This window comes from Arachis ipaensis, chromosome B9 (genome assembly GCF_059453495.1).
Source record: "Arachis ipaensis isolate K30076 ecotype BB chromosome B9, ASM5945349v1, whole genome shotgun sequence".
In the NCBI taxonomy this organism is placed as follows: domain Eukaryota; kingdom Viridiplantae; phylum Streptophyta; class Magnoliopsida; order Fabales; family Fabaceae; genus Arachis; species Arachis ipaensis.
The window spans coordinates 157,254,630-157,325,166 of NC_142444.1; the positions used below are offsets into that span (position 1 = coordinate 157,254,630).

The following is a 70,537-nucleotide window of genomic DNA, read 5'->3' on the forward strand; positions in this document are numbered from 1 at the left end:
GGGTGTTTGAAATTCCTTCAATCTAGCTCATTTACATATAACGAAAACGTGTATTTCATAAGAACAAAAAAGATGTTTCTAATTATTAATTTCTTATTAAAATACATGTTTTTTGATTAAAAAAAATCTGTCTAATCAATTATATAATTATTTTTTTATAATAACATACTTATATATTACAAAATTTACCAATATTAAACATAATTATTAAAAAAATTATATAATTAAAACTAAAATCTTAAAACTTTTTATGAAAGTACTTGTATTTAAACTATATACGAAAAAATAGAAATGAAATTAGTGCATCCAAGATATTGAAAATTTTAAATTTAAAAAAAATAAAAAAAATTGGTGAAATGACTAGTTTGGTGCACGACATTCAATTTCAGGGACTAAAATGAGTCACTTAATGCAAAGTGAGGGACTAATTTGGTGCATCTACAATGATGACATAATGTACGACACGTGGACGAATACTGTTGTGACACGTGGCTCAACAATCCACATCAGCATGACACGTGTCACTGATCAACACATCATCATATCATTACACGTGGCCAAATCATGAAGTGACACATGTCAATTACATTCCACGCCATCAAGCCATGTCATCATGTCATTAATAGAAAATGAGTCAGAGATTAATATGGTGCACTTTTCTCAATCTCAGAGATGTAATTGGTGCAATTGGAATCTTAAAGACGATTTTAGTGCACGACGCCAATCTCAAAGACCATTTTGGGGTTTAACTCTTAGAAATATAACAATAAATACATTAATATTTTCGTTTATTAAATCTACAAACACAAACCATTCTATAGTTTATAGCATTATTCACTATGGTTGAAAGAAAAAAAAAATTAAAGGTTAAATAACACATTTATCTTTTCGTGTTAATTTTGAAAACAAAAATCTCGATATGCATATCTACGGTGCAATTTCTTAGAAGGTGATATGATTATGCATTAGTAGTCGAAGTCCATCATTGTTTTTTATCCGTAATAATACAACAAAAAGTTGTTTATGGTTAAAAATAGATTTTAGAAAATAAATTCAAATTCTAAATCTTAAACCCTAATTAAAAAATCCTAAACACCAATAATTAAACAAAAAACCTAAACCTTAAATTCTTCGTATCAACCCAACAATACCATGAAGAACCCAATACTCTAAAGAATAATATACATTAGTTAGTGATTTTATTAAAATTTAAAATTAAAATCTAAACTTTGAATCTTAATTCTTAAACCTTAATTCCTATAATTAATTAACGTATTTAAATAAATCAAATAAAATAAATTAAAAAACACGTTCAAAAACATATTATATCAATTATATTATTAATTAAAAAAATTTATTTTTAATAATATATAATAGATCATCCTATACATGTATGCATAATGATGCATGTATACATGAAAAACAAAAAAAAAAAAGGTTGTAAAAGCACGGTAGCCCTTCACTGGACTCTAGCATTATAAAGGATACAGGTGAGGGTAACCGGGAGACTCCAACAGAATACCTAGGAAATAAAATTAAACTTGGAGGCTATGCCAAAGCCATACCTTTCCTCCCATCCATGCATGCAAATTCATTGATTACTCTTCATTAATTTCTTCGTTACAAAGCTTAGAACCTTGTTAATTAATAATTAATTGGTCCATGCATTACATATAGTATATATGATCCTCACGGTGCATAAATCATAACAGTGCTTGAAAATCATTTCAAGTGAATACAATATAAACTACGTATACAAATAATTCAGTTCCATTCAATAGTTCAATTATATTCGTAATTATGCGAACCCATAAAACTCCACAAGCCTCAGGTTTCACTGGCCACCATGAAAGACCACTTCACGGCCACGCACTCCTCGGCAGAGGAAAGAGTAAGATATTTTTTATAGTCGACTTCACGTGAAGTTGATAGTTAAGAGCCGTTAGATGAAAATTTAGTCAAATCAGTCAAATAATCTAACAGCTTTCAATTATCAATTTCACGTGAAGTCGACTGCACCTGAATTTCTACCATTTTTTATATTTCATGTAATCAAATATTTTATCCGCTAAATTTCAAAGGAAAAAGGTTGAAAAGCATTTTCCATCCGAGTATTTAATTACGAGCAATGCTGCATGGCCAATCAGTAAATATTATTATTTTTTATTAGTATTTATTCAATAATAATTTGCAATCAATATTTACAAAAAAAAATTATACATAAAAAATTATATAATTTACATTTATATTTAACAAAATTGTATACATATAAACCAATATAATTTGCACACAAATTTTTCATTTATTTTTCAACATATATTTTAAGCGAATGATTTTTTTTATGTTCATGTAGCATGGTCTTTTAATTCTTGCGTGCAATTTTGCAGTTGCGGAAATATTGTTATGGAGAGACAAGAAACTGTCGGCAGCGATTGTGGGTGGTTTCTCGTTCATTTGGTTTCTGTTTGAAGTGGTGGAATACAATCTTGTTCCTCTTCTCTGTCACATTCTCATAGCCATTATGCTCATCCTCTTTGTTTGGTATAATGCTGCTGGACTAATCACTTGGTACGTACGTCATAATTCATCTAATTAAATACTTATTTATTAATTATTTTCATTTAACGCCTTTGTTTTCCGTGGCTAAATGTTTGCATCAGGAACATTCCCGAAATCTATTATTTTGAAATTCCAGAATCCACCTTTGCATACTTGTATAACAAACTCAACTGGTTCTTGATGAAGTTTTATGATATTTCAACCGGGAAAGACTTGACACTCTTCTTTCTGGTATATATATATATACATGCATTTAATGAATTATTGATTATCTAATTTGTTAGTTAATTAATTGACATAAAGTGGTTATTGATGAATTTCAGACAATTTCCGGCCTCTGGATCATTTCAGCAATTGGAAATCTTTTCAACACTTTGAATTTGATATACTTATGTGAGATCTCAAACCCAACAATTTTAAATGTAGGTTTTATTTAAGGCTTAATATTAATTGTTGATTTTATAAAATACTATGCAGTGTTTGTGTGCATGATGAGTCTTCCCGCTATGTATGAGAGATATGAAGAGGAAGTGAATTATCTTGCATTCAGAGGAAACCAAGATGTGAGAAGATTGTTCAGGACTTTGGATTCTAAATTCCTTAACAAAATTCCAAGAGGACCTGTCAAACCAAAGTACAAGTAATTTGGACCAGCCAAATGCGTTTTAAAAAAAATAAACTGTATACTTAATTATTTACTACTTTTACTATATGTGTTCTCTTAATGTTTTCATCAATGTGCTTCAACCATAATTTAATTCTCAATGTAAATGTAAGATCAAATTGAGTTTGATTTGAGCAAGAGTTGAGTTTGCAACAGCAAATCTCTATGAAGATGATACATGGAGTAATTGAAGTTTCACATGATATACCATAAAAGAAAGATTCTTAAACTAGATTAGGCATGTTAAGTTACCTGGTTGGCGGTTGCCGGTATCTATTGTTCAAGTGAGTGAATGCCAAGAAGCAAAGCAAAAATAGATTCTGTATACCTTGCATGTAAACATTGTTGTTGTTGTTTTTTGTGGTAGTTGAATGTGACGTTTGTGGAGCATCTACTTAGTAACCCATGTGAAGCTATTAATGCTCCTTGCAAATTGCAATTCAGCATTTGACTGCAACTATAACAAATTAATAATAGCTCAACCAAATATCTGATTGCTACTTATTGTTTGGTTTCTCACGATATTTTTCGGTTCGACACGCTAAGGATTAATACTTCGCGAAATCTGAGCTTTATTTAAGATACTGACCAATGAATTATTACGTGCATAAATCGAAATTCGAACCTTTCAATACTTACTTAATTTTTTTTTTTTTTTACCAAAAATATAAGACTCGAATCCACAACCTTTTAATTGAATATGGAGAGATTATGCCAGTTGAGCTATTACTCATTGGCCAATACTTACTTAATTTGCTTAGATAAACTAATGAGTTATGTATTAGATCAACCTAATTTAATTTGCTGGACAACAATTTAGTGACAAAAGGAGAATAATACGGCCACTTATGACTTGTCACACCTACCTTTTTTTTGGTCGATTCAGACCTACCTTTAATCCGGTTTGCTTTCTGGTAGGAGCAACTTTTTTTTCCCTCTTGTACGAAAAGGAAAACTTTTGAGGCCCCTTTTTTCGGGAAACAGCTTAAGAGAGAGAAAAGAGGCCCATGATAAGGCCCAATATCGAACATTGCTTTCGTGCAAAGACACCCGCATATCACACATTAAAATACTATGCTATATGCAAATAAATAATTAGTCATTAAACTAGTTATTTGTATGCAGCTGATATCTAACTCAAGTGGTAAAATTATATGTCTCTTAAAATAATGTACCCAAATTTAAATCTTGATGAGTGTGTGGTATTATAATATCTATAATTGGGAGTTGCTTAATTCATCTTATCCAAAAAAAAATATTGTTATTTATATAAAATATATATTAAAATTCATAATTGTTCATACCATGACCCAAGAATATAAGTCAGGTCCAATAAAGTCAAAAGGCCCAATTAAGAGAGTGACTTTTACCGCACATCCGACCTCCTTGAGGAGGTCAGGTTCAACGTTAACAAGCAGTTTAAACTTATCTCCATAAGTAATTGCCTCCCTGAATCTCTCACCTTCTAGAAGAAAGATCTCAACAGTTCTAAGATAAAAGGACGGTTATCTCCCATCAAAAGTGGAGCTACTTCAACGATGGTTATTAGCTCATCACATATAAATACCCTAACACATTCAGGTATCTTTAAGTCCCAATACACTTAAATCTGCTTAACCCCTTGCTGACTTAGGCATTGGAGTGTCTTGCAAGTACCACCCCCATCCTTTTCCAGCACAAACTCGGACAGTGGCTCTCTAATGTAGAACAAGTCGGAGATCAACCTCTTCAAATTTTTGGGCCTCGTAAACAAGCCCAACCATCATCCGGTTTCAGGTGACCCTCAGAATATTGGCCTCGTTACTGGGGACCTAGAAATCAACGCTTCATGGTGGAAGACCAATTTGAAGACGGACACACAACATCTGAATCAGACCAAGAATACCAAGACGTGGCCAACAATGACCAAGCTCTAATAGTACCTCCCCCAAGGACGGAGGGGCCGCATGGCAAAGGCCCTTCAGGCGCTCAAAATCATAGGAGAATACCCTCTGAAGTCCACCAACCGGAAAGGGAGGAACAACCCCACTCCACTGACTTCATTGGGTTACTACATGGTCACCAAGGTCGACTTGAACAACTAGAGCAAGAGCTAGAGCGACAGCGCGAAGCGGAGAGGAGTTTAAGGAGAGAAGTCAAGCGACGAAGAGATTTGGAGGACAAGCTCTTGAAGTTGGAATCCAATCTTCGGAATAAGGATTCCCACACAGCTCGGGAAGATACCCCCTTGGGGGGAGAAGATCTGGTGTGGAATTTATAACGCACAAACTAACCGGCAAGTGCACCGAGTCGTACCAAGTAATACCTCAAGTGAGTGAGGGTCGATCCCACGAGGATTGATGGACTAAGCAACAACGGTTAAGTGATTTACTTAGTTAGACAAATATAAAAGAGTGTTTGAGAGTTCAAAAGCATTAAACAGTAAATTCAGAATATTAGAAGGCAAGCAGTAAACAAGTTATAAATAATATATGGAGAAACAGTTAAGGCTTCAGAGTTATCTATTTTCCGGATTGACTTTTCTTACTAACTATTTTAATCATGCAAGATTTAATTCATGGCAAACTATATGTGACTAAACCCTAATTCCTTAGAAATTTTTAGTCTCCTCTAAAATTCATCAACCGCCAATTCCTTGGTCACTTAATTTCAATTAGAGGGTGAAGTTCAATTCTAGTTTGTATGCCACAAAAATCCTAATTACCCAAATATAAGAGGAATATATGTCACGTATCCCGTTAAGTCCAAATAATTAGAAATTTAGGAGAATATATTTTCAAGCTGTTGTTCAAGTAAAGAGCTTTTCCAAGTTATACAAGAACTCAATTAGAACAAGGGTCATACTCCCGTTCCACCCAAATTCATAAAATAAAGAACGAAAATAATTCTTGAAATATAAATCAGTACATGAATTAAAATAGAAAAATAATAGTATCAATCCATACAATAGACAGAGCTCCTAACCTTAACAATGGAGATTTAGTTACTCATGGTGTAGAGAGAAAATAAGGATTCAGGTAAACTGTAAATTGCGAAATGAGGTAGAAGAGAAGAGAAGAGAGGTGCCCGAAGGATTGATTCTTTTTCCTTTTATATCTAATCCTAATTAATATAAAATATATTTCCTAAACTAAAATAATATCTTTTCCTATTTTAAAATAAAATACAAATTCAATCAAAATTAATTTAGCTTCATGCGCAGCTTTCTGTGTGCTTGGGGACCACTTGGGGTATTCGGATCCACGCTAAACTTGAAAATTCCCAAGTTCAGCGTGGAGGAGGCAGTAGCGTTTTTCTTGTTTCCCTTTGAGTCCAAAGTTTAGCGTGGAGTGATGCGTGATTCCTCCTTTGTGCTTTTGATCCCACGCTGAACTTGGAGTTCCTCAAGTTCAACATGGGATTGTACGTATGAAATGGAAGAGAAGGGTATACTATTATATATCGTTGAAAATCCCTAGAAGTTAGCTTTCTAATGTCGCTAGAATCACGTTAATTGGACCTATGTAGCTCAAGTTATTCCTGTTTGAGTGCAAGGAGGTCGGGGTTGACAACATCATTCGCTTTCTTCCTTTTCTGCTACAAAACCCCGTCAAATCCATCCAAATGCTACCTGAAATAAACAGAAATTGCAAACAACTCAAAGTAGAATTCATAGTGGCTAAAGGTAATTAAATCTTAATTAAACTCAACAATTTGAATGCAAATTTACTAGGAAAAGATAGAGAAGATGCTCACGCATCAAGATCCCTTCACAGAGGACATCATGCGAGCACGAGTTCCTAGAAACATTAAAAGCATAGACATGAACCTCTACGATAAGACCACTGACCCGAAGCATCACCTCAACAATTTCAAAAGTCGGATGTACTTGGCCGACGCCTCAGATGCCACCCACTGTAAGGCCTTCCCGACAACCCTGACAAAGGCGGCCATGAAGTGGTTTGATAGCTTGTCCCCTAGGTCGGTTACTAGTTTTGACGATCTTTCGCACAAGTTTCTCACGCGATGTGATAGAAAAGCTGGTCAGGGAAGGTCGGCTGGACAAATATCTCATGGAAAGGTCGGACAATCACGGAAAAAGGAAGATAGACAATGAAAACCTAGAGCAAAGCGGTCCGCCTCCGCAGACTCCAGAACGACATGTTCACATGATATCACGGGGATTCGCTGGCCAAGTCATCTCGGAAGAGGTATTTAAAAGAAGTCTATCAAGTTGGAAATAATGGACAGGGCATCGTACCCGGGCATGACAACCCGGTAGTAATTACCATGATCCTCGCCAATGCTCACCTACAAAAGAACCTTGGTAGACCAATGAAGCTCAACCGACATACTGTTCAAGTCGGCATTTGATAAGTTGGGATTGGAAGATAAAGAACTAAAAGCCTATCCGGATACTCTCTTCGGATTGGACAATGCTCCTATTAAGCCATTAGGCTTCATCCCTCTATATAAAACCTTTGGAAAGGAATTGAGGTCCAAATCTTTAAACATCAACTTCATGTCATCGATGTGACATCGGCTTATAACTCCCTGATTGGGAGGACGACCCTAAACCGATTAGGAGCAGTCATTTCTACTCATCTTTTCATGAAGTTTCCAACGGAAGAGGAAATTACCACCATTAGAGGAGATAAAAAATTGGCAAGAAAATGCTATAATGAGAGCCTGAACCTCCGAGAAAAGGGTAAAGAGGTCAATGCAATTGAACTCGGAGGAGTCCGAGGAAGGGAAGAGCTACGACCCCAACCCAAAGGGAAAACAGAGGAGGTTCAGATTGGGCAGGAAGTCGGAAGGAACACTAATATAGGAGTCAGCATAAAGGCAAATCTAAAGCAAGAACTCGTAAAGCTTCTACGAGAAAATTTCGACCTTTTCGCTTGGAAAGTCTCCGACATGCCCAGGATAGACGCCGAGCTCATGACACATAAGATAGCAGTCCATCCAAGATCTCGACCTGTTTAACAAAGAAGACGGAAGCTCGGATCAGAACGAGCTCAAGTGGTCGAAGAGCAAGTGCAAGCCTTGCTAGAAGTCGGGTTCATCAGGGAAGTCAAGTACCCGGTGTGGCTAGCAAATGTGGTGTTGGTTAAAAAGCAAAATGGAAAATGGAGGATGTGCTCGACTATACCGACCTCAATAAATCCTGTCCAAAAGATCCATATCCCCTACCTAACATCGACGCTCTAGTGGATTCTAACTCAGGATACCAATATCTATCATTCATGGATGCCTACTCGGGATACAATCAAATTCCGATGTACAAGTCAGACCAGGAGATGACATCTTTCATCACACTCAGAGCGAACTATTGCTACGTGATCATGCATTTGGATTAAAAAATGCAGGGGTCACATACCAAAGGTTAATGAATAAAGTGTTTGCACCTCACCTTGGAAGCCTAATGGAGGTATACGTAGATGACATGCTAGTAAAGACTAAGGATGAGGCCAGTCTCCTGACCGACCTCTCACAAGTCTTCGATACCATAAGAAGGCATGCGATGAGGCTAAATCCTACCAAGTGCACCTTTGCAGTAGAAGCTGGAAAATTTTTGGAATTTATGCTAACACAAAGGAGAATCGAAGCTAACCCTGATAAGTGCAGAGAAATCCTAGAAATGAAAAGTCCAGCCTGTCTAAAGGAAGTCCAACAGTTGAATGGCCGGCTTGCAGCCTTATCCAGATTCTTGGCAGGATCGGCCTTAAGATCCTTGCCCCTTTTTTCACTGCTTAGGAAAGAATGCCAGTTTGAATGGACTTCTGAATGTGAAGAGGCTTTTTAGGAGTTCAAGAAATTTTTGAGCCAACCTCCCATCCTTACTAGGCCAAAAATTGGAGAGGAACTCGTATTATATTTAGCTGTCGCCGAGAAGGCTGTAGCATCAGCCTTAATACAAGAAGACGAGGTCGGACAACATCCCATCTACTTCACCAGTAAAATGTTGTAAGGCCCCGAGTTAAAATATCAAAAGATCGAAAAGTTTGCATATGCTTTAATTGTAGCATCCAGAAGGCTCCGACCATATTTCCAGGCTCATACAATAAAAGTCCGAACAAACCATCCGATGAAACAGATCCTTCAGAAAGTAGATATTGTAGGCAGAATGGTTCAATGGGCCATAGAGCTATCCGAGTTCGATTTGAAATACAAAACTCGGACAGCAATCAAAGCTCAATGTCTCACCGACTTTGTCGCAGAATATACAGACAACCAGATTGAGACCGCCATGATGTGAGAGTTCTATGTAGACGGATCCTCCAACAAGGTCGGAAGTGGAGCAGGCATAATATTGGTCAATGAAAAGGGTACCCAAATAGAGGTGTCTTTGAAATTTGAGTTTCTTGCTTCCAACAACCAGGCCGAATATGAAGCCCTGATCGCGGGACTAAAACATGCTAAAAAAGTCGGTGCGACCAAGGTAATAGTTTTCAGTGACTCCCAAGTAGTAACTTCTCAAATCAATGGAGAGTACCAGGCAAATGATCCTAATATGAAAAGGTACTTGGAAAAAACACTCAAGCATCTTAGGCAATTCCTTGAAACCGAGGTCAGACATATAACTCGAGAACTCAATAGCAGAGCCGATGCTCTCTCCAAGTTAGCAAGTACCAAGCCCGAAGGAAATAACAGAAGTATGATACAGGAAACTCTCCAGGAGCCCTCAGTGACGAAGACGGACAGCAAATTGGACGTTCTACCAATTTCTGGCTTAAACCTTGGATGTATGACCCCTATAATCGAGTATCTAAAATTCGATATCCCTCCCGAGGATTAGAAGGAAACCAAGAAACTTTGAAAGGAAGTACAGAACTACACTTTGGTACAAAACGTCCTTTACAAAAGAGGGATGTCTACGCCATTGTTAAAGTGCGTTTCGACTTCTAAGATAGAGGAAGTCTTGGAAGAGGTACACAATGGCATCTGTGGGAATCACCTTGGAGCGAGATCTTTAGTCAGGAAGGTAATCCGAGCTGGGTTCTTCTGGCCGACCTTACAAAAGGATGCCAGCAACTTCGTTAAAAAGTGTCAGCCCTGTCAGATGCATGCGAACTTCCACGTCGCTCTCCCCGAAGAGCTTATTAGCATGACCTCTCCCTGGCCTTTTGCAAAATAGGGATTGGACCTACTCGGACCTTTTTCGCAGGCTCCAGGACAGGTCAAATATCTAATTGTGGAAGTGGATTACTTCACCAAGTGGATAGAAGCAGAGCCACTGGCCACTATCACGGCATAGAGAAGCCAGAAATTCCTTTACAAGAACATAATTACTCGATTCGGGGTTTTCCACTCTATCACTACAGATAATGGCACTCAGTTTATAGACTCCACATTTAGAAGTATGGTATCCAGCATGAAGATCAAACATCAATTCACATCAGTAGAGCATTCTTAAGCCAATGGGCAAGTTGAAGCTGCCAATAGAGTTATATTAGCTGCGCTAAAAAAGAGGCTACATGATGCAAAGCGAGCTTGGGCTGAAGAGCTCCATCAGGTGTTATGGACTTATAGAACAACACCTTATTCCATGATTGGAGAAACACCCTTCCGACTTGCATATGGAATAGAAGCCATGATCCCAGTAGATTAATGAGCAAAGCCCAAGGGTGAGATTTTATGATGAATCGGTAACATTCAAGCCCAAAAAGAAGAACTCGAACTGCTTCCAAAAGTTCGAGAACAAGCACAAATAATACAAGCAGCATTAAAGCAAAGAATGGCAATAAGGTACAACTAAAAATTCATTCGAAGGAGCTTCGCCACAAACGACTTAGTCCTAATATAAAACGACATCGGAGTAAACAAGTCGGGCGAAGGGAAGCTTGCTGCAAACTGGAAAGGACCTTTCAAGATAATTGAAGTCTTAGGGAAAGGTTACTACAAGGTGTCCGACTTGAATGGAGTCGAGCTCCCCAGGTCGTGGCATGCTTGCAATTTAAAGAGATATTATAGCTAGAAGCGTGCTCCGTTCCCTGATGTACTCTTTTTCCCGACTTCACAGTTTTTTTTCCGAGAAGGGTTTTCCTGAGGGGATTTTAACGAGGCATCAAAACGGGGGATGTGGGCATGAATTTTATTCCCTTAGTAGCCAAAGAATTCTTGTAAAGTCATGGTTCACTAATGACAATAATTCTTAAAGTTCCATTATTATTTCTACGACACGCATCAACTTAAGTTTGAAAAAGCGCAAAAATTCGTTGACCAACCTACAGGGTCGACAAGATAAAGTGACGAGATACAAGTCAGTGTAAAGAGGTTATAAAAGACGATCATAACAACTCGGGAATAAGATGGCAGACGACTTGTAAGTCGAACAGCCCCCGAGTAGAACAAAATGCATCCCAAGAATAACCTACGTTATTAAAACGATTCAATAAGCAAAATAAGATGAACGTTTGCGTTAAGTAATGGAAAGCAAAGATCGTGAAAAACCCTAGGAGCTATTTAATAAAGGCCTTCATAAAAGTCTCATAAATAGCCCACAACAAAGAAAATCAACATGTAAACAAAGCATGAAGTTGCAACAAAACAGAAACCTTTTTTTTCTAAAAAAAGAAAGGGGCAGTAATGACTACTTTTGTTAAAAGTCCTATTAAGGAACAAATGTTCAAAAAACAGAAAATAGCAATTGTTAAAGATCCTTTAAAAAGGATCAAGAGTCAGAAGCCAACACAACAAAAATATTTAACACATACATAAGAAATGTTCATAAAAAATGTCCCACAAGCTGGGCCTTGACGAAAAAATTAAACAGGGCCAATAAGAGGGTTTTGATCATCCACTGAAGAGGTTGGGTCAGCTGTAGTAGTCAGAAGGGTCTGAAGAGTCTCTTCGGCAAGAGCAACCTCGGGCAGAGCTGAAGAACTTAGAGGAACTTCCAAAGAGGTAGCAACTTCCCGGGGAGGAGACTCCACCAAGCGTTGCGCAGCAGTTTTTAGCTCCGAGTCGGTAGGCGGACGAGGAGGAAAAACAATCTTCCCCTCGATTACGACCTTATCAGGATGAAGAGGAGACAGGTCAAGGTCGGGAGCGATAACCCAAACTTGGTCCTTCAACACCCTGAACACCTGCTCCGTCCCTTCCACAACCAACTCCTCCAAGTCTATGTAACTCTCCCTAAGCTGCTTCATCTCCTTCTTCAGCTCCAAATTCTCCCTACAAACCCTGGCATGATTCTCTCGGGACTTCTTCAGCAACCCCTCAGCCAAAGCACAAGAATTAGCAGACTCCTTCTCCCTCTCTCGAGCTTTGGAAAGCTTAGCCTCCAAACTTACTTTCTCCTCTTCCATCCCCTTCTCGGCCTCCCTAAGAGTGGCCACCTCGATCTGAAGGGCCTCCAAAGAATGCTGTGTAGCATTCAGAGGAGCCTTTCAAACTCCTTAAGGAGGGCAGAGCATACGCCAGTAGTCCGGATCCCCCCTCGGATTAAGACCTTGAGATGATTTTTGATAGAAGCATCATCCATAGTAATAAAGCTATGAGGAAGAACATGCCTTTCGCAAAACTTCACCCCCATCAAACCCAGCATCATCAATGCTAACGATGTTGGATTCTGAAGCCTTCCTCTTTTTAGAGGTCGGCTCCGAGAAAGGAGGAACTAGAGGAGTAAGAACTAAAGAAGGAGGTGGAAGAGGAGGAGACAGAGGAGGGATTACCGACTTGTTCTGAGAAGAGGATGTCCCTGAATCAGACCTAATCGAGGAGGGCGTATCCGACTTGTTACTCTCTTAAAGTTGTGTAGCTCGAGCACGGGCATTTCTCTTCGCTTCCTGGACCTTTTAGTACGCTTTAGACCCACTTTTCATTTTTTCTACAAAAAAAATGAAAAAACATCAATAGACAAGTTGGAAAAACATTTTAGTTGTCTATAAAATTATAAAAGGTGGCTACCTAGCTTGGTACGGACATAGCTCGGAGTTTCGAGAAGAAATTTTTTGGTGTCGAGGTTTGGAGCCCGTTCCCAAGCCTCTCGGAGGAACTCAACTACAGCCTTATCTATCTCGTCCAGATCTACTAAATTGTACTTCTCTACAGGGGCCGCTTCCGCCTAGTACAATTGAAAAAGGGGTTCATGGTTATCACTCAGAAAAAGGGGTGATGGCCCTCAATAGCTCAAACTTTAAAAAAGTAATTTTTGAAATCATGGAACGACTCGTCAAAAATAGAAAATACTTTCTGACCTTGAATAGCTCGAAAGGAGACCCACTGCTGTTTGCTTTGGGCACTTAAAGGCATTGTCAAATGAAAAAGATAGAAAAATACTTTCAAGGAGATCGAAAATCCGAGTTCATAGATGACAAGTTGGTAAATCTTAAGAAAATCCCATGAATTGGGATGGAGTTGGGAAGGATCCACTCTACAGTGGGGCAACACCTCTATCTCAAGGGCAGAAAAAGGAAATATAACTCCTAGGCGAGTGAACAAGTAGTCATACATAAAAATAAAGTGGGGTTCTGACTCGGTGACCCTCCCACAACAAACCTAATCCTCAGGGTCAGGGACTATTATTTCATATTTGGCCTCATCCTCAGCAGAGCTACAGATTTTGTTATGCTTACGAAGTTCATCCACAAAAACGCTATCAACTATCGGGTGAGAAGAAAGTACAGAGAAATTTACCTATTTCAACAAGTCTTCAGAAATCTGGGAAGACATTTTTGAAAAGAAAAAAGGGTGTACAAGAAGAGATACCTACATTCCACAAAGAAAAACAAACGACAACCAATTTTGAAACAAAAGACAGTTTTCTTAAAAAAATAAGAGCAACCCATGGCCACAAAGGTATAACCTTTTTAAGAAAAAACGAAGGTCCCTAATGCATACAGTACCAAAATAACAACAGCATATGAAAGTTACATAGAACCTCTCAACAAACACCTAGTCCAGCAAGCAGATATCACAATAACAGCAGGAACACTGTAAAAAGTGCAGTAGCAAGAAACTAACCTTTCTTTGAAATAGAATGAAGGGAAGATGGTCTTCAACAAAGGAGAAGCGAACGTCTTAATACGCCAAACATTGGGAAACGAGGGGGCTGGATGAAGACGAAGAAGGTGCGAAAAGAAAGAAAGAAAGTTTACAGAGGAAGACGAAAAAGAAGAAAGAGGGAAAGGGTCAAATTATTTATAAGAATACCAGGGGCAAAAGTGTAAAAAGCCCCACTCATTTAAAAGGTGCTCCGTTACCAACGTAATTGCTACCCACGTGTTAATGCGAAAAGCCAAAAGACGCGACGGTTGGCAGCCCGAAATCACATCGGTTTTCAATTCGAAATCACGTCGGTCTTCTGAGCTAACAAAAGACACCGACTTGAACATCTCCGACTTCAGCTATACTTGAACCCGACTTAATGTAAAGAGATCGGTTTCAAGTAGGGGCACTGTTCATACCCTAACCCAAGAACATAAGCCAGGCCCAATAAAGTCAAAAGGCCCAATTAAGAGAGTGGCCTCTACCGCACATCCGACCTTCTTAAGGAGGTCGGGTTCAACGTCAACAGGCAGTTTAAACTTATCACCATAAGTAACTGTCTCCCCGAATCTCTCACCTTCTTCTAGAAGAGAGATCTCAACAGTCCAAAGATGAAGGGACGGTTATCTCCCATCAAAAGTGGAGCTACTTCAACGGTGGTTATTGGCTCATTTTCTATAAATACCCTTACACATTCAGGTATCTTTAAGTCCCAATACACTTAAACCTGCTTAACCCCTTGCTAACTTAGGCATTAGAGTGTCTTGCAGGTACCACCCCCATCCTTTTCAGCACAAACTCAGATAGCAGCTCTCTAACATAGAACAAGTCGGAGATCAACCTCTTCGAATATTTGGGCCTCGTAAACAAGCCCAACCATCATCTGGTTTCAGATGACCCTCAGAACAATAATAAATATTAAAATATATACGAATAATATATATAAACTTTTACAAATGCATGATAATTGATTTTATTTGATAACTAAATAGATTTTACACATAACATTTTTAGTTATCGAAACCATGACTAGCCCATAATAAAATTTAAATACTCGAATAAAATTATTCTTAGAAGAAACAAAAATATTTATGGTTTCATCTAATAACAAGGTACTTGCGCTTGTTTGAGCGGTATTAAATCGATAAAAAAAATTTTTTTAATAAAAGAAGATATTTTTTTTATTTTTTAGTGTATTTGATAAATTTATAATAGTAAAAATAAAAGTGCTAAAAAAATAAAAAATATATTTTTTGAGAAGTTACAATTTACATCTTTTTAAAAGAAAAATTTCTTAAAAAAAAATGTTTTCACATAATAAATAAACAAAAAAGAACTTATATCTTATTTTACCTAAACAAAATTGATAAATAAAAAAATATTTTTACATAAAATATTCGAACATAAAATCACTTTTATTTTTATAATTTTTTTTAAATAAAATATATTTTTAAAAAATAACTCCAAATAAATCCTTAATATTTTATAAAATATTGATCTTAATCTCTCTTTAGAAGCCCTCCTTGGATTAAAAAACATTGGACATATAAAAAAAACTATTCAGTTGATATATCTATTATGCAAATGCACTTGTGCACTAATTGGATACATATTTAATTTCTCACTCACTCAACCAGCATCAGTGACAGTGAACCGTACTGTAGAAATAATGAACAACTATGTTTTTATACTATGCTTGGTTGATCATCTTATTATTATTATTATTATTATTATTATTATTATTATTATTGTTGTGAGTGGTTGCCTAGTTGGAGAATGATGTCAGGACAATAATTGGTGGGGCTGGGAGCCTGGGAGAGTTGATTTCCCACTTTTGCCCCTGCCACACCTATTGTTTCTTTCTTGATTATTATATTTATATACTATATATACACTCTACAGTTACATATCGTTTTCAAGGTGGACATAAGCCATGTAAACGCTAACTTTAAAGACTACTTGGGATCGTACACGTCATAACATTTTCAACTACATACGAATTTGATGCCATGTAAATTCTTCCACCGTTGAATCCTTGTCAATTGGAATGTATTGCATGCATGAGTCATATACATACAGTATAGCTCTTTTAATCTTTTTCAATGACCTTGGATTCAGTGACCCTATATATAGTAAAAGTAGTATCAAACAGTTATATATTGGAACTTGTATATATATGTTATTTTAATTTCTTCTAATTAAATTCTACTCATTTTAACGGAATTAAAGGAAAAGCATAGATAGAGAAAACGAAGTATCACCATGCATTTTTCTTTTTGAAGTGGACTGCATTGGTGTATATGATGCAAATTATGTCATCTCAACATTGTGGGGACTGGGGAGTTAGCTTAGTTAGTTTCATCACTTTCAATAATATAAATTCTTTGGTCACAACATATATCATATTGAATTGGTTTTGACTTGACAAAGAAAAAGGAAAATTAGCAATATAAATAGTTACTTTAATTTGTATATCATCATTAACTTAATATATATATATCTGTAGTAATAACTCTATATATAAATTCTTCTTTTTTATTTATTTTTTCTAAAAGAAAAAAAGTCAAGGAAGTATGCTATATGATATGAGATATTTAACACTCGAACTGGACTGGGCCTCACTAGTTTTGTCTTCACTCTATACATTTATTTTCTTGTTAATTAATTTGACTGTAACATAACCTGAAGTCTTACATGTATATTTATTAAGGCCAATTCTATGGTGCTTATTAGTTGGTGCTTAAATTTTGCCTAATTTTTCTTTGTAGTAAGTTTTGAATTTTTAAAAATTATTTATTTTTATATCTTTTAAATTAAATATTAATTTTTAACTCTTTTTAGTAAATAGGCACTATCTTTTAGGCACGGAAAAATCTAGGAGTCAGCAACTTTTATGTTTTTTGGCCAGCACTTAATTATCAAAATAAAATTGAGTGATCTCCTACCATTAGATGTAATCTCACACTATTAAAAACAGTATTGATGGCCAATTAATAATTACAAAACACTAAAATTGCTGGCTCCCTAGCATTCTTCTTTAGGCACCATAGCATTCACCATTATTAATTTTATAATAATGTTATTATAGCTATAATCTAGGTGGAATTGAACCAGTACAAATCAAAAGCAATGAAGGAAAATTACACAGCAATATTGATGGCCATAAATAACGAGTAGTGGGTGGAAACTGGAAAGTACATATAGAGTGATAGTAGTGGTAGAATATTTTCCCCTTACGTACGCTCCACTTTTTCTTGAAATTTTGCACCACTCTTTCTTGAAAGAACCTTTTTGTTTCTGCGTTCCTGAAAATCATTATGGTATATTCTTCAACGTTCTTCACACACTAATAATCAATTGGACAATAATAAGATCACAAAAATTTTAATTAAGCTCAAGAGTATGAACCTAAGAATAATAAGTTGAAAGTGAGAATGAGAAGGCTAATAAACTAATGAATATTAATATAGTGTCGCATCAATATCATGATGATTATGGTTAGCTAAGCTTCCAAATTGGGTGGACACATTCACTCAACGTCACAAAGCAATGCATATTTTAATTAATTTGAGAATAATAATCAATTAATCATGGCGTTGTTATATAACATTATTGCCCAAAAAAATCATTGAAAACTCTACTTATTTGAAGGTTCTCTCCTTCCAAACAAAAGTTAGTGCTGTGTGGCCCGTATGACTCCATAAACATCTCAATTACGTAATGCTATACCCAATACTTTGAGAGAATGGAACACGAAATGATTAAGGAAAGGAACAATCATCACAAGACTTGAATTTTTTTTTTTTTACTTGAACAATTTACACATTTTGAACGGTAGAGAGCGCAAGAGCCTAAAATTTATTTCACTCTACTTAATTAGGGTAAGCATCAACATAATGACATTAATTTTCCCAAAATAACCAACCATTTCACCTTTTTAAACTCCGGTCCAAGCATGCTAACAAGCTTTTTGTTTTTGTTTTCTAAATTTGTTTGACAAGCAAATTAAGATAAACTAATAAAACTAATTGATTAATTAATGACAATATTTAATAGTACACTATATAATTAAAAGTACATGTTTCAAAATTAGCGGCAACAAGCATGATATTTATGAGATAAGATCTACTAATCGTAACCCTCAAGTAGTTGGCATTGAAATCACAAACTTTCATTATCTTCTTAACTTTTTTTTATATTTATATATATAAAGTGTGTCTCACAATATTATACAAGTCATTGGATCTCACAATCAACTTTGTTTCATTGAAAAATAATAATTTAACATATATTTATTTAATTTGGTCGAAAATATAGTTTGAAGTAGTCTCCCGATCAAACTAGAGGCTGATAGTAAGAAGAGAATTTTCTTATTTAAAAGATTTGTGATACATTAGAAGTAAAGTACAACAAAATAATCTGCCTCAACAAGTTAGTTAATTTGTGTTACACAGTTACAGTTTCAGCATACTTATTTAATTTAATTTTTTGAAGAATTATTTTTTAGAACAATAAAATAAAAAATTAACAAATATGATAACAAAATTGATCCTATATTCACTAAAACTTACATTAATTAGATAGTTTCTTACAAACTAATGAAAGAATGGTATGTGATAGATAGTAAACTAGTAATACGGTGGATGCTATTTTGGGATATATATTTTGTTTTTGACACATGCAATTTTGGGATATTAATAGTTTAATACTAGTATAGTATTCTGGACATTTTTGAACATGTAACGGGGTAGATTGATTTAAAAATAAATAAATAAATAAATAAAACAAGTCAGTCAGAAAGAACACGTGAGTGCATAGGTACATTTTTTTTGGGGACTTTTCATAATCTCATGTCCAGCTAAAAGTGTTTTCCCGGGTTTTGAGCACAATTAACATTTGTATGAAATTTTAAATATAATTATTTATCATTAAAATACTATATAAATTCTACTATACAGATTGAAGTGGTATAAAGAAAGAAAATAAATTCTTTTTAGGAAAAGTCTAGGGATAGCAACTTTGTTAAATTCTTGCCAGCATATAACCAGCAAAAAAAAGTGAGTCATTGGATGAAATATTACACCAATCTCACACCATTAAAACCATCTTGATGGCTATTTGATAGCTACGTACAAATCATAAAAATTGCTGCCCCTAGTATTCCTCTTCTTTTTATAGTTATTTTTTATTATTTTATTACTATTCAAAATATAGGTCCTATCTTTTTTAATCTCTCTTTCATCCTATAAAAAGAAAAATATGTAAACTTACATCTTTACCATATAATTCACCATAAACTGTTTAACAGTAATAAACTAATAACTGTTTCAAATGTGTATTGCCGAATGGGAAGGAATAATTTTATTTTTCAAGATATATTGTAGGATATTTTCACATGGATCATATATGCAAATTCTTTATGTTGTTAATTTGTTATAACAAATTTAGATAATCTATTATCAATTATTTTATCAAAATTAGAATACAGTGCTTTATTCAGAAAATTCTTACAAATTTGACATTAATAAAACCACCACATTAATTAAATAACAAAAATAAAATCTAAGCGTGTGTAACGAGTTCATAAATATATCAACTTTAGTCAAGGTTAATAAATTTGATAAGTTGAGACTTTGTGAGAGTATATTTTGAGTTGACCCAAAAAAAGAAAAAAACTAGATATGAAATCTGTAAAAACAAGGGAATCTATGCAATGCTAGGAATAGAAAACTGAGATGGATGGTGGTGGATTACACGCGCTATTTAACTGTGAAACTTTGAGCCTTGAGGGGTATTAGTAATTATTTAAGGTGGAGTTAACTAGTGATTAAGGAAAACTAACCCTGGTTAAGGGATGTAGATTGTAGAGTGAGTGAGTGAGTGTACATATGAGTGAGTGTGTGCGCGTGAAAGGAAGAAAGAAAGAAGAGAAAGAGAATCAAGTTCTTTGTATAAAGACATCTAGTTTGTGTTGGTTCCAAAAGACGCATATAAATATCATTGAAATGAATATTAAAAAATAATGAAAAATGAATGAAGTTGGTGTTTCTGTGGAGAAAGAAAAGTGAAGGAAAAGGTATTCCCTACTTGACGCCATTGTTCTCTCACTCTCTCAAGGTTGCGGCCTTGTGTTGTGTGGTGTGACTCAGAAGACAAGAGAACAGAGAAAGGAATCTTTGGTGTCTGTCAATCTCATCTACCAACTTACTCCACCTTTCACTTTCTAGGTATGATTTTTGTTTTGTTTTGTTTTGTTTTTTGTTCACCTTGTGTGCTTCATTGCTGTTTTTCAAGAGCTGCTTCTCTGCTCATTCATTTCATTTGCTACTTCAGCTTCTTTTGAGCTTTTACCCCCAATCCTTGAAGATGGTTTAACTTTGCATTTGTATGTCTCTTGCTGTTTGAATCGATCCCCTTTTATGTGTTCAAAGTCATCTACTTGTCAGTGTTGCTACTTGCTACATGATTCTCTTGGTAGGTGGAAAACTCATTGTTGTAGTTGGTGTTTTTATCAGATTTAGCTCCTAGGTGAATTTTATCAGCAGATTCATATGCTCTACCTTGGGTTTTCTCAAATTGTTGTTATAGATAGGTTGTTTTTTCTGTTGAAATATAATTTGTCTACTAGGTACTTACTAATTGACTCACTTTCAAGCCACCTGAAACCTGAGGACTGAGGAGTGAAGAAATAAAGAAAACCCATTTTGTGATATTGATTTTGCTGGACTTTTGGTTAATTAGGGGGATATTATGATAGTTAAGATGTTTGCAGATTTCTGAAATTGCATCCTCCTTGTGGTTGTTTTCAGGATTGTGATAATCAATCTAGACCTGATTGTGCATCTTCCCCACTAAAGCTTGGTCATCAACGAAATGGTTTCAAGGTCATATTCTAATTTGTTAGAGCTTACTTCGTGTGACTCGCCGATTTTCAGCCGCGAAAAGAAAAGGCTTCCTCGAGTGGCAACTGTTGCCGGAGTGCTGTCTGAGCTAGACGACGAGGCAAGCAACAGTGCTGGTTCGGATGCTCCATCCTCAATCTCTCAAGATAGGATGATCATAGTAGGTAACCAGCTTCCATTAAAGGCACAAAGAAAAGACGATGGTACGTGGGACTTCACATGGGACGAGGACTCACTTCTTTTGCAGCTCAAAGATGGTCTTGGTGAAGATGTAGAAACTATTTATATTGGTTGTCTGAAGGAAGAAATCGAGCCGAGCGAGCAAGACGATGTTGCTCAGAACTTGCTTGACACATTCAAATGTGTTCCCACTTTCCTCCCTCCAGAGCTTTTTACCAAATTCTATCACGGATTTTGCAAACAGCATCTGTGGCCTTTGTTTCACTACATGCTTCCGCTCTCGCCTGATCTCGGTGGTCGATTTGATAGGTCCCTTTGGCAAGCTTATGTTTCTGTTAACAAGATATTTGCTGATAAAGTAATGGAAGTCATTAGCCCTGATGATGATTTTGTATGGGTTCATGATTACCATCTCATGGTTCTTCCAACATTTCTGAGAAAGAGGTTCAATAGGGCAAGGCTAGGATTCTTCCTTCACAGTCCATTCCCTTCTTCCGAGATATACCGAACCCTCCCAGTTAGGGATGAGCTTCTTAGAGCTCTTTTGAATTCTGACCTTATTGGATTTCATACTTTTGATTATGCGAGGCATTTCCTTTCTTGCTGCAGTAGAATGCTTGGCCTTTCCTATCAATCCAAGCGGGGCTACATTGGTCTCGAGTACTATGGAAGAACAGTAAGCATTAAGATTCTTCCTGTTGGGATTCACATAGGGCAGCTTCAGTCAGTCATGAATCTTCCTGAGACGGAAAACAAGGTTGAAGAGTTACAAAACAAGTTCAGAGGTCAAACTGTGATGCTTGGGGTTGACGACATGGATATCTTTAAAGGAATCAGCTTAAAACTCTTGGCTATGGAACAGTTGCTTTTACAACATCCTGACAAGAGGGGCAGGGTTGTTTTGGTCCAAATTGCAAACCCTGCAAGAGGCCGTGGGAAAGATGTACAGGAGGTCCAGAGTGAAACTTATGCCACAGTGAAAAGGATCAATAGTACATTCGGAAGGCCTGGATACACACCTGTAATATTGATCGATACGCCACTTCAGTTTTATGAGAGGATAGCTTATTATGTGATAGCTGAATGTTGTCTTGTTACAGCAGTGAGAGATGGTATGAACCTTATACCCTATGAATACATCATTTGTAGACAAGGAAGTGACAAGATAGATAAGATTCTAGGGACAAGCTCATTTACCCAAAAGAAGAGCATGCTGGTGGTGTCTGAGTTCATTGGCTGCTCCCCATCATTAAGTGGGGCAATTAGAGTGAATCCATGGAATATTGATGCTGTTGCTGAAGCAATGGATTCGGCACTTATCGTCCCAGAGTCCGAAAAACAGATGCGCCACGAGAAGCATTATAGGTATGTCAGTACTCATGATGTTGCATATTGGGCGCGGAGCTTCTTGCAGGATCTGGAAAGGGCATGTAGGGATCATCTGAGAAGGAGATGCTGGGGAATTGGCTTTGGTTTAGGATTTCGGGTTATTGCTTTGGATCCAAACTTTAGAAAGCTATCAGTGGAACATATTGTATCAGCTTATAAGAGGACCAAACACCGAGCCATTCTTTTGGATTATGATGGTACCATGATGCAGCCCGGTTCAATTAGTACAACACCTAGCACTGAGGCTGTTGCCATCTTGAACAGCTTGTGCAAGGACACCAAGAATTGTGTTTTCATTGTAAGTGGAAAGGAGAGAAAAACTCTTACTGACTGGTTTTCCTCTTGTGAAAGGCTTGGAGTTGCAGCAGAGCATGGTTATTTCGTGAGGTATGTCCTTTTTCTTTCTGCATGGTTATGGTGATTGCGGATTGAATTAATGACAAATATTGAAGAAGAATAAAATAAGGGCTTTTCCTAGGTGAACCTTGCTCAAATTGAATAGTTTATCTTTTTTTTTCTTTTTTTTCAGGACAAATCATAATGCAGACTGGGAAGAATGTGTTTCTGTGCCGGATTTCGACTGGAAGCAGATTGCCGAGCCAGTAATGCAGTTGTACACAGAAACAACTGATGGTTCTAACATAGAGACCAAAGAAACTGCTCTTGTTTGGAATTATGAGTTTGCAGACCGAGATTTCGGTTCATGCCAGGCTAAGGAGCTTCTGGATCATCTGGAAAGTGTTCTTGCCAATGAGCCTGTTTCTGTTAAAAGTAGTCCTCACATCGTGGAAGTCAAACCTCAGGTCAGTTGTAAAAGCTCCATGTTTCATATCACAATATTAGTAACATTTGGTCATATTATGTATGCATTTTATTGTTCTGGCTTCTTGGATAATGCTCTGTTATTGTTGTTACTCTTCTGGCTTGTGGCTTGTGAGCCGTTCAATGAGAGGAAAGACAAAAAACCTGCTTGTTCTATCATTTGTTATGTCTGTCATGGAGACATGATTCCCCATTCATTGCTAGTGCTATCATTTCTATGGTTTCTTTGCTTTAGAACTTAAAAAATGCAACATGTTCCAACTTCCAGCATTGAATCTTATTTTTATAGGCTGTGGTTCACCCTTTTGGGGTTGACTATATTTTTTATGTGCTGTTTATGGGACAGGGGGTGAGCAAGGGTATTGTTGCAGAACGCCTTCTCTTAACAATGCAACAAATGGGAGTGATCCCAGATTTTGTTCTATGCATTGGAGATGACAGGTCAGATGAGGACATGTTTGGTGTAATAATGAATGCAAGGGCATCCCTCTCTCCGGTCGCAGAGGTGTTTCCTTGCACCGTCGGTCAGAAGCCGAGCAAGGCCAAGTATTACTTGGAAGACACAAGTGAGATTCTGAGAATGTTGCAGGGGCTTGCCAATGCTTCAGAGCAGTCTGTTACAAGTTCTTCACAGCTTCCTCATGTAGCATCCTGATTTGTAGCACATATGTCATAGGCCCTAGTGTATTTGTCTATACCGAGATAGTGTGGTTCATATTTATTGATATCTATATATATATGATTTGCTGGCTGAATTGTCTTCATTTATTGAGATCCTAGTCTCTTCAGGTCGATCCTTGATAAATGTCAAGATTGTGGCAACTTCGATTATCTAGGTTGTTTTGCAAGTACATAACTTTTTTAGGAGTACGATGCAAGTAGATAATTTGTATTGTTTATGATTGTTTCTTATGTCAATTATTGGTTCCAGAGTGACCATTCTGGTGTATAATGTGATTCTTGATCAGGAACCAATGTTACCTTGTGAGAGTTTATCAAGTATACTTTTAGGCAGACATATCAGTGGATTAGTAGTGCTACTTGTATTTGCAAGCTCTTGAATATCTTTTTATTTTCTGATCCATTACCTAACTTGGCCCAATTATATCTATAAATCGAAATTTGAATAAAATAAATAAGACGTGACCTATTTAGAGAATTTCGACTAGAACGGAGTTAAAATAGAATTTCGACTAGAACGGAGTTAAATCAAAATAGATTGAGGGTGATTATCAAGGATTCAGATCTTCTAAATTTTGAATTTTACTTTAGAGGGTAAAATATGATCTCTCGCCATTTATTTCATAGATGGAACTAAGAAAAAATATGGGAGAAAAACTATTTAAGAGTGAGAGATCACACTTTATCTTCTAAAGTGAAAATTTAAAATTTAGAGAATTCAAATTCAGTTACTAAAATATCAAGAAAATATATCAACCACTAACACTTTATAAATACGAAACCCTAACTATGTAAAAGGTACCTCATTCAATCTGAATTGTATTGTACTTATCTCACTCTTTCTGATCCACCGCCACCATTCTTTGGAAACTGACTAGACAAACGCTTGCCACACAAGAACATTTTCCAAAGGCAAGTCCTTTTTTCTCTTATTTTTTTCCTCTTTTATCTTTTTCAGTTATAGTCCTACCTACGCACAAATTTCCGGCTAATTTTTTTTTGTATGGAAAAAATATTGGTGTTTTTGTTGAAAATGGGAGTATTTGGTGTAATTACAGATGGGTGGATTTTTTGGGTGGGAAGCCAACACGTGGAGGGCGTGTTGCAACACGTGGGGGGCGTGGTGGACACGTGGCAGCATTCTGGCCAACACGTGGGGGGCGTGTTGAATGATTTCCATACTATTGTAATACACTTCAAATATCAATATTCAACCAAAACACCATCTCTCTTTCCATATTAAAAATAATTTCTGCAAATTTCCGTACAATTGGTTTTAAGTATAACAGGAATAAACCAGTTAGGTATCTGACCAAACAATTAAACAGTTAGGTTTAAAAACAGTTTTTAGATATCTGCGAAATAGGGTTGAGGTTGGCTGTCACCAAATTTTGAAGTGACAAGTGGCAATAAATGAATGTGAAACCTTTGATATTTTAGCAAAGAGAAGGACTTTATTCTATTGGTCGTTCACTTTTTTGTTAGCTATATAGCCTACAGCGGCTACAGGATAAGATTTGGATTAGTTCCTTAACTCGAGACCCTGCCAGTCTGCCACTGCCAACCAACGTGCACATAATTGGCACACACATGCTGGAAAATTAGATACCCTCAACCAAGAGAAAAAAAGGTGCAGACATTTTTATTCATGTGAGTCAACTAGGTCAACTGGATAAATCCTTATAATCATTCACCTTCTTTTTCCTTTGTGCCATATCCTTAGATCAGAGACTTTTTCTCATCACCTCTTCATAGTTCTCGAAGAACAGCAATTATCCCTTTTATAAGCTGGGTTGCATTTGCACATAGAATCAGGAGATTCATAGAAAGATGGTGAGGCTATGGAAAGAGATGGAATACACAGGATACCAAGGTCAAGGTGATAGTGACAGCTATGGTGAAGAGCTTGGAAGACTGGTTTTTCTGTTGTGGGCTATATTAGCAACCCTGTCTCTTTTTGCAGTTATCATCTTGTTCTGTGCAGATGGAGTACCCAAAAAATCATCCAGAGCCGATGCAGCCAACTATGGGAATGGCTCAGCGTGCACCACCGGGTGCGGTGGGACCGGCTGTGGTGCAGGCTGTGGTGCAGGCTGTGGTGGTTGAACCTGACTGTTCCCTCTTCATATGATATCTCAGCCTGAACCGAAGGAGGCATGCAAGTATGCAACCATGCATGCTTGTTTAATTTTTTTCATTGTATCTCAAAATATAATATACTATTATACTTAGTATGAGGCACCGTGAATGATTGTACAAGGCCAAGTCTTGTTATTCTCTCTACTGTAATCTTTTTGTTCCAGCAGAAACTGATGAATCTATATAACAATGAATCAATGATTAAAATCTGACTGAAAAATAGACATTTTAAGAATTTTCAATGCAAATTATGCAATGAATATAAGTACATAAGTACATAACAGCAATTTTATTTTTTAAAATTCTTTAACAATCAAGTACTAACTATAAAAAGAAAACCCCAAAAGATAGATATGTAGTATGTAAAAAGTCATCAACCATTCAAAGACATGGGCAGTGATACAGACACGTCTCTATGACTCTGCTAGATAGGTGTCTTACATGAGAAATAGCCAAATAGGTACTTGTCTGACGCACACAAATAACTTGTAACGTGTAGACTCTGACAGTTTCATGCTTCATTGTGGTAAGTGATTTCATTCTGGACTATACAAAAGTTGATTTTTAGCAATAAGATTTCTACATTCCACTTCGTTTTCTTAGCTCAGTGGAGGATATATCCATGCGGAACTGTTCAGATGGAATGGAGATGAACATGTCTTTCAGTTCCTCTGGAACATCAATATCATCAAGAACCTGTTGCACCACACAATATAATAGCCTCAAAAAACTTGAAGGTGAAAAAGAAGAATGTGAAGATTAGAGATATATGAAGTGATACCTTGAAAACACCATCTACATTCCGACCAGCCACAACGAAGGTACATCCTGTTTCTTTACAACCTAGGAGTATCTTCAACATCTTCTTGTAGTCTCCATCATAATATTTAGGCTGCAAGGGTAAGTAAGATGAAGAAATTTCAAGTTTGGCTAATAAAATATATTGAAGCAACAGAAGAGCACACTTACTCTATAACTAGACATACAAACTGAGTGTTAGGTAAGGGTAACGTCAGTGTTCTTATTTGCCCTTAAGACATGGAAAATAGCGAATACCCCGTCTACTGTTCTTTCTTCCTATGTTCATTTGTTTCCTTCTTTGCTATCAAAAATAAGTTATAACCAAGTAGGCTAAGCACCCTATCTGCTTCATTGGGTGGTCCTAATCAAAATATGGCTGGAAGAAATACCCCTTTACCTTATCCCATTTAACCTAAACTACTGTAACCTCTGCTACATCTTTGCCAAACCAAAATCTTCGTCACTTCACCAACGCCAATGGCGCATATGTCAACTTTAAAGACTGCCTAGATATATTAAAATTCCGCTCTATATATTTGAAGTCTGACAAAACTTTCACAAAGTCATTCTTTTATCTCAACTTATACACCTGAAACCTCAAAGTTTATCCAAGGACAAATAGCAATTTCGATGTACACAAAACTCAAACAACATATGTCGCGAATTTACTTAAAAAAACATACACAATTTGTTTCAAAAAAATCAGTCAGTTTCAGGAATATCACATGAACCATATACTGCAAGTTGCATTGCGAAGTTTATGTCAGCATTAATGTAATTTCATACATACATTGATAAGTCTCACAGCTGTGTCAGCACCAATTACAAAAGCACTGCCCGGAAAAAGTTCGGCCTTCTTATAAAAAAAAGGCTGATTGGATATAATTACTGTCTTTCCTGCAAGGGAAGAAGAGAAGTCATTATGGCTTTAAGCAGAACATCAAACAAAGACAAATAAAAAAAGTACACATATAAGTATGTAACAAGTAAAATAAAATAAGTGGAGAGCGTATATGCCATCTTCCAAAATGGAGGTGCATCAGTGATATTAGATTCACAATTTGAGTAGTAGAACTGATTATATAGCAAATAAAAAGGCCAAAGAGCCCATTCCAAAAACTTGTGCACTTCGAACCAATGAGGGAAAGAATAATCTCACCAACTTTTTCAAATTGTTTGACACGATCTTTGATCTGAGACACTGATAATGGGGGTTTATCTGCATTAACAGCAGATAGTTCAAAGCATGGATAGCCATCACCACAAACGCTGCATATAAGTATTCTTACTACGTCATTTTTTGAATTAGATACTATTATAAGCCCCTAAATAAAAAAAAAAAGAGCGTTTTTTATGAATAGAAAGAGTGTATCTACCGACTAGCAACTTCCATGAGCTTCAAATGCCCTTCGTGTAATGGATTAAAAGAACCGGGTAGAATTATTTTCCTTTCTGCTGGTATGTCTGAAAGCAAAAGATAAAAAAAATAACCAATAAAAGAGGTGAATATAATCAATCGTAACTGCAGTAATGTTGATACATCTGAAACCTTTGACCGTACCACTTGAAAATGGATAGATTTTAAAGCCTATTTGACCATTTATAAGTTGTTCTAACTCTTGCTCTTCATTGAATTGCTTTTCACATTCTTCAGTTACAACTGATTCACTGAAATCAGGGATAGAGGTCGCTGGAACTTTGCATGCCTTTGCAATAGCCTAGAAACAAAACAGAAGATTTAAAAAACCGACTAAAAAGAAATAATAAGACAAATTTAGACTCCAACATTCTTATGCATAACCTCAAAAGGTAAGAACAATAAAAATGAATAAAAGAAAATAAACAACTCATAACTGCAAATAAACAACAATAAAAATGACAACTTTTCTTCACACCTTTAACACACCTTGAGCAAAAGTTGACTGGAAACTCTGTCCTCTTCTTCTCTAGTATGAAGTCCCTAAATTAAAGTTTGCAAAGTGGATCAGTCTAAATCAGCACTTGAACCACGTGATTATCACATGTTTATATTATGTTAAGACCCATCATAGAGAACAAAGATGAGGGTATGGGTAACAATACCTTAGTAAGGGTCACTCCTGAAATCCAAAGTCGGTCAGCGGTTCTTGTCGACATATAAAATCTAGAAATGAACATAAAAGGAGGAGTTCAGATGGTACTAGTCCTCCAGCTAGATGATAGCAAGCTAAAGTGGTCTAATAATAAGCCTAATGTGGTAAAACATAAGCTTTGTATCATTGTTCATGTGTTAATATCAAACCAAGTTGGTGCTTTATCAACTAATTTCTGTTGTAGTAGATAATAGTATTTTGCATATTATTGAACTTGTGCAGTCTACTACTGGCTTGAAAAGTGAGAACTAAACTTCAATATTCAATTGCTTCCAAAAGGTTCCAGCAGCTTCTCTTCTGGGTTAGTTTCATTACACTATTACAGTAGGTTGTGTGTTGCATAATTCAGTTTATTTGCATAAACAAGATAAAAGAACCCTTCAGGAGGTGCATACAGATATAGTGATGTTGATAAATCACTTTTGTAGATGGTATATAAAACTAGATAATACCTGTGTTCTCCAAGTTTAGAACGAGTGGTAGCCAAAGAACCAGTGAATCCCACACCAACAACAGGGGATCCTAATCACCAACAAGTAAATGCATAATACATTAGTTCATAACTGTAAGAAACATTTCATCGAATTCTGCCACAAACACTATCATTATCAGATAAGTGATTAAAAAAAAAAAACCTGGCTTGGAGAGCTTAAGAGCACGATTGTAAGCCAACAAAGCCATATCTTCAGCAGTCTGTTGACTGCAAAACTGGGATGGAATCTACACAAAAAAAAAAAAAAAAAATACTTAACAAATTAGATAACAAAAGTGAAATAGAAAAGTAGGTTAGCGAGAGAAGAAGAATAATAGGGATGAAATGAAAGAAGGGACCTTGGCAAGTAACTGAATCATGGAGATCCTGGAATAAGGAACCAGAGCTTCAAGGACGGTATTTGAAGCACCTGGAACTGATAGCAGCCAGCCGAGAAGCTGAGAAGCTCCGCCAGCGAGGTAAAGGACGGTTTGGTACGGACAAGAATGAATGGCTTCAACTGCACCTCGCACTCGCACGCAAACTTCCGTCATTTTCTCCAGCGGCATCGACCTTCAATTCATCGCAACTATCATCTGTCGTTTTTGTCATTTTATTCTCAAAACGACGACGTCCTCCGTTTGCATTGTTGAGAGGTTGACTCTCTCGTCGGGAAACCCATCCAGTTAATTTCATGTTGACTTGACCCTTCCAAATTTTTTTTGGTGACTAAACAAGGAAAGAAACAAGGCAAAAACTATTCTAAATCCGAGCGGATGATTCGTTGGAGATCAACACTAGGCTCAGACCAAATAACATGATTAGAGTTACTCTTGGCACCATATTTAGCCATCCAATCCGCAGCTCTATTTGCTTCTCGGGACACCCATTCAACGTGAACAAGCCAAGGACGAAATAAAAGCTCCTGAATCTTGTGAACCAAATCTGTTACTTCAGATGGATACCCACTTGTAAGCTCATGCATGATGGGCAGAATGTCAAGGCAATCTGTTTCACATATAATATCCTTCAAACCGCAATCCCAAGCTAAAACCAGCCCCCTCCAAGCAGCAAATAATTCACATCTGATTATAGACCAAGGGGGAATGCTTCCAGAGCAGCCCGAGATCCAATCTCCCTTAGAATCTCTAATAATACACCCAAATCCCGCTAAATTTGAATCCATATACAAACTTGCATCACAATTAACTTTAAAACTATTGCCTACCGGTGGTTCCCAACACAGGCAATTTCGGAGAGACCTAAAGGCATTGCTTCGATTCCTGTAAACCTGTAAGTCCTTGGCGGTAATTCTGGCCAAGGCAACAACCTTATGGTCTGTCCAAGGGTTGTCAGTGTTGAATATGTCATTGCACCTATGTCTCCATACCCACCAAAGCCCTGCACCAAAGGACGCCTCATTGTTAGCCAAGGCCTTCCGAAACCACTCTTCAAGAGCAGTACCAGCCGTCGAGTCCAGGATACTAGGATCCAACATATACCAGATTGCCTTTGATCGTTCACAGTCTTTAAGGCAATGCTCCATAGTCTCCTGCGCCTTGTTACATCTCTTACACATATCTGAAGAAGCTAAATGCCGCTTGAATCGAAAGGTCTCAGTTGGTAGAGCATCATGTAAGCTAAGCCACATAGTAAATTTGAACTTCTCTGGAATGTTTGTGTTCCACAACCAGTTCCAATTACTGTTGGCATTCCAATTTAATGTTTTCTTTAATAACCATCTGTAACCCTCCCTTGCACTATACTTTTTTGTTGCTGCAGGCCACCACTCCCACTGTGGCTCCAACTCAGTCAAACTAGGATATCTCAGACCACAAATAAACTGCTTAATCTCATGCGGAATAGGCGTGGTAAGACTATCAACCTCCCAAGACACCCCTTTCCACAAGTCAGCCACCATGAAATCTGATTCAGAAATATGTACATAAGGAACAAGGTTGCAAAGCTTACCAAAAGGAGTCCACTCATCATACCAAACTGATTTGTGGACATCTCCAATATTCCAATGAAGCCCTTCCTTGAGATGCTCATAGGCACTAACAATGACCCTTCCAAATTTAAGGCCATACTAAAAAATTAAGATATGGCCAAAAAAAAAAAAAAAGAGTGAATAACTCTTGACAATTACTTCGAAAGGATAATGAGGTCTCTAAGAAAAAAAAAAATACCCAATCTGATTTTTGATATTTTTTTTGGTTGATTAGTTCCTGTGCTAAAAAATAACATTAATTTTTTTTACACAGACACCTCGTTGTCCTTTTAAAGTAATTGTCAAAAATCAAGTTGAATTTTTTTTTAATTAAAGGCCTTATTGTCTTTCGAAATAATTATCAAGAATTATTTTGAGTTTTTTCAAAAAAATTTTGTCAAAAGTGTTACAAGTATTAATATGTGACTGGTTGATCACATATAGTATTTTATATTAAAAATAATACAACATCTAAATTTTTTTATAAATTAAATTTAACTAAATTAAATAATAAAATTTTAAATAATATTAATTATAATTTATTTTTTATTATATTAGACCAATTTAATTAAATTTAATTAAAAAAATTTAAATATATAATATTATTCTTATACTAATAAGGTATTAGAATTAATTTATTAGGTAAAAGTTAATGGTGATTAAAAGTGTGGTGGTTAAAGATGATTATTCTTTAGCTCGCAAATTGCTTTACGACGTGTGGCATATGGGTTTAGAGTTGGAAGTCTTTAATCCAAGCGCAAAAGAACTGAAGAAGACTAACACGAAGCTAAGTGTAGTAACTAGTTATTTTTTACCGCGTTGGCAATGTGGTCATTTTGATTCCTAAATCGATATTAGGCAATGTCACTTTTATTTGGATATGCATTGATATTGTCCCGAACCAAGAACATAATAACATTTAAACTTAAATCACTGCGAATATAAAATTATAAATGCATAAACTTAAAGACAAGAGAAATTAAAAGTTGGCAGAATGGAATAAGCTTAGCCATCGACAAGTAAATGCCACCAATGACACTTATATATATATTAAAATTAATTATTGTATATTTATATATAAATATATATTATTTAATTTATTTTTAATATATATTTTATATTAATAATTAATTTTAGTATATACCTAATGTTGAGAAAAAAAAAATTAGAATACATAAATTGCTAAAATATGTAAATATTATTTGAAAATTGATTCAAGTATCTGAATATAATTTAAATTATTTGAATCTATACCGGCTCCACGGTGGGTACCAATTATTATTGTGTGAGTAACTCGGATGTAATTCGGTTTTTGGGAGTTGACGTCGAACTGTTGCCTTCAACGCTGAGCTATAAGTTAGGAAGATCCAAACTCTTCGTCCAAAGAAGTATCACATTACGGAGAGTATGAACAAAGGGGGAGTGTACATGTAAAAGGTACTCCGATGCTTAAATTAGTATTGTGAATTCAATGTATATTTTGAAGATAATATATTATATCTTTATAGGCGAGGTAGAATTGGTCGGTTATGCTTCTGTTAATCATCTGAATTAAAGAGCAGTTATTACATTTTAGTAGGTGATGATGACTGGTCGAACATTTTTATTCCAAGATGTAGTTTGTTGAGTCTGATTATAACGCATGATGCCGAGTTATAATGCATAATGCCGAGTTATAGTTTCATATTTGTAACAGCCGTATCACCTAATATGATGGTGGTATATATATAAGTGTACTTTTTAGCTTTTCATTTTTTTTTGTTTTTCACGATATTCTCCAATCCCACATATTAAAGACTAATTCGTTGCGATACTGAGTTCTATTAAGGATTTGTCGTTAGACAATGAACTTTTCGTTTTTTGTTTTTCCATTTTTTTTTTATTTGGAGTGTAATGTGTGGTGTTAAGGCACTAATTCTTTGTTGTTTTGGGATATGGATAGATGACAGTTTACGACATACAGAAAAGGGCCTAGCCCACAGGAGTAGGGAGTAGGCACTTGTGTTTGATAAAGCATTTTCTTGTTAAGTGTGTTAACAACTATATTTGATAATTTTAAATAAAATAATTTTTAATAAGTGTAAGCTATAACAATGTTGGCACAGCCTTGTTCGTCTAAAGGGGGGCCATCTTCAGATTTTACATGTAAATTATACATAATTTGTAGTTTGGTCCCCTAAAGTTTTAAAATTTGACCCCTCTATCGCATCCTTCCACCATATTGATGGATCTCTATTTCTGTGTATTTAAGCGATTTTAGTGTAGAACGCAGGCAATAATATTTGTTTATTGTTCTTGTTATGATGAGCTTGGGCTGTAAAGGGCAACGAGACGCTTGTTATGATTGACCATAGTGGCGGGCTCACGCTCCCATTCCCGTTACTTCTATTCTATCAATCCGTAATATACGAAGGAAAAATAAATATATATTTTTAAATAAATAATTATTTTATTTTTTCTAAATATATAATTGTGTAATAAATGTGTAAAAAGTAAAAAGCAGTTATTTAGTAAGTAACGGTTCTGATACGATGTAGGGAAATAAATAGTAGGGCAATTTACGCATGTAAATTGTTTGATCTCCAATATTACGCAAATACATTGTTTCAGTTTTTAATACGCAAATGCATTGTTTCTATATTTTATGTAAACCGCTACTGCCAGTAGCGGTTTACGTGTGAGTGTGTGTATAAACCGCTACTGGCAGTAGCGGTTTACGTGTAAGTGAGTGTGTGTAAACCGCTGCTGGCTGTGTGCGTGTGTAAATAGTATGTGTGTGTGATGTGGTCTCCATTCCATGCATTGTAACAAGTGCCAAGTCCCCTAAGCAGAAGACCACGGACATGTAAAAGCTCAAAACGTGAAGCATTTTTCATACAAATTTCATAGATATATGGAGTAAGAATCCAATTGAATACAAAACTATAAAGATAGAAAGGTATCGCGTGAGTTGTCCGTGCTGGCACTCTACTGAGTAGTCACCAAACTTAGCAGCTCTCTCTCTCTCTCTCTCTCTGCACTCCCCAACCCCAAAAAAGTCTTCTTTTTTTCCATTGCTTTCCCACTCTTCAACACAACACACTGCTTCTTTATTCTCTCTCCTCGGTTGTCGTCTTCCTCCTACCTTTTTCTTTTCTCTGTAACAAACACACAACACAGAATCAACCCCCCTCAACCAGCTGCTGCTGCTGCTGCTTCTTCTTCTTCCTTGCTTTTTCTTGTGTAAGTTCTTGGATTTGCTCCAACGGTCACTAAGTTGGAGGACATGTCCCCTTTCCTTCTGCTTTTCTTTCTTCTTTGCTGCAACTCTCTTGCACCTCTTGTTAATTCCCTCAATGCCGAAGGCTATGTGCTCTTGACGCTTAAGCAGTCCCTTCAAGACCCACAAGGCTCCATGGTCACTTGGAATTCTTCCCATGACAACCCTTGTTCATGGAATGGGATTACCTGCAAGGACCAAACTGTTGTCTCCATTAGCATCCCAAAAAGGAAACTTTATGGCTCTCTCCCTTCAGCTCTGGGATCTCTCTCCCAGCTCCGCCATCTCAACTTCAGGAACAACAAGCTCTTTGGAACCTTGCCTCCTCAGCTTTTTCAAGCTCGGGGGCTGCAAAGTTTGGTGCTTTATGGCAATTCCTTCTCTGGGTCTGTTCCCAGTGAGATTCAGAATCTCAGGTACCTTCAAACTCTTGACTTGTCACAAAATTCCTTCAATGGGTCATTGCCTGCTACAATTGTCCAATGCAAGAGGCTCAGAACCCTTGTTCTCAGTAGAAACAATTTCACTGGCACTTTGCCTGCTGGATTTGGTACTAGTTTCTCTTCTCTTGAGAAACTTGACCTCTCTTTCAATCAATTCAATGGTTCAATTCCTGCAGACATGGGTAATCTAACTAGCCTTGAAGGAACTGTTGATTTGTCTCATAATCATTTTAGTGGTTCAATACCAGCTAGCCTTGGTAACTTGCCTGAGAAGGTTTACATTGATCTTACTTACAACAATTTGAATGGTCCAATACCACAAAATGGTGCTTTAATGAATAGAGGACCAACTGCTTTTATTGGCAATCCTGGTCTGTGTGGCCCTCCTTTGAAGAATTCATGTGCCCCTGACACTCCAGGTGCTAGTTCACCTTCCTCATTCCCGTTCATGCCTCATAATGACTCATCTCAGGATAATGGTAATGGTTCTGGGAAGAGTGAGAAAAACAAAGGGTTAACTAAGGGTGCTGTGATTGGCATTGTTGTGGGTGATGTGATTGGAATTTGCCTTTTAGGTCTTCTGTTCTCTTATTGCTATTCAAGGGTTTGTGGTTTTGATCAGGATCAGGATGTTATTGGTGTTAGCAAGGGGAGGAAAGGAAGTAGTAAAGAGTGTTTCTGCTTCCGAAAGGACGAATCCGAGGCCTTGTCTGATCATGTTGAGCAGTATGATCTTGTTCCATTAGATAGCCAAGTGGCCTTTGATTTGGATGAACTTCTTAAGGCATCAGCTTTTGTTCTTGGGAAGAGTGGAATTGGAATTATGTACAAAGTGGTGCTTGAAGACGGGCTTGCATTGGCGGTGAGAAGATTGGGGGAGGGAGGTTCTCAAAGGTTCAAAGAGTTCCAAACCGAAGTAGAGGCAATAGGAAAGTTGAGACATCCAAACATTGTGACTCTCAGAGCTTATTACTGGTCTGTTGATGAGAAGCTTCTCATATATGATTATATACCAAATGGAAGCCTCGCTGCTGCAATTCATGGTAAGTTTCATTATGGACAAACCTTTTTATTATTTTCTTCAATACCAATTTGCAATTACTTATGGTTTGACACATTGTTCATTTGGCTGTTTGGTTGCATTTGATGACTTCAGGGAAGCCTGGACTAGTTACATTCAGACCGCTATCTTGGTCTTATCGATTGAAAATCATGAAAGGAACTGCAAAAGGATTGGTCTACCTGCATGAGTTTAGCCCCAAAAAGTATGTTCATGGAGACCTGAAGCCAAGTAACATCCTTCTTGGACATAACATGGAACCACACATATCTGATTTTGGACTCGGGCGCCTTGCAAATATTGCCGGAGGTTCCCCAACCATGCAATCCAGCCGAGTGGCTGCTGAGAAGCCGCAAGAGAGACAAAGGAGCTTGTCCATAGAACTTACACCTAATATCTTGGGGAATGGTTATCAGGCTCCAGAAACACTAAAAGTGGTGAAGCCATCACAGAAGTGGGATGTTTATTCATACGGTGTGATCTTGTTGGAGATTATCAGCGGAAGGTTACCGATTGTGCAAGTTGGTAACTCGGAAATGGACCTTGTTCAATGGATTCAGTTCTGCATTGAGGAGAAGAAACCACTCTCAGATGTGTTGGACCCATATTTAGCTGAGGAGGCAGATAAGGAAGAGGAGATAATTGCAGTGTTGAAGATTGCAATGGCTTGTGTCCAAAGCAGCCCTGAAAAGAGACCTACAATGAGGCATGTGCTTGATGCTTTGGATAGATTATCTGTATCCTCTGATTGAGCTGTGAAATTGTGAATGCATTTCATTTCTTAAGTTTTTGCTTCTCTTTTTAATTTAACTCTCTGGTTTCGTTTAAGGTCTTCAATCTGCTAGGATTTTCAATGGTTTGGCTAGAAGTATGAAGAAGCCCTTGTGATTGAAGTACTAGCTAGTAAAGAAATAAAGCAATTTGTTTGAGGAAAAATCATTGATCTCTCTAATATTTTTCTCATATGTTTGTTTATTTATTTATTGATCAATTTGTTTGAGAGAATATCTTCATCGTAAACCACCTAATTAAACTTTTATTAGACCAGTGACTAGGTCTGAGCCTGTGTTTTATTAGGTATGTCTCAACCTTTGTTGTCACCCAATATTTTGGTGAAAGATTAGTCTTAGCACGTGATTCGACGGAAAATTATAAACTAGGAATAATGTTTTGTATAACTGTAATTAATTATATAATTGCAACTGATTTGACGTATACATGATCTGTCACAAACTACACTTTACATTGTGTCACTTCTTTTGTACCCAAGTTCTAAGTTCTATCTCAATTTACATTTGGCATAATGTTAAAAAAGAATATTTCGATGAAAGAGTAGCAAAAGATAAAGCAAATGAGTCCTTAATAAAGTCAAGCTACCTAGTACCTAATCCCTACACTCTGTTCAAAATTAGCTTAGCAAGTTAGCATGGCTCTCTAGGATATGATACTATTTTACAAGAGTTTTGTATTAATTATATTGAGACCATGCTATATAATGCAAATAATAAAACTTAGTGCATCATTCATAAATTTTACTCCATGATTTTACATTAGTTGTGACTTGTGATGTTGTTGGACTTGGGATACCAAACCATGTGGCGCAAATTTTGGGGAAACAAATTCCATCAATGTAGGAAAAAATCTTAGCTGTCATTTTGGATTTTACTACAAATTGGTGTTATTATTCTTCTGACTTTGATAGTGACAGCAATATCATTTAACATTTATCCTGTGTGTTTTTGGGTAGTTAATTTGTTGTGAATTCAACGCTCAAAATAAAATTGTGTTTTGATTTATGGTTTAATTGAATTGATTATCTTAGTGAAGAGAAAATGTAAGGAAATGATCAAATAAATATGTGACTGTCATAGTCAACAATTTGTCCCGAGAATCATTGCTGGTTGCTAGGCATTGATTTGTTATAAGTTATAACACTGTGGACACCAGGGTCCATAAAGTGAACTAATTGAAATTTAGAAAACGAAAGGTGTTATATGTAATAGTCCACATGAATGCTAATAATCAATCACCTTGAGAATTTTCCATCAAGTACTTGCTTTACTCTCTATTCTCTAACATTCCATGTGCTTCTAGTGAAGCTGATTCCATCACATTCTATGTGGACAGACACCAAATAAACATAAAGTTATCAAGGAACTAAAAAAAGAAAAGAAAAAGAAAAGGTCATCAAGATAGTTTTGGTTTCTTTCTACTGAAGAAACCCAACATGAGGAATGACACAAAATTTAGATGTATCCAGATGAACAGGAAGCAAGGCCTGCATTCCTTTTTGCAATCCTTAATCTCTTCACACATTCTACAAACTCTCTGTAAAGAAAAGGTAGTGAAAACCAAAGTTAGAATTTCCATTAGTATATATGCCATGCACTTTGGAATTTTAGTGTATCTGATGAAGAGAGAACCTACTTCCATGGCACATCACCTACACTCCTCCAATTATCTTCTCTGTCTTTGTAGAATAATGAGTACTCTGAATCAGGTTGGAACAATCTTAGACCTGAGAGGCTTTGGCTTCCTGAGTTGTACAACAAGGTAATTAATGTAAACATAAAAAACTAAACAAATCATGCAAGTGCTGCATTATTGAATGTGCCTACCAAACATGTCTTCTAATTGGATAGCTAGACTTGAGTATCCTCCATGATCAAGTATGCAAATTTTCCTACCAATTGTAACCCTATCCATATTCACCTTCACATAGGCCCATCTCTCATTGCTCTGGACCCCCTCTATCTCTTCATCAAAGTTCTTGCTTGAGTTCTTCAGGTTGAGATTAGAGTGAGGCCAATCCATAATATCATCATCATACACTAAATCCAAACATAACTTCATTATATCAGCATATGGAAGCATCTCTCACTATAAACCTTTATTAGTTGGTCAAGTTAATGATGATGAATATGAGAAAAAGAAGGGGAAAGAATTTAAAAAAATATAAGGGGATGAAAAAAACATACAGTTGGCAGAAGAATGAGAAGCCTCATGTTGAACAGTTTTGAGGCTAAGACCAAGATCAATGATGTCATCACTCTGTTTGTCTTGGTAGAAAACTGAGTGAAAAGTTGAGGAGTTCAAAAGAAAGCTTGATGTGTTTGAATCCATAGTGATGATATCTGCTTCACTTAAAATAGCTAAACAGTAAATGTAGGTGTTGCTGACCAAGGTAGAACTTAACCTATTTATAGTAAAATATCTGAGTGATGAAACTAAGTAACTATCTAAATGACATGTCCAAGAGCACATGGAAGACAAGGAAAGTTTCTCCATTATCAATCATTAAATGCACAAAGCTTATCTTCTGTTACCGCCAACATGGAACACTAAGGTAAAAACAAAACAGCACAAGAACAAGGCATGGCCAAATTGATCCTAACAGTAAGTTTCTCCGGATTCTGCTTCCTCACATTGCTACACTTGCTGAGAGCCTCAGGCTCTTCATGTCAATATGTATTCCATCTTCAAAATATCCCAACAAAAGAAGTGTAAGCTTTTTGTAATAAAAGTAGACTTGATTATTGGTAAATGATTATAAATCCTGGTGCTAATCACCTCGGTATAAGCACCATGACAGTACAAATATCAACATTGCACCTTAAAATACATAGTGAAAATAGGTATATTCTTAAAGCTCACATTTGAATATTTGTTTTCAGTTATGGCAGGGCTGCCACTTTTCAAGGGAACAACTATGTGGTTGAAATACCGACATCCCACACCGCCCTGTTTTTGGCTGCATTCCACTTTTCTTACTTTTTAGATACACAATTGCAATGGAAGAATGTAGAGTTATTAATGATACTTAATTACAAATTTATAGTAGATTAAGTTGAATTAGGACAACACCAATGATAGTAAAGCAATGAACTTGTTGTACATGATGATAGATTTGAGAAATAATATAGTTAGTTCAGGCTCATTCCCTGATGGCAATGCCGAAGGAGAGTTCCTGCTGGCCTCTACCGGCCAGGATCTTGATAGCTACGCCGGAGGGGTCTCGGCAGGATACCATATATTCATGAACTCGTTATATGACAGACTGTTACTAATCTTGAACTTCAAAATTCTAGGTACAACCTATGATTGATTTAGATTATTGTTGAAGATGTCAGGATCAAGAACAGTGGTCAGTGTACACAAATGTGGCTGATGAATAGGATAATTGAGAGGTGTTGATTACGGATTGTATTTGCTTTTTCATTCTATTGCTATTGACTTTTGCTCCTAATGACGACAATGTGTCTACTACTTCAGCTTTCAAGAAACATGCTGCTAGTTCCTACCCTATGAACCTCTTTGGCAAAGGGTGTCTTAAGAATTATAGAACAAACTATGCACTACTACCTAATAGTTGGTGGTATCAATCACCGTTCATTCATAACCCAACATTTAGGCACTTTTCTGTTTCCTCCTTCATGCACGTCTAACGATTCCTCTAACGAGATGACAACTCAATCTGGATTTATAGATGTAACCATGTAAGTTTCTTCTATTATAACACTGATTTTGATGGTGCTTACGAGTTATGCTGTTAAAAGCCACATCTAGAGTTATGTTTTGTATATCTAAATGTTATGATTTAAGTCTATATCTTCGGTAAAAAAATTTAACAATAAGTTTAATATGTTAATATGTTTTTTGGCTAAAAAAAAACTGTGGATGTAGTTACAATATACTCTTTCTTCTTGATGGTTGATATGTCTACGAGCATCATTTATTTGTTGAAAAAATATTCAGTTTGGTCCCTGAAGTTACACGAGCTTCAATTTAGTCTTTGAAGTTTCAATTGTCTCAATTTAGTCCCTGAATTTTTCAAATTTTAATCACGTTAGTCCCTACAATGGTTTCCGTCACAGAGTCAATTGAAAAGTTTGGGGACTAAATTGAGACAATTAAAACTTCAAGGACTAAATTGAGATTCAAGTGTAACTTCAGGGACCAAATTGAGTATTATCTCTTTATTATTTGTTATCAACCAATCAACAGTAATTATATAATTAGAGGCAGGCACTAGTTTACTCATTTTTTATCTCTCTGTTAAAAACAAAATAATAAGTGAACAAATAAAACATTTTCTTTTTTTATTATTCGAAAAAGGAAAGAATTACATCGATAAGTGAGTCTTATCAAAACCTGACCAGTTGGCTTGGTCCAAATTCATTGAAGAAACTTGAGCAGGGCATGGTATTTACACAACTCTTACAGCACTTCAGATATCAGGGACTATGCCGCAAGCAAATAATATGTTCTTACAGATTCCTCTTAAAAGTATATAATTCCTATCACTCTATCCTTGGAAAACTTCAATGCACAAAAGGATCTATAAACTTAAACTCTCAACTTTCTTGTATAGACTATGTACGGTAACATATACATAGTGATGTTGCGAGTAACATCCACACCCACATGTGTAAGCATAAGCTCCAAATGGATGTGCAAAAGGCACATGAGAAAAGATATACTATGCCTCTTTGGGATTTAGTAATCAAGCATGGTCAAAGAACAATGCATTTGATGAAATTGATGGTGTAAATCACTTGTCGTGACTACTCAGAAATTCAATTATGCATGGATAAACCTGCTCCACTGCCTGCGTTCAAAATATAAATAGAATAAACATCACAAAAATTTTAGCAGCAGAAAACATGAAAGAGAATATGAATACACACACACAAAACAAGGGTGACTCTAGATTTCAACCTCCTAACATTGTATGGTTTGTGGTAATGCACTTCTACTGCCAGGAACCAGGTTAGGCAAATAAATTGCGCTTTGACTATGTTATTGTCTTTTTTTGAAAAAAAAAAAAAAAAACAATTCTCTAGTATCTAAAATATAATTAACAATGACAACCAAACGGGGTAGGTTCATACCATTCTTCCTCCAACCAAGTCATAATGAGCATAATGTGGACCTTCAGGCTCGCCAAAAAGTTTATAGGTAACCAGGTGATCAGGAATCAGCTTAACAGTTTCTAACAATTGAAAAAAAAAAAGTTAAAAAAAAAAAAAAAACAAAACAAAACAAACAAATAAAAGAAGTACCTTCACTTGTTTAAACTTGGGGCAAATAAATAGGCATTTATAAATATAATGTTTACCTTTCACAGCTTCAGGTGGACAAATCATATCTCGGTCTCCAGCAATAGCTAAGATAGGGACATTGTTTTTGTGTATATGATCCTTGTAGAAAAAGGTCCCATTCCTGTTACATAACCCACGCTCTCTAAATGCTGTTGTGAGTTGCAAGATAAGTTTTGCTGGTATAGTACCTACCAGTTGCAATTATATCATACAACAGTCAGTTACATTGGTCTATTGACAAGTCACTAATAATTTCCTATTTTCCTTAACTCAAGAATACACCCTTTTTGTATACAACATGTACCAAACCTATTCCAGACCAATAAAGTTCTGATCTATATATCCAACTTGCATATAGGAGCAAAAGCAGCTACATCCACAAAGAACATATAGCAGTTCATGGCATTACAAGCCAAATATGAAACCACATGGAGCGCTAGCCCATTTTACCTTGCAGTAAAATTCAACCTAATTGTGGAAAATATAGCAACAAGGGTTGAACTTTAAAATCAGAGCCTTTAATACCATCTCAATAACCGACCCTCCTAACAAATTAGGCTATTTGGTGGACGAGTAGAAGCACTTACAGAAGTTATTTAAGACCAGCCTTTTTAACAAATCTGCATCCATCATGTCCTCAGCAGAAATCAAAGTATTTAACCACGACAACACATATGGTGGACGAGATGAAAGAGGATAAGCTGCAGCCAACATTGCTCCCAAGGGAACAACAGGGACATTCAGAGCCTGTGCAGGGTCTGCCTGTTTGATAAGTGACCAAATTCAGTACTATATCAGTAATTATGCAAAGTTAACCAGTACATCTATGTACAGAGATAAACAGAAACACCAAAACCATCCACTTACAAGGGGTAAGAGCAACTTTAGAGTTGATTTGGATGACGTGTAGTCTAAAGATGATGCTAGTGTAACCACTGCAGCTAATCTGGATTCTTTTTCTTCACAAGCTAGAATGAAATGATAAAACATGCTAATAACCAATTTGATATCTAATCAGAAACTGAATGAAGGTATTCCCAATCAACCCAGCATTGGGATACAGATAACTTGACAGCCATACATAAACAAAGAATATGTTAACAAAGAAAAGGTAAAAGTTAGTGCTCAATTCGTACTACCAAAGACCAGACAACTTACCAAACCGTGACAGCATCGAGTACAGCAAGATACCACCCATGGAGTGTCCAATTGCAAGCAATTTACCATCTTTTGGCTTGCTTTCATTCATTATGTATTCTATCTGTATTGGTTTAAAAAAAAATCACATAAGGATGTACAGCCAGAGAAAGTTCCTCGCAAATACTAGGCAGAAGAAAGTGATTGCAAAGATATAATTGTTAATAATTGTCAACACAATAAACATGAGCGATCAATATACAGCTTTCAAGCATGATAAGAAGTCACCTCACCGCAGCAGGAACATCTTCTTCCAAGTAATGATCGAAGTCCCAATCATACTTCACCATCAAGTCAAGTTGCCTTTGAAAATCTTCTATGGTAGAAGTAAAGCGTGCTTGTAGATCAAATAACGGCGGAGAAACAGAGAGCTGGCTTTCCTCAATAATTTTTACTAGCTTTTGACTCAGATCAGTTATTTGATTAGTAATACCAGAGTTTTGCCCTGTTTCCAACAAAGCTGAAAGCTTTCCTCTTATCTCATTGAATCGTTCATATAATGGAGAATCAACCAAAAGTTTTGATATTTGATCAAGTAATTTGGTAGACATTATCTTAGATTGGTTATCACTAAGAAACCCAGATACTCTTTCAGACAAACGCATAAAAGTCTCTGTCAACCTTGCAACCAATTTTGATTCATCCCAAACAGTAGCTAACCTAGTAAGTTCTTCACTGACTGCACCATTGCCAGTTTCTACTTCCAGGGAGGAAGAAGTGACAGATTCAGATATTGCTTCTGAATTGTTATTCAATTCTTTTTCTGAAGCCACAGCACCATTTAACTTCGATGCACTCTTCGAAGCAGATTCCATCTTGTCAGATATTGCATCTAAAATGTTATTCAACTCTTTTTCTGAGGCCACAACTCCATTCGAGTTAGATGCACTTTCTGAAGTAGCTTCCATCCTGTCAGATATTGCTTGGGAAGACTTTTGAATATCTTTGGAATTTGAACCATTGACACTCAAACCAGCTCCTCGTAATTCAAGGATCCAGGTTTCAAAACCCTGACCAGACATGTAGCGTGCAAATGATGACTGCAGTATATATCATGTGTTAATGGGGGGAGTCCAACATAGTACATGCATACATAAACCAGAAAGAATACATATATATAGCAAAGAAAATTCAAGTGACAACCTATCGTTAGGCAGACAGCAACATTGATTACTCAAAACTCAAAAGTATGTTAATTTAATAACTGAAACATAGTAATATGAAGGGGAAAATGCAACTTCAACCAGAGAAATATGGAAGATGCATCCAGAATTTTGCTACCAAACTTCCTGTTCCTACAAACATAAACATTGTTATGATGCTGTAGGATCTCATTCTAATGCTTAGGGTCATATTCATAACATGAAATCAGAGATGTGATTGATTTGATCCACCACACGCGTCACTCTTGCTTATGTCAATCATCCAATCAACAAATTACGGACATCAAAAATCAATCAAGGTTCCAAAATTCTAATTCTAACTAACCTCCACAATTTAGCACTTGGCAAGTTTACCAGCACAAGAAGATCACACAACAATGACTACAAGCATAGTAGTAATGCATACACATAAAACTAGAAAATTTAGGATTAAATTATAATATAAGAAAAATATATATAAATAAACAAATGATAAGAGGAAAGTACCCCAGGAGAAAGGTCATATCCAATGGCGTTAGTGCCAACTCCAGACAACAGTAACAGAGGGTGATTCCTTCGAGGTGCCTGCATCAAAATTCAATTTCATTTCCCAGGAAATGAAATCATTATATTCATAGCTCAATTTAAGAGGCATCGAGTAACGTACCTGAGGAGAAGGGTGGTACCGCCACAGCGCCAGCCTCCAATCGGAATTGGACACGGACACATAGTGAAGCTCGTCGGCGGTGCAAATGGAAGGCTTCTCAGGAAGCTTCACGGCGGCAGGAGAAGATGATTCACCGGCGCCGCCGTTGGTAAAAGCCCTGAGGCGGAAGGACGGCCTGTGCGGCGAAGATATGAGGCGGCAGAAGACGATGGAGCGTGGGACGGAACGAAAAGTGGAAGAGGCTTTGCAGAAAGCATAGAGTATATCGGATTGGATGGTTGCCATTTCCGAAAAGAACAAAGAAAGAAGAGCGTCGTTGCTTCTGGATTTGATTCGTTACTTCCTTCTGGTGTTTCTTGTTTTTTGTTTTTTGTTTTGTTGGTGTGATTTTCAAATATCGATTGCGACGGTCAAATTTTGCAAATTATGTAGCGGCGGATGGAGGTATGCGCACACTTAACACTTTTCTTTGGATTATCCCACGAGTTTCAGGCGGTTTTCGTATTCAACATTTCTGTTGCGAAAGCTTGACACACTAGCATCATTGTTATCCATTTCCACTAGGACCCATAACGCGACCAAGTTACGAGTTTTACGGAACAAATCCAATTACTTAAGGACATTTTAACCAATAAAAAAATGCCAAACCAATTATTGTTGTAATAAGTTGTTATTTATCAGTTACCATAGATTCATATATTTAACTCAAGTATTACTTAAATGCTTAAATTTGATTCATGATTGATCAAAATTCGTTAACTTGATAGTCGATATCCTCTCATGATTTCGATGTGATGATATTTATAATTATTTAAAATAATATTAAAATCTTATTTAAATATGAAAAATGAGTAATAAAAGTGATGGATAAAAATCATTTCTCAATAAACTATAAGCCTTGTGAGGTTACCTTGTATAGTGGATTGAGTAGTCCTACCTGTCACAGCCTAGCAGATAACCATTACGGCATTACCAATCCATGCAGGATAGGACTAAATTTAATATAAATTAATAATAATAATATGCTCGAAATTTGGAATGAAATTAAGTAATTAACGGTTTCTTTAGCTGAAGCCTTGAAGGTAGTGTTTGGTAGAGAGATAGAGATTGAAAGAATAAGATTGAGAGACAGAGACTAAGAGATAGAGACCGAAATAAATTTTAGTATTCTGTTTGGTGCAAAGTAAGAAACAGAAATTGAAATAAGAATAAAATTCTAATTTAATTTACACAAAGGATAAAATTGGAATTAATTAATTGAAATGGGGGTATTTTAGGTATAAAATATTATTAAAATTTCAGTCTCCGTCTCTAAAAATTTTAGTCCTTTATGTTCCTATTTTTTGGAGGTACTGAAATACTGAAATTTTAACAACAAAGACAAAAATTTTAATATAATCCTTGAACCAACAAACATAATATTGTGTCTCAATTTCTCAGTCTCTGTCTCAGTATGTCAAAACAAACGGTACCGAAGAGTCCGCAAAATACTCCTATATTCATATTAAGAAAGCAACATTGCTCCTGAATCCTGATCTATCATCTTTCCTATGGTCATTGAATGAATCCATAATTCCATACTAACCTTTTATTTTTTGCCTTTAACTTTTTCTTCGTTGTTCATTCTTTTTTAATTCAACTTAGGACTTTTTATTGGATCGAATGCCGAGTTCTATTGCATTTTCATTGAACTTTACAATGAGGCCTTACTGTTTACAAAATGGGCCATGGTTATTTTGTAGGCTTAAAAGCCCATTGAGTCACCATCTGCGAAGGAATCAAGGCTGAAAAACCAAAATCAAAACTGAAAGCTTTCGCACTCGTCTCTCTCCGTGTGTGAAGGCATGCAATGCACGGTGGCAACAGCGTTCATGAGGTGATTTGGAATTATCACGGCTATTTCTATGTAGTTTTCTAGTTGTTTAGTTTCATGCTTGTTTTATGCATGGCAAGTCCAATCTTCAACTGTGGTAGAGATTGTTGAAAGGAATTTCAGCGACGAGGGCCACAGCCCACAGGATCTACTTTCTCTCACATCTATTATTGATTACACGGTTGTTATGAAAAGATAAATATTGAATTTTATTCTTCCTTTCCAAATTGCCAAATTCTATATGTTCGAATATCTTCAAATGCTTTACACACACTCAGAATATGTCAACGGGGTTCGCTCATTATATAATTAACGCAACGATTCTTCTTGGAGGACAACACTTAGTTTTTTGGTGGGGTTAGAACGTCTAAAACTGAAAGCAGATAGGATTTTTAAAGTTGGGAGCTTGAAGTGGGCCCCTTAGTGGGCTGGCCATTATTTGGTGGCCTACTCAATTTTTTAAGGGTTGGCAGTCCACCAATCCATGAAATTGATAGAAGAATAAAATGGTTTGACAAGAGAAGTGACTCTTATCACTATGGAATTATGTGCCTTGAAGCAAAGGGTAAAAGACTAAAAGTACTAAAACCTACAATTATATCATGGAATTCGGGTTTGAAAGGCAAGGCAGGTTCCCAGGTTGGCAATTTGGATGGAGTAGAGGAGAGTAGTGGGAATCACACATTCACACTCCTCTCTAGTATCTACTCCCTGACCCCTGCCGTTATTTTGATCTTGAACATTGAATAGAGACCAATTATATGCTTCATTGTATCCCAAGCATTTTATGGAAAACTGAGGACCCATGAACTCCGTTGACATTAAAACGGGTAAGGAGTAGGGTGTAGGGACCATTAACTCTTTTGACAACTGCTTCGGTGCTTCCTCTTTCAAATTTGTTGTCCATGATAATCTTCAATAATCATATTATGACTCAGAAACCATGCATTAACCAGTCAGCATCAACCACTTATGTCAGCATTTAATTTTCACTTAAGCAGTAGCTAAATTGTTATACAATTATTCAGATTTAAGCATTAATCTATTGTTATCATCCCGATCACCATACTCATAAGCTAGTACTAGATGCGTTACGCAAACCTAAGTAATAACATTTAAACCTCGTACTGTTAGTTAATTTTTAATTAATCACTAACTAGTAATTAGTGCATTCTAAAATACAATAAAGCATCGAATCAGCTGTACTTTGCCACAGGGGCCACGTGAAATCGAGTAAAAACAACGTATGCAGCAACGTGCACTCCCTGTTATGATGGTTGGATTTGTGAATCTTAAAGTTCACTATACGTCAAAATTTTCCAATCTTTGCTTTAACATTATCATACGGTTGTGTGACATGAGCTGATTCTCCTATGCATCGAATAGAACTTGAATTGCGGTGCCACAACACGTTGTTTTCAGTCTCAATAATGCACGAGATATATGATAGCGTTCTTGCATAATGTGAAACATGAAAAGTATGCCATTCATTAAGCCAGAGAGATAATTACAAAAGCGGGGTTATGAATTATGATCTTTCAGAGTGTGATCGCCTAAATTTCCTTTTTTATATGACTTCTATGATGAACAAGAACATTTGCATATTCCTTTAGTTACAAAAAATTTTCTTTATATTTCTAAGTTACTTTAAAAACAATTTTTACTTGCTTCAGAAAACAAAAGAAACTATGAATTGATTCTTTTCTAAGTTAAAAATTTATTAAGAACTTTATCCAATTAATCTAAAATTTTTAAAAGTAATTTTTCATTTTTTAAAAGCTTTGTTCAAACAGATAATCTTAAAAAACACACTCAAACTTGGCTGCACATTTTTGTTTGGTCATGCGCAGCAAACTGAAAACATGATTTTCCATAGAAAACGAGCAAGAAGGATGAAAGGGCCAAATAAACGTGTGATTAAAAATTCATTTTTCTATGTAAAAGTGCGTAGTTGTGGTCCTTCTAGGCGAAGATGGATATAGCAGAGAAGAACGACAAAATCATAGTCCAACAACCGAAATGGCCACAATCAATCAAAATTTCCATGAAAAAATAAATCACATACCAAAGAAAGAAAAGAAAACAATGGCAAAATATATTTATATATGACAATCATTTCAGGAATTGATATATGACCTTCACAATAAAATGTTTTAGAGACTTGAACTTTTACAGTATAAACCTTGGACCAATTTCCTTTTACAGGGATGAGAAGAAGATTATCAGAGTTTCTTTTCTTATTTTTCTATGCAAATAGATAACCACAAACATGCACCAAACATGACTGACCGACTGGAACTACATATATAAAACTTAAAAAGGGCAAACCAAACCGGTTTTCTTCAAAATTGTTTCACTTTTGTTTTAATGACAAGTTTATAATGGCTGTGAAGTTCTTATCTGTTGCTTCATGTTGTCCGAGGGTTGCTGAGTGGAACCGTCCGGCATTACCATGGCAGCGGCTGTCATGGTCTGGTACTGAGAAGGCATTGAGGGTGCCAGAGGTTGAGAGTAGTATATCTGAGCATGTGCCGGATCCGCATAATCAAAAGCATAATTATGAGGGGGAGCAGAATTTTGAGCAATAGACTGAGAAGGGTGGTGAATCTGGGAGTAAGCAACATACTGTTGCTGATGCTGACTGGTAGGAACTTGAACCAATTGAGGGGTACCGGCACTCACAGCTCTGTATGCAGCTGCCGTCATTTCAGTCTTGGGCATGGGAGCATTTCTCATGGGGTTGTAAGCTGCAGAAGGTGGAACCAATGTGGTGGGATTTGGCGGAGTCTGGGGACGGCTGGAAGGAATGCTTGAGGCGGATTCAGCCATGTTAGGCTGCTGAACAGGCATGTTGTAAGCCGGGGGCTGTCTCGCAGGAACGTAGTAAACCTGGTGGTGGGACTGTTGCTGGGAAGGATATACTGGATAGTAGGCGGATATCGGCACGGCCCCAGGAGGAGCATGGTGAATGAAATGAGTACCATGAATGAACTGCTGCTGTTGTTGCTGTTGAGGCTGCTGCTGCGGCGGCTGTTGTTCAAATTGCTGTTGCAACAAGTATCCTGGGTCCTGTACAAGCTGCTGCATCTGGATCCGACCATGAGGATCGGACACGTTTAGTTTTGGATCAACCGGGTTACTAGGAACCCTTGTAGTCCCAGGCTGAATCTGAACTTGGTCTTGATAGATCACAGCTTTTTGCCGAGAGATTGCATTTGAAAGACTACTATCACTGCAGGATCAAAACAAAACCACCAACAAGACCCTAATTCAGACAGTACCAAACCAATCCAGCATTCCAGAATTACAATAATCCAAATCCAAATCATAAAAATAACACGCAGTGATACCAAGTGACAATTCACAAACCATCCAGATGAATGAAACAATTAATGAATGATCCAATTGCGAATTCACATACCCAAAACGACATGCATATAATGAATAACAAAGAGAAGGATGAAACTGAGAATACCTTGAAACTGAATCTGGAGAAGGCAAATCAACGACGCCAGTTGACTTCGGTTGAAATTGAGGCTGTAAAACCTGTTGATGTTGAGGTTGTGACTGTGACTGTGTTTGCTGCGGCTGAGGCTGAGGCTGAAGCTGTGGTTGTTGCTGTGGTTGTTGCTGCAACTGTGGCTGAGGTGTCGGTGGTTTTCTGTAACCCACAGGCACGCCATGATCCGATCTCTCATCATCGGAGAAAACCCTGTTCTGGTACTCCCCAGCCACCAGCGCTGAGCTAACAGGCACACCCACCCCAGCGGCAGATAGAGTGACCGGCACAGGCGGAGGCGGAGGCGAAGAAAGCACCACCAGCCCCTCGTCTTGCTTCTGCCCCAATCCACCGGCAACACTCACACCCATCTGCGCAAACTGCTCCTCAATTCCCAAAACCTTGTGATCCTGCACCATCCTAACCCCGCCGCCACCGCTGCCATCTTCCACATGAACCCTAATCGGCGGCAAATTGGCCAGCGACGGCGATGAAGAAGTAGAGCCAAACGAAGAAGTAGTCTCCAGCATGGGCGAATCGGGAACAGAATGAACCTCCTGTTTCGGATTCTTGCCGTTTCCAAAAGATCCAGGCTGAGAAGAAGCCTCGACAGGGTCCCTTGAGCTATGGTCAACATTATTCCCCGAAGCATCGTCGTCGAGACCCAAAAGGCAATTCACAGAGGCAGAGTCAGAGAAACCCCGGTTGAGCAATCCAGAGCCGTTTAGGGCGTTGAGGAACCAATCATCAGACTTGGCGGAACTTTCTAGAATGGGCGGAATACTTTGAACCGATTCAGGCTTTGTTGGGAAGAGAAAGAGCCGAATTCGCGAGGGTTTCACGGAAGGGTTGTTGTTGGTTCGGTCATACTCGTCGATCATGTTGTCGAGGTCCTCGTCGGTGGTAACAGAAATCAAAGAATCCAGGTCTTCGTTGGGGAGCTGGTACTTGAGGCTGAACGGTCTTCCATTCAGGAACGTCTTTGAGAGGCGCGTGGAGAGGTCCGCGAGTGAAGTTGTTCGCTCAACCACCACGATTCGAGTGTCGCCGCCTACATAGCAGAGCGACTTGTCGTGAGGCCGGGGAACGATGTGGCCGCCATAGCTGCACATAAGCCGGAGCTTCGATGACGCCGGCGGGAAGGGCTCGTCCCATGAGTCCGTGTTGCGAGAGCGTGGGGACGAGTCCACCGAGTCAGGGTAGTTCAGGTGTGACGGCGGTGGCGGCGCTGGTTGCTGAGGTTGTTGTGGCGGCGGCGCCACCGAAGACAACGGCGGAGGCTGTGCGGTGTGTGGTGGCGTTGGAGGTTGCGCCTCCATGGTTTTGTGTTTGGAAGCAAAAAAATAAAATAAAAAAATAAAAGACGAAAAGAAAAGTTTGGTTGGTGGTGTTGCCGCTGCTGCCTCCTTCGCAGCGCAAAAGAGTGTGTGTGGAAAAGGGGCTCTCTCTGTTTGCCGTTAATGTTCTTATACTTGCTTAACGCAATTATGTTATTTATTTATATATTATCGTTTCTAATCTAAATACTAAAGATATTATATTATCTTATCTAATAAAAAAAGAGATGATATGATAATAAAACTAAAAAGATATGATAATATTTGAAAGGGTATTTTGGGGAAAGCGGAGTCGCGGATTGAATACCGTGGGAAAAGGCAACTAGAAAAAGAGAAACAGTGTGATGGGTTCGAGTTTGACAGCTGGTTTACTGATTGGACCCAGTTGGGTTTTTGGTTACTTGTGTTTCCCCCCTTTACCGCAATAATTTAAAAACAACCAAAATCATGCAAATACAACTAACCTTTTTTACTCTTTCACCCTAATTTGTGAATCTTTTTCCAATAGAGTTAATGGATCATTATTAACTTTAATTATCCGCTTTGGTTTTGCTCTATTTTCTTCTCTCTAGAGGGAAATTTGATTGAATAAAAAGGAAAATGAGTGAATTGCTTTATGCTTTTTGTTAGTATCAACAATGAGTACGCGTTTACGTTTGGAAGCTTATGGATTAATGGTTAAATTAGGATAAAAGTAGGAGAATATGATATTTAGCCGTAAATTGAAAAGCTTAAGCAAAACAGTACATCTAAGTATCTCTTAAATTACTTCTTTAATTAACTTTTTATTATATTAATTTTTTTAATTAAAATAAATATATTCAATAGATACAATATTTTTTAGTTTTGAAATACAGATTAAAAAACTAAAATTCAAAAATTCAGTTTAAAAAATAATTTTAAGAAATTTTGGAATATATTAGTATATTGTACTTATTTTTCTAAATTAAACTTTAATCTTTTAAAATTTGAAAAGAAATATTATATCTATTAGATATGTTTGTTTTATTTTCTTTAAATTAATATAACAAAGATTGATTGCCAATGAGTTATAACTCAAATGACATAGTCTCCCCATACTCAATTAAGAGATTGCGGGTTCGAGTCTTCTATTTTTGGTAAAAAAAAAAAACAGAAGATTGATTAAAAAAATAATTTAAAAGATAGCTAACTATGATAATATTATTAGATTAAAAAGTTGAATAAAAGTTAAATTTAAAAGGATGCGTAGTATTTTCTTAGGCAAAAATAAACACCAAACCCCACTCAACTTAACAGTATATTTAGTAACAGAGTAGTTTAATTTTCATTTTAATTTTAAGATTTGAGATAATAAAGATAAAAATAAATATAATCAAAAAAATAAATAAAGATAAACTGATTAATTAAGGGATAGCAATAGCATACAGTGCGTTGTCGATGAGTTATAACTTAAATGGTATAGTCTCTCATATTCAATTAACCATATTTAATTAAAAAATTATGGGTTCAAATTTTCTATTTTGGTAAAAAAAAAATAGCATACAGTGCGTAACTGCGCAAGTTAGAAGGGGTAGTTATGCTGTTACTATGTACTATGGACTACGCTAGAGTGGGAGATTAGTTTTGCACGCGCTTCAACGCTAGATAGGATTGGATGTACAAGGCGCGTGGAGCACGCATAAATTGTAGCGCTGTAAAGTAACTGACAACTGATAATGTGCTACGTCCATCGTTTTCACCTGGTGTCTGAAGCACACTAGGATTTGCAGTAATTGTAACAATAATGCATAATTAAGGGGGGAATCCATCATTAACAAACATGTTTTGATCTTCTGATTATCATCATTGATATCTAACACACGTTTTATGAAAATTGGGTTTAGGTTTAAATATTTCTAAAAGGACTTCATATCATTTCATTTGGTTTTTAATCAAAATAGTAGAAGAACGAATCATGATAGTTTTGTTTAAATTTGACAAAAGATTCAACTTAATCTCTAAAATTAGAAAAGTATTTTACCTTAGCTTGCAAATATTTTAAAATATTAATCTAGTATCTAAAAGTATATTTTCAAACCGTTTTACTGTTTTAGTTCTTAATAGATAAATAGCTAATTAATTTTGGAACACTCTACTGTACAGATTGAACTGGTATAGAAAAAAAATATAATTTTTTTATGATTATTTTTTATTATTTTATTATTATTTAAAATGTGAGTCCTACTTTTATTAATATATTTTTCATTCTATTAAAGAAAAAATCTGTAAACTTACATCTTTACCATATAATTCACCAACAATTTTTTACTGGTTTGTTAAAATGTCATGTTAATAATAAAATTTGTCTTAGTACCATCGTTTTAGTCTTTAAAACTTAAATTGAATAAGGTCGGTTGTCTTATACTAACTTATGTCAATTTTTTAAAACTTCGGATTATTTATAAGATGGATTGATCAATCAATCACTATTTATTTATAAATTATCTGGATTTAATTTGAAAAAATGACTAATTTGTTTATTGTTTAATGTTTAAATTGTTAATAGTCAATGCGTTGTGTTTATTTGTCACACACACAAAAATAGTGTTCTATCTTTAATATTGGACCCTGGAGGACACAAATTCATTTTCTTAATTGTAAATACATTAGAATTAAAGATGGTTTCTGAAAGATAACTTCTGAAAATTATAACATTTATATTTAGTAAATTAAATTAAAAATAATTTTAATAATTTAAAGTAATAATAATTATATTTTATAAGATAGTTTTTAAAATTTAAAAGATTATATTTACAAATATAAAAATAAATTTAGATATTATTAACGTATAAAATTATATTAAATTTTTAATTTTAATAAATATAAATTATTTTTAAACAGTATTTTTTTATATTTTAAAAACTACAAATGCAAATATATAATTTTTTTAATAGGAAGATTGGAGAGGTAGTAAAAATCAAGTGTATTTCTCTTTTGTTGGTTAGCAAGGATAATATTGAATTGTCACACTTTCAGTTTGTTGATGACATTATACTGTTATATCTTCCAAAAGAAGAGATTATCAGAAATTATAAGAGGCTATTGCAGTGTTTTGAGATGATGTCATGGTTGAGTATTAATTTTGATAAGTCTAACTTGATTCCAGTTAATTGTGAGTAGGACTGGACACGACAGATGTGTAGTCTATTGAGGTGTACCGAGGCATTCTTACGAGTCAAAATATCTTTGTATTTCTCTGGAAGTAAATTCAAGGCTTGTCAACATATGAAAATCGGTAATAAACAAGTTGGAAGAGAAGCTGAGCCTATAGAAAATAAAAACCCTCAATAAAACTGGTAAGTTGGTTGTTATTAAGTTTATTTTTAATAGTTTGCCTATTTACTATTTCAACTTGTACAAAATACTAAACTCAATAGCAAAAAAGTTGATATCCTTGTAAAAAAAGATTCTTGTGGAGTAAGGAGGATAGGAAGAATAGGATACCTTTAGTGAAATGGAAGGTTGTACAAGCTCCAAAAAAAACTAGGCCGCGGGTTGGAGACTAAAGATGCAGTGATACGAAAACACAGCTTTCTTATTTAAGTGGTAGTGACGGTTTTCGAAAGATGAATGTTCATTATAGAAGAAAATTGTGTATTCATGTAATAATTTGAATCTATCTGAAATGCTTTCTAGTCAGCCCATACCCACCAGAGGAAGCCATAGAAGGATGTCTGTTAGTTACAAATTAAATAGTCAAAGGTGAGAAAAAAAAGATCAAAGATTTGTCTATGGAGATAGAGAATAAAAAAAGAGTTCAATTCAAGGAGGACATCTAGTTACAAAGCAGTGCTCTACAAGATACTTTTCTTGGTCTCAAACAAAAGAGAATTTGTTATAGGTAATTGTGAATTTTGGGATGAGTTATAGTGGTTATGGAGTTTCCAACGGAAGAGGGAGTTGTTCCAATAGGAGTTGGAACTAGTTAACCAACTCCATAGGACCTTAAAGTCAGTTAAGTTAACAGCAAAGGGAGAGGATCGAGTTGTATGAAATTTTGATAACAAAAAGACGTTTATACTACTAATTTTTTTGTACAAATTTTGCAGACAGAAATACTTCTAGAGAATATAACAAACTATAGTTTCACTAGCTCTATTTTGGGAGGTTCATTCCATCAAAAGTGGAGTTATTTTTTTAGTTTGTCTTAGTTGGCATAGTTAATATAAAGAAAAGATTGTGTAGATTCGACGTTATTGAGCAGAATGATAATGTTGTATATTATGTAAAAAAGAGGTTGAGAATATTTTTTACTTATTTTTTGACTGTGAATTTACTTGGCATGTGTGATGTGTTTGGGTATTTGTCTTTGGTAGACTATAGACTATTACAAGTACTCTAAAATAAAACTTTGAAAATTGGACAAAAACACATGAAAAAAAGGAAGAGTAGAAGAGATGCTGAGTGGTTTCTTTGTTGTTTTTTGGAATGTTTAGATATAAAAGAATGAAAAGATTTTCAAAAATAAAGACTCAAGCATTAGTGGCAATTATCAACAGGTCGGTTAATAGCTACTAAGACTAAAATGATGTTGACCTTATAATTGTTTATAGTAATGTCAAAGATGACTACAGATTAAATTTCTCAGTCTATTTGTGTTTTTAGTTTCTTTTACTATTTGTTTTTTACGTTTAACCATGTGTTGAGTTATTTGTCTCAAACAAATTATTTTTTGTTAATTTAACAAATACATAATAAAATACTGAATTTTTATTTAAATTAATTAAATATAAAATTTATTGAAATATATAATCTATCAAAAATTATGAATTTAAACATGCCTTACACATTCTGAGTATACATCCTTCAAAAAAACAAACTAGATACTATATACTCGAGATATGACACGTTAAAAAAAAAAACAAAACAAAAAAATCAATTGTATCTAAAATATTACACAACTTCAAAATTATATATATATATATATATATATATATATATATATATATATATATATATATATATGAATGTCTACACTTTGGATAACTACTTAAAAAAGATCTTATAAAGATTGTTTTGGTTCAACCATTTCTTACACTACATTTATGTTACTACTATTTATACTTCTTTTTTTTGTTTCCTCGTACAAATAGCTAGAATTCAATTTTTTTTCGGGGTAGTTTATCTCAATAAAATCATAAAAAACGGTGACGAAATAGTGATATTTAAGTACAATTTATCAGTGATATTGCGCTCTTATCATCTTGATGTTTTTAGATACACTAAAAAATGTCATCTTGAACAACACCAAACCAATAGGTTCAAAAAAAGTTGGGAGAATTGCATATAAATTCCTATCATTGTTGTCTAGTCAAAGGTTTTTTAACGGGACATTTTGGGTCGAAGCTAATAAGTATGTGAAAATAATATTTGATATATATGTTAGGCTAATGCTACAACATGTGATGGAGTGATATGCTATGATCAGTGACGTAGGTGGTAGTTGTAGGTCATCCTCTTCAATTATGCAGCAGTTCTAACTGCGGCAACACCAATTCATTTTGCCAAATCTCGCGATAGTATTGAGGAAGATGAGAGTGAGTGTGATTTGGATTATGTTATTGAAACCGAATCGTCTAACGAAGAGTGACTTTTCTGTGGTATTTGTACTAGCGACTCCAACAAGTATAGTTACTCGCTTTCTTCTTCCTTCTTTTTTGGCTATTCCATGATTATCAGAGATTTCAAACTATTATCACACTCTTTAACTTGAATGCAATCCAACTATATTATCCTTTTAATTTGGGAAAATATCACAACACAGATGACAGCGTAAAATTTTGATGGGCCCTAGATTTAGGAGTAGAGATGCTGTGATGGTGACCATCTGTGTAAGCTAAGATGGTAAGCTACATTCTGAGTGTGATGATGACCTCTTTCATCTTCATACTGAAGGTGAAAAATATGGGTCTCCGCTTCAGAAATGTAAAAAGTAAGACATTCTCAAAGATAAAATCATTAGTTCTACTGCATATATATCCGAACCCAACTTTCCTAATGTAAAATGGTAGCATGTCTGGCGATCGAATAGATAATGTCATACGACCTGTCAAAAGCAATCGAAGTATCTGTAAGAATACCATTGATAAGTCTTTTTAAACTTATTGCGTATAACAATCCAAACAATTACTTAATTTGTTGTAAAATAAATAAATAAATAAGATATAATAAATATAAAATAAAGAAGTATAAATAGAAAACTCTAGTATTGGTATTCACTATAATATAATTATCTCACTATAATAATAGAAGTAACTTATATATTTACTCATATTATATATATTGCAACTTAAGAACTTAAAGAGAGAAATAGAAAGAAAGGGAATTGTATATGAAAGAGGGAAGAGTATTTTTATTGTTGCTGTGTGTGTTCCTTTTGCATCAGTTCATGCCTATTTATAGGCATACAAAGTTTATGTTTCAAACTTTATTAAGTTTGTTTCATCCTAAGAATTTGTTTCTTTCAACATAGGGAAAATGATCCATCCATCGTCCTTATCCATCTTCGTCATAACACTCCCCTTTGGATGACTATTTAGGATTATGCCTCATTAAAACCTTACTAAAGAAAAGTTCAATGGAAAATATCTTTAGTGAAGGAAAAAGAGTATAATATCCTTTGTGATGGGAACTGCCTCATTAAAAACCTTGTCAAGAAAAATCCAATGGAAAAAACCTGACCAAGGAAAAAAGATTACAGTTCCCCCTCTTGTCGACATCATTTAATATCTCGAAATTGGCGCATCCCAATCTAATATATTAATTTTTCAAAGGAGGATTTTGGAAGTGACTTAGTAAATAAATCTGCCAGATTTTCACTTGAGCGGATCTGTTGGACATGAATTGTCCCTTGATTTTGAAGATCATGTGTGAAGAAAAATTTGGGAGAAATATGCTTTGTTCTATCACCTTTGATGTATCCACCCTTAAGTTGAGCAATGCATGCTGTATTATCTTCAAACAGAACAGTCGGAGCTATCTTATGATCAATTAGTCCACATGATAACAGAATATATTGGATCAAACTTCTGAGCCAGAAACACTCACGGCTTGCTTCATGAATCGCTAGTATTTCAGCATGATTAGAGGATTTTGCTGCAATTGTCTGTTTTGTTGACCTCCATGATATAGTTGTACCACCATATGTGAACAGATATTCTGTTTGAGATCTCCCTTTGTGTGGATCAGACAAGTATCCTGCATCTGCATAACCAACTAGTTGTAACTTGGATCCATAGGGATAAAACAATCTCATATCAACTGTTCCATAAAGATATCGAAAGATTTATTTGATTCCATTCCAATGTCTTCTAATTAGAGAGGAACTATATCTTGCTAGTAAATTCACAGCAAATGATATATCGGGTCATGTATTATTAGCAAGATACATTAGCGCTCCAATAGCACTAAGATATGGTACTTCAGGATCAAGGATATCTTCATTTTCTTCCTTAGGACAGAATTGATCATTTTTCACATCCAAAGACCTTACGATCATTGGGGTAATTAATGGATGTTATTTATCCATATAAAATCTCTTCAAGATCTTTTCTGTGTATGTTGTTTGATGAATAAAGATCTCATTTTTTGTATGCTCGATCTGCAGGCCGAGACAAAATTAAGTCTTTCTAAGATCTTTCATCTCAAACTCTTCTTTTAGAGTTTTTATAATGGTTGGAATCTCTTCAGGGGTTCCAATGATATTTAAATTATCAACATACACAGCAATTATAATGAATCCAGATGCAGATTTCTTTATGAAAACACATGGCAGATATCATCATTCTTGAATCCGTTTTTGGCCAGATACTCAGTAAGATGATTATACCACGTTCGTCCAGATTACTTCAGACCATATAAATATCTTTGTAATTTGACTGAGTATAACCTTTGCGAATATTCATTAGATGGTTTAGATATCTTTAATCCTTCAAGGACTTTCATATAGATATCACGATCTAATGATCCGTATAAGTAGGCTGTTACCACATCCATGAAATGCATATGTAGCTTATGATATGCGGATAAACTGACCAAATAACGCAATGTTATTGCATCCACTACAAGCAGTGACGGATCCAGAAAATTTTAATAGTGGGGGCAATATATATATATATATATATATATATATATAATAATAATAATTTTATAATAAAAATATTATGTGTACATAAAAATTAGTTATCAAATTATTTATTAATCATTGTATATTCGTATATAAATATATGTATTGTTTAATTTATTTTTAATGTGTATTTTTTATTTCAATATATATACACAGGTAGCTATTTTCGATATAAATATAACATGATTAGTTTTTATTATATCTAATTTTACAAATTAAAACACTAAAATAATCATTTACAAATTTTATGAATATGAATATGTAGCATTATCCTATAATCATTTTTTGTCCTTAAAGTTTGACAAAAGTTTTAAAAATATCCCTAAGTTTTATTTTGTTTCAATTTTGTCCCATAAGTTTTCGATTTGCATCAAATATACCCCTGACGGCTAATTTTTCAAAAAATTTAAGATCGATTCAACAACAATTTCATAAGAACAACCCCTCAACACAAGCAAATCAAGCATTATTTTCATGCATTATTGTTATATTGGTCTTAAATTTTTTGAAAATTTAGCCTCTGAGAGTATATTTGATGCAAATCGAAAACTTCTGGGACAAAATTAAAATAAAATAAAACTTAGGAGTATTTTTAAAATTTTTGCCAAATTTTGGGGACAAAAAATATACTTTACCCTTATAAATATCTGTCTTTTTATATAGGATAATGCTACATATTCATATTTTTTTGTTAACCAAGTCCAATCAAATTTGTCTAAGACAACAAAAATCAGTTATGACTAATATTATTTTAAGTTTTATTATTTAACTTGGTTAGACTTAGTTCATAAAAAGACCTGGATGTGTAGTATTTCTTTTACATATATATAAGTAAATACTTATTTAGAAATTTACTTCTTATACAAATAGAAGTCAATTCTTATTGAGATTCATAGTTGAAAAAATTCTTTCAATTAATGTAGTTACAGAAAAAAAAATTAAAACTAATATAAAAAAAAGATAAATAATACTCTTTCGAGTTGATTTCTAAGAAAAAACACAAATTTCATTTAAATTGAGAATTGATCATTCTAATGACATTTAATATGAAATTTTTAAATTGACTATGAAGTACCAAAAATTGAGTAAAAAATTATTGTGGGGTCAAATTTAATAATTTAGTGGGGGCAAATAAATATTATTATCATATACTACTTAAAAAAATTTCAAATCGTAGTGGTCATACACATACATCCGTCCCTGACTACAAGGGAATATGTTTTTTCATAATCTATATTGGGCATTTGTGAAAAATCTTGGGCAACAAGTCGAGCTTTGTAGCGTACAATTTCATTTTCTCATTTCGTTTTTCTCACAAATATCCATCTGTATCCAACAGGTTTTACATCTTCTAGTGTACGGACTACAGGTCAAAAGACTTCACGTTTTGCAAATGAGTCTAACTCAGCCTTCATGGCTTCTTCCCATTTTGGCCAATAACTCCTTTATCGACATTCTTCGATTGTTCTTGACTCAAGATCCTTACTTTCATGCATGATATTTAATGCCACATTATATGCAAATATTTCATTGACAATTGTCTTATTTCGGTCCCATTTTTCTCTTGTAAAGATATAATTTATCGAGATTTCGTTATTTTCACAATTTTCAGGTACCTGAACGTCTTCTGGCGTTAAAATTATGTCAGACTTTTGGACAATTTCAGGTGACTTTACTACGTCTTTTTCAACAGGAATAGTATTTAACTCTTTTCTTTTTCGAGAATTTTTGTCTTTGGAACCAACCGGTCTACCACGCTTCTGGCGTGAATTTGTTCCATGGCCACTTGTCTTATTGTGACATCAATTTGAATTGGGGCATTTTCCGCTGGTATGTAAGATTTGGTTATCCTCTTTGTATCGAAAAATGCATCAGGCAATTCATTTGCTATTCTTTCCAAATGTATAATCTTTTAAACTTCTAGTTCACATTGTCCTAATCGAGGATCTAAATGCATCAAGAATGATGCATTCCAATTAAATTCCTTTTCAAAAAGCTTATTCTTTTCCCTTAATGTTGGAAATTTTGATTTATCAAAATGACAATCTGCAAATCGGACTTTAAATACATCTCCAGTTTGTATCTCAAAATACCTCACTATGGAGGGAGAATTATATCCAACATATATCCCTAATTTTTTTGGGTCCCATTTTGGTGCGAGAAGGTGGTGCAATAGGAATATATGTCGCACACCCGAATATTCTTAAATGGGAAACATTTGGGTGCAGGCTAAAAGCTAATTGCATAGGAGAGAACTGATGGTAACTCGTTGGCCTCAAACGAATAAGTGCTGCGGCATGTAAAATAGCATGCCTCCAAACCGAGGTTGGGAAATTTGTTCTCATAAGTAAGGGTCTAGCAATTAATTGGAAGCGTTTAATAAGTGATTCTGATAACCCATTTTGTGTGTGAACATGAGCTACTCGATGTTCAACACTTATTCCGTTAGCCATACAATAAGCATCAAAGACTTGTGAAGTGATTTCACCAGCATTATCAAGACGAATTGCTTTGATTGAATTTTCTAGAAAATGTGCTTTTGATCGAATAATTTGAGCAAGTAATATCGCAAACGCCAGGTTGCGAGAAGACAACAAGCACACATGTGACCATCTTAAAAATGCATTTATTCGAATCATAAAATATCTAAAAGATCTACATGGTGGATGAATAGGTCTATATATATCTCCTTGAATCCTTTCTAGGAATTTAGGGGACTCAAATCCAATCTTTACTAGTGATGGCTTTAAAATTAACTTTCCCTGAGAACATGTAGCACAACAAAATTCACTAGATTTAAAAATTTTCTGGTTCTTTAGTGAATGTCCATGGGAGTTTTCAATAATTCTTCGCATCATAATTGTTCCCGGATGACCTAATCGATCATGCCAAGTTATGAATTCATTTAGGTTAGTAAACTTCTGGATTACGATGGCATGTGATTCAATTGCACTAATTTTGGTATAATATAACCCAGATGAGAGTGATGGTAACTTTTCTAATATAACCTTTTTATTTAAATCATGAGTTGTGATACATAAGTACTTATATTTTCCTCATTCATTGTTTCAATATGATATCCATTTTGGCGAATATCTTTGAAACTCAATAAGTTCCTTAAAGACTTAGTAGACAATAGTGCATTATTTATTATGAATTTTGTTCCTCCAAGAAACAAAATTATAGCTCTTCCGGAGCCTTCTATCACATTACCTGAGCCAATAATAATATTAACAAATTCTTCTTTTGGCACAAGATGGGTAAAATATATATCACTTTTGAGAATGGTGTGCGAACTTGCACTATCCGCAAAGCATACATCTTCATTATATGTCCTTGCCATTTTCTTCAAAGACAAATAATAATAATAAAATGAGTAGAAATATTTGGACAGTAAAATTATTTTCTTAATTAAAAATATTTTTCTAAGAAGTATAGTATATACTAAAAATTTTATTATTATTATCTTGGCACATTTAATAATTTTGAAATTCATAAATATTTTATTATACATCATATTTGAAAATCAGATGCATAAAATTAAAACTTAACAATAAATTTCTTACATTTTTTTTACATGAATACTCAACAATCTCACATATTAAACTATTCCATCATTAATCAAATGACCAATATTTCTTTTGGGATCCTAAAAAAAATTAGATACATCATAATGAGTGGTGTAATTTTCAGCATCATTTGAAACAAAATTTGTTTCCTTTTCTTTGTCGTCTTTTTTCAAAGATACTTGATAAAGATCGACTAGGTGCCTTGGGGTACGACAGGTATGCAACCAATGGCCCTTTCCACCACAACGAAAATATTTATTATCTGTTGATTTATTTTGCCCATTGTTTCTTTTTTTATCCCACTTCTAGTGAGATCCTTTCTTATGAACATAATTATTCTTCCTTCCATAATTTTTATTGTTACTAAAATCTTGTCATTTACCTCTTCTGGGATAATGATTTGCCGCATTTGCTTCAGAAAATTGGGCGGCGCCAGCTGGGCGCGCCGAATATTTTTTTTAAATCCTTTTTCTCGATACTGCTGCTGTAGGAGCACATTCGAGGCATGAAAGGTCAAGAAAGTTTTCTCTAACATATCATTATCAGTTATCTTTTTCCCACATAATTTTATTCGTGAGGTGATTCAAAACATTGCTGAATTATGTTCATTTATGGATTTAAAATCCTATAGACGCAAGTGCGTCTATTCATATCGGGTTTGAGGAAGTATCACCGTTTTTTTATGATTGTACCTTTTTTCAAGGTCTTTCCACAGATCTGCAGGATCTTTTAATGTGAGATATTCATTTTTCAATCCTTCTCAAGATGACGACGAAGGAAAATCATGAATTTGGCTTTATCCTTCTGGAATATATTATTTTCAGCCTTAATGGTATCTCCAAAATCCATTGAATCAAGATGGATTTCAGCATCTAATATTCATGATAAATAGTTATTTCCAGATATATCAAGAGCATTAAATTCAAGATGAGAGAGTTTCGACATAATAAAAATTTATTACCCGAGTCTTCCTAAAATTTTATCAGAGTCTCGTGCTGATAACGTGTTGTAAAATAAATAAATAAGAAAGATATAATAAATATAAGGTTTAATTATTCTGTTGGTCCCTATAGTGTCGCAAAATTTTTAATTAGGTCCCTATACTTTTTTCCTTTTAATTGAATCCCTATACTAAATTTTTTTTTCAATTAGGTCTTTTTTGGTAGTAATTGGCTTAATTGTATAGAGACCCAACTAGAGAAAAAAATTGGTGCAAGGACTCAAATAAAAGAAAAAAAGTATAGGGACTCAATTAAAAAAAAATTCGGTGCAAGGAATCAATTAAAAGGAAAAAAAAGTATAGGACCTAATTAAAAATTTTGCGAAATTATAAGGACCAATAGAGTAATTAAACTTAAATATAAAATAAAGAAGTATAAATAAAAGACTCTAGTATTGATATTCACTAATATAATTAGCTCACTATAATAATAGAAGTAACTTATCTATTTACTCGTATTATATATATTGCAACTTAAGAACTTAAAGAGAGAAATAGAAAGAAACGAAATTGTATATGAAAGAGGGAAGAGTATTTTTACTGTTGCTGTGTATGGTCCTTTTGCTTCAGTTCATGCTTATTTATAGCCATACAAAGTTTAAGTTTCAAACTTCATTAAGTTTGCTTCATCCTAAGAATTTGTTTCTTTTAACATAGGAAAAATGATCTACCCATAAATAGACATCCATCATCTTTATCCATCATCGCCACAATATAATAGAGATTATGTCATAAAATATTATTTATTTAAATTTTAAAATGGACTAATTAAATAATTGAATATAACTAAATGTTATAAATAAGTAAATAAATAATTTAATTAAAAATTTCAAATTTACAAGATAATAATAAAACACAATTATTTAATTATATCTTACTATAATAAAAATTTTGGTAAAAAAATATAACTTCATATATAATTAAATAATTGATTATGTTCTAGTGTCCACTCCTAACTATTAATCTTTTAGCAAATTGAATCCAAATAAATAAACATATCAATTAATTAAGTATAACAAGTTATCCTATTTAATTATAAAAAAGAAAGAAATTAAACAAACATATTTAATACGTACTCTAACTACTTAAGTTCAAATATTCTAACATGACAATTAATTAATTAAAAAAAAAGGTAAATCACCATAATAAAATATTTGGGTTCTAAAATTAGCGAAATATAATTTTGCAGTTTAAATACGAAAATACAACTTTCTACAAAATTATGTAAATTACGGGAGGGATTCCATGGTTTCAAAATATATATAAACCGTTGTCCGTGATTTACGTTAATAACAAATTTGACTAGAAATCATTGTAGGAGTTCCACAGTTTCTATGTGAATGAAAAATAAGCATAAACTGTGAAAGGAGTCCAGTGATTTATGTTTGCACCAAGTTCCACTATATATAATTAACCCAAATTTAGAAGTTATTCGCCATCATTTAGATATATTATTTGTTGTACTGCAAATATCTATTTAGATTTATGATTGGCTTCAATTCTTTTTTCATAAAGTATTAATAGATTTATAAACATTCAATAAGATGAATTTTGGTGTTTGAACTCTAATCTCATTGTATTTATTACAACGTAGAAAGGTGATTATGAGATGATATATATTGACAGGGTATTTAAAGTGGTCATTGCTCTTTTTTCTCTTTCTATGCTTAGAGATTATGATGATAATGATGTTAATACTATTTGAAATAGAGAATTTGTGATGGATTATTTTGGATTTAGATACTCTCATGGAATTAAAGTAAAGTATTTTGTATATAAAAGATCAAATTATCTTCTTGTGAATATCATCAAATGTAGCATCAAAGTTTTTCCTCTTATAAGTATATAAATATTTATTCCACATTTGAATCTAAAATGTTATCAAGCCATGATAGGCAATTCTGGAAGAAAAAAAAAAGAGACAAATGTATTTTATAGTTTTTGAGTTTGGGTGAGGTAACTGAAGGATCATGTGTGAATTATGACTTGTGAGTTAATATTTAATATTCATGAAGTTTTTTTTACTCCAATATTATGATAGATAAATTGACATAGAAATTTGCTTCAAGGAGTGATCATCATTCCATTAACATGATATAGAGAAGTTAATCAATCAAGTTCACGTTTATATAGTCATAAGATTTTGTCACGATGAATGCCTACATGCCACGTTATCACTCACCAATCACCATGATTTATATGCAAACTTTTTAAAAGAATGCAAATATTCTCATTTCTTTATAGCTTCATGCTATGCTCTTAACTAACTCCTCTCTCTGTATATTTATATGCTTCTATTATTATATTGCCATCAAAGATGAAAGATATGTCTCTGATCTCTCCCACATCAAAGTTTGTTCATATAAAAGAGTTAGTTAGAGTGTACTTATTCACATAGAAATCGTGGAACTCCTATCACGATTTCTAGCCAAATTCATTATCAGCGTAAACCGCCGGACCCATCAGCAGTTTATGTGTATTTTGAAATCGTGGGACCCCTCCCGCGGCCCAAATATTTTATTTTAGTAATTTATCTTTTTTTTCTCAAAGATATATATTATTTTATTATTATAAAATAATAATGTTTCCCTAAGGAAGTACAAAAGAAGTTGGGTATTCCCAATTATCACCAAATGTGATTGGAAGACAAATAGCTTAAGAAAGAGTAAAGTAAGAATAAAGAGAAATTATTAGCATTTATCAGGTATGGCTATTGAGTTCACGCACTAGACTGCTGGCTTCTTGCACTATCTCCGGCGCTGGTCTTATTAGCTTTTCAAAGACACACCTATTCCTCGCTTTCAAAGTGCTCCAACACAGCGCCGTGATGAAGAGGATCTTTTGTCTACCTTTGATTTGAGCCGCTGCCCATGATAAGGCTCGTTGCCACCAATTGATGAAGGTCTCCTCTTCTCTCTGCCATAAGTCAGGGATTATTAAGTTTAGACTCCAGATTATTGAAGACAGAGAGCATTGGAACAAGGCATGAGAAACTTTCAGCATGCATCTTGGGCAAGTGGCAAGGGTGGATGCAAACCGGCTATGAATTTGTTGCAAAACCGGAAGCTTTTTATGAAGGCTCTTCCATAAAAAAATCTTAATTTTATGAGGTAATTTCAATTTCCAATGCTATTCCATACTCTGTTGTTATGTATGTTCTGAGGCATCATTGAAGTAGGAGAATGAAAGAACCCATAAGCAACTTTGTATCCTGACCCAACTTCGTATATACCAGATTTTGTCCATCACCAATTAACTTCATCTTCCTCCTCTGTTGGTTTGATGGAAAAATTTTTATTGCATATATCAACTAGAAAAATTAACTCAATCAGGTTTCTGTTCCAGCTTCTATCAGGATTTAGTAGCGCACTAACATAATACACTTGCAGATTCGATGGGATTGTCACTGCAGCTTGAGGGACATTAAAGGGCAATGGTGGTGGGAGACAGGGATCATAGAAGATGCGGACATTAGCACCAGAGCCTATTTTCCATAAGCCTTTCTCAATCACCTTGCGGCCTTCAAGAACACTTCTCCATCCCCACGATGGTATGCTTCCTATCTTTGCATGTAAGAAATCTGTATATCTGAAATATTTAGCTTTGAACATTCTTGACAGTGTAGAATTAGGGTATTTCATTAGACGCCAACATTGATTGCCCAATAAGGCCAAATTTTGTGCCCTTAGATCTTTGATCCCCAACCCTCCATCTTTCTTCAGTCTCGTCATTGTGTCCCATTTAATCTAAACCATTCTTCGTTCTGCGCCTTTTTTACCCCACCAAAATTGCGAGAGCATACTATGAATCTTAGTTAACAGCGTGTTCGGGAGCTTGAAACAAGAGAGTGTGTAAATAGGAATCGCTTCTCCCACCGCTCTCAATAGCGTGTGCCTGCCACCTGAGGACAATAAACTTCTTTTCCAACCTATAATCCTCTTCTGAACTTTATCCTTGATAGCTCCAAAGGTTGCTTTCTTTGATTTCTGAACTATGGAGAGAAGCCCCAAGTATTTGCCTTGGGATCCGATATGTTCAATATTTAGTGTCTGCACAATTGCTAGTCTTGTGTTCTGAGGTGTGTTGTGACTGAAAAAGATGGCCGGCTTGTTCAAATTGACTTTTTGTCCACTGAAGCCTCGTAGATCTCTAGCAATTCCAAAATGCTTTGGCTTGTATTAGGTGAACCCTTGCAAAAAAGGTTGAATCATCAGCAAACAAAAGGTGATTAACTGTTTGGCATCTCCGATTAACTTGAACTCATTGAATCAATCTGTTTTGCTCTGCCTTGTGTAGCAAGAAGGAAAGCCCTTCCGCACAAAAAAGAAATAGATATGGAGATAGGGGGTCACCCTGTCGGATGCCCCTATTTGGCCTAAAGTAGTCAAAAGGTTGCCCTTCCACAACAATAGAGTAAGAAACAGTCGTTGCCAATTCCTTAGTCCAGTTAATCCATTTAGCATCAAAGCCCAGCTTTTCCATGATGTACCATAAGTAGTGCCATCAACCCTATCATAAGCCTTGCTCATATCTAGTTTAATAGTCATCTCATGATCAGTTCCACTTCTCTTATTTTTCAAATAGTCTATATATTCGTGGGCAATTAGAATATTATCTGAAATGAGTCTACCTTTGAAAAAAGCACTCTGATTTGGGCTTATTATTTTATTCATAATACCTTGTAGTCGGTGCACCATAACTAGGGGTGGAAACAGGCCAGGCCAGGCTTTGCTCTTAACAGGCCTGGCTGTCATGTAGTTGATTGGCCAGAGCCTGGCCTGCAGCCTGCTATAGGCTTTTTTCAAAGTACTAAGCCTGGCCTAGCCTGAAACCTGTTAAAAGGCCTGCTATTTTTTTTTACAAAAATAAAAATATTATTTAAAAAAATATTTTTAATAAACATATTTATATATAAAATATCATATTTAATATTTATAAGAATTTTTAAACTTTAAAGTATTTAAAATATATAAAATTATTTATAATTAAATATAGTAAATTCAAAATATCTCATTATTTTGTTAATAATAAAAAAATTATTTATATATATAATTATATATTAAAAGGCCCAAACATGCCTGACAGGCTAGGCCAGGCTAATTAGTGAGCCTGGGCCTGGCCAATTAACATAATAAGGCTTTTATAACAGTCTGAGCTTGTGCCTATTTTATAACAGGCCAGGCCAGGCCAGGCCAAACACAGGCCAGGTTGCAGGTCCCTGGCAGGCCGCCTGACCTTTTTCCACCCCTAACCATAACTTTAGAAATAATTTTATACATAACTGAGGACAAACTAATCGGTCGTACCTGAGTCATGTCACTGGCATCTGGCACCTTTGGAATCAAACAAATTTGAGTATGGTTGAAGCTTTTTAGAATTCTGCCACTGTGAAAGAAACTTCGCACTGCCTTAAAAACGTTACCTCCAACTATATCCCAGAAAAAGTGAAAAAACTTAGCTGTAAACCCGTCATCACCAGGAGCACTCTGAGCATGAACACTAAACGTAGCTCTTTTGACCTCGTCCATAGTTATCGGCCTTT

General features: G+C 35.3%; 8 protein-coding genes across 10 annotated transcripts in view; 3 read left to right on the forward strand and 5 right to left on the reverse strand.

Annotated features, from left to right (window-relative positions):
• Positions 1-1,700: 1,700 nt before the first annotated feature.
• LOC107616724 (Reticulon family protein) lies at positions 1,701-3,727 on the forward strand. The gene is made up of 5 exons (XM_016318662.3): positions 1,701-1,891; positions 2,388-2,568; positions 2,661-2,790; positions 2,883-2,952; positions 3,037-3,727. Exons 1-5 carry the CDS (start codon positions 1,801-1,803, stop codon positions 3,201-3,203), a joined length of 639 nt encoding a protein of 212 aa, XP_016174148.1. The 5' UTR covers positions 1,701-1,800; the 3' UTR covers positions 3,204-3,727.
• Positions 3,728-20,116: 16,389 nt separating this feature from the next.
• TPS5 (trehalose phosphatase/synthase 5) lies at positions 20,117-24,503 on the forward strand. 3 transcript variants are annotated; one of them, XM_016319626.3, is made up of 4 exons: positions 20,117-20,421; positions 21,004-23,052; positions 23,195-23,468; positions 23,834-24,503. In XM_016319626.3, exons 2-4 carry the CDS (start codon positions 21,068-21,070, stop codon positions 24,140-24,142), a joined length of 2,568 nt encoding a protein of 855 aa, XP_016175112.1. In that variant the 5' UTR covers positions 20,117-20,421; positions 21,004-21,067; the 3' UTR covers positions 24,143-24,503. The 3 variants fall into 3 exon arrangements, with proteins under 3 accessions (XP_016175112.1, XP_088356101.1, XP_016175113.1); XM_088499975.1 differs by having other exon boundaries at positions 20,309-20,668; positions 21,024-23,052; XM_016319627.3 differs by having other exon boundaries at positions 20,401-20,668.
• Positions 24,504-26,569: 2,066 nt separating this feature from the next.
• On the reverse strand, positions 26,570-30,421 carry LOC107617804 (Nucleotidylyl transferase superfamily protein). The gene is made up of 11 exons (XM_088499976.1): positions 30,072-30,421; positions 29,876-29,960; positions 29,693-29,762; positions 29,191-29,251; positions 29,015-29,068; positions 28,670-28,826; positions 28,485-28,572; positions 28,268-28,377; positions 27,899-28,005; positions 27,089-27,199; positions 26,570-27,003 (listed from the first exon to the last, which is right to left on the reverse strand). Exons 1-11 carry the CDS (start codon positions 30,279-30,281, stop codon positions 26,887-26,889), a joined length of 1,170 nt encoding a protein of 389 aa, XP_088356102.1. The 5' UTR covers positions 30,282-30,421; the 3' UTR covers positions 26,570-26,886.
• Positions 30,422-34,576: 4,155 nt separating this feature from the next.
• On the forward strand, positions 34,577-37,400 carry LOC107617803 (Leucine-rich repeat protein kinase family protein). The gene is made up of 2 exons (XM_016319673.3): positions 34,577-36,447; positions 36,561-37,400. The coding sequence occupies exons 1-2, from the start codon at positions 34,968-34,970 to the stop codon at positions 37,214-37,216; spliced, it is 2,136 nt and encodes a 711-aa protein (XP_016175159.1). The 5' UTR covers positions 34,577-34,967; the 3' UTR covers positions 37,217-37,400.
• Positions 37,401-38,342: 942 nt separating this feature from the next.
• LOC107617802 (auxin-responsive protein IAA32) lies at positions 38,343-40,013 on the reverse strand. Its single transcript, XM_016319672.3, has 4 exons — positions 39,443-40,013; positions 39,083-39,295; positions 38,892-39,000; positions 38,343-38,792 (listed from the first exon to the last, which is right to left on the reverse strand). The coding sequence occupies exons 1-4, from the start codon at positions 39,750-39,752 to the stop codon at positions 38,711-38,713; spliced, it is 714 nt and encodes a 237-aa protein (XP_016175158.2). The 5' UTR covers positions 39,753-40,013; the 3' UTR covers positions 38,343-38,710.
• Positions 40,014-41,538: 1,525 nt separating this feature from the next.
• Positions 41,539-46,105, reverse strand: LOC107616159 (alpha/beta hydrolase family protein). The gene is made up of 9 exons (XM_088500123.1): positions 45,572-46,105; positions 45,412-45,489; positions 43,996-44,802; positions 43,724-43,826; positions 43,433-43,533; positions 43,153-43,327; positions 42,583-42,753; positions 42,356-42,456; positions 41,539-42,072 (listed from the first exon to the last, which is right to left on the reverse strand). The coding sequence occupies exons 1-9, from the start codon at positions 45,854-45,856 to the stop codon at positions 42,016-42,018; spliced, it is 1,878 nt and encodes a 625-aa protein (XP_088356249.1). The 5' UTR covers positions 45,857-46,105; the 3' UTR covers positions 41,539-42,015.
• A 3,417-nt stretch (positions 46,106-49,522) lies between these two features.
• PDE331 (Octicosapeptide/Phox/Bem1p family protein) lies at positions 49,523-52,494 on the reverse strand. Its single transcript, XM_016319596.3, has 2 exons — positions 50,920-52,494; positions 49,523-50,676 (listed from the first exon to the last, which is right to left on the reverse strand). Exons 1-2 carry the CDS (start codon positions 52,260-52,262, stop codon positions 49,821-49,823), a joined length of 2,199 nt encoding a protein of 732 aa, XP_016175082.1. The 5' UTR covers positions 52,263-52,494; the 3' UTR covers positions 49,523-49,820.
• A 16,247-nt stretch (positions 52,495-68,741) lies between these two features.
• The window catches only part of LOC148546909 (uncharacterized), a 2,550-nt gene continuing 754 nt past the window's right edge, over positions 68,742-70,537 (reverse strand). The window contains exons 2-3 of the mRNA XM_088499434.1: positions 70,302-70,537; positions 68,742-69,167 (exon numbers count right to left, since the gene is read on the reverse strand). The exon at positions 70,302-70,537 is cut by the window's right edge and continues 159 nt beyond it. Coding sequence (XP_088355560.1) covers positions 68,742-69,167; positions 70,302-70,537 — 662 coding nt within the window. The remainder of the gene's footprint in view (positions 69,168-70,301) is intronic.

Coding starts and splice junctions, on each gene's coding strand:
- LOC107616724 (XM_016318662.3), top strand. CDS start 1,801: ATGCGAACCCATAAAACTCCACAAGCCTCAGGTTTCACTGGCCACCAT. Junction 1,892..2,387: donor ACTCCTCGGCAGAGGAAAGA/GTAAGATATTTT, acceptor GCAATTTTGCAG/TTGCGGAAATATTGTTATGG. Junction 2,953..3,036: donor TTTGAATTTGATATACTTAT/GTGAGATCTCAA, acceptor AATACTATGCAG/TGTTTGTGTGCATGATGAGT.
- TPS5 (XM_016319626.3), top strand. CDS start 21,068: ATGGTTTCAAGGTCATATTCTAATTTGTTAGAGCTTACTTCGTGTGAC. Junction 23,053..23,194: donor GAGCATGGTTATTTCGTGAG/GTATGTCCTTTT, acceptor CTTTTTTTTCAG/GACAAATCATAATGCAGACT. Junction 23,469..23,833: donor TCGTGGAAGTCAAACCTCAG/GTCAGTTGTAAA, acceptor TTTATGGGACAG/GGGGTGAGCAAGGGTATTGT.
- LOC107617804 (XM_088499976.1), bottom strand. CDS start 30,281: ATGCCGCTGGAGAAAATGACGGAAGTTTGCGTGCGAGTGCGAGGTGCA. Junction 28,573..28,669: donor AATCTATCCATTTTCAAGTG/GTACGGTCAAAG, acceptor TTTTGCTTTCAG/ACATACCAGCAGAAAGGAAA. Junction 27,200..27,898: donor CAGCTGTGAGACTTATCAAT/GTATGTATGAAA, acceptor TTACCCTTGCAG/CCTAAATATTATGATGGAGA.
- LOC107617803 (XM_016319673.3), top strand. CDS start 34,968: ATGTCCCCTTTCCTTCTGCTTTTCTTTCTTCTTTGCTGCAACTCTCTT. Junction 36,448..36,560: donor CCTCGCTGCTGCAATTCATG/GTAAGTTTCATT, acceptor TGATGACTTCAG/GGAAGCCTGGACTAGTTACA.
- LOC107617802 (XM_016319672.3), bottom strand. CDS start 39,752: ATGGAGAAACTTTCCTTGTCTTCCATGTGCTCTTGGACATGTCATTTA. Junction 39,001..39,082: donor CCAATTAGAAGACATGTTTG/GTAGGCACATTC, acceptor TGTACAACTCAG/GAAGCCAAAGCCTCTCAGGT. Junction 38,793..38,891: donor GTAGGTGATGTGCCATGGAA/GTAGGTTCTCTC, acceptor TTTTCTTTACAG/AGAGTTTGTAGAATGTGTGA.
- LOC107616159 (XM_088500123.1), bottom strand. CDS start 45,856: ATGGCAACCATCCAATCCGATATACTCTATGCTTTCTGCAAAGCCTCT. Junction 43,827..43,995: donor AAGAAGATGTTCCTGCTGCG/GTGAGGTGACTT, acceptor AAACCAATACAG/ATAGAATACATAATGAATGA. Junction 42,457..42,582: donor TCCACCTGAAGCTGTGAAAG/GTAAACATTATA, acceptor TTCAATTGTTAG/AAACTGTTAAGCTGATTCCT.
- PDE331 (XM_016319596.3), bottom strand. CDS start 52,262: ATGGAGGCGCAACCTCCAACGCCACCACACACCGCACAGCCTCCGCCG. Junction 50,677..50,919: donor TCTCCAGATTCAGTTTCAAG/GTATTCTCAGTT, acceptor TTGATCCTGCAG/TGATAGTAGTCTTTCAAATG.